Genomic DNA, 72,089 nt, shown 5'->3' with positions numbered 1-72,089 from the left:
ACCTGGTCTCGACCGGGAGGAAATGGACCCGGACCGGGATGGTGCCCGACCAAGTCGGAATTGCCTTGTCCGAACCGGGAAGGCTACCATTATCGAGCCCTCTTTGCCCCCTTCATGTCCCTAGGGACGACCTTGGGACATCTCGGCTTGGCTTCCCAATGCTTAGTAAGCCATGCTTAGTTTCTTAAATAGCATCATATTCACGTTAAATATGATCCCTCATGTTATATACTTAGTTATAACACATGCATCATATGGTACTTATTGTTATGCTCGATCTTGTTCCTCTCATGCTTCAAATTCATGTTGTTTGGCTAGTGTCATTGCATATGAGCATTGTTAATAGAGTCTTTGATTGAGTAGTGTGAGTATGACGAAGTTGTTAGGAGTTTGACGCTTGCTTTTTTCGACCCGTCAAATGTTGTACTTATGCATTGTGTGTGGTGTCTTTGTGCATTTACTATACTTGTCAAGACTTGTAAAACCATCTCTTTTGGCCTTTTGGCCATGGATGTGGGTTGTGTTCTCGTAAAAGATTACTCACCCTTTGGCCATAGATGTGTAGGTTATGTCCGAGTCTCAGAATTGGAATGTTACCACTTGTTGTTGGGATGGTTTGTCCCAAGAGTTTGGTGCATCAGTTTGAGATTGAGGACATAATTTTGAAAAGGTAAAGAAAAAAATAGAAAAAAAATGGGGATTTTATTTACAAAAAAATACATTATTTTGTTTTACAAAGATGATATTTAGACTCGTGATCGACTCGGGAATACACATGACAATTATACATACAAACAAGCATTATAAGGGTATGTTGTGTGCTTGTAACGATATTTGGTTTAAAGGGTGGTTTTCACACCAAACAATCAAACTCCGTCTGTGGAGAGGTCCGTACCAAACAGGAGTATGGTCGGTTCCTAGTTTCATTCGCTGAGTAGCGGAATACTCTTGATACAAACATGAATATGCATCACGATGTGGTTGACATCAACCACTATCCATCTACATGGAAACAAATAAGAATTTTTACCATCGAGACGGCATAGTTGGTCGAATTGGTTTTGGTTAAGAGCCTCGGAAAGGTAAAGAATACGGACTATGTGACCGCGAATGATGATTGATAATGTTAGATTCAAATTTAAACCCCAATTTTGTTCAAATTTCACCACTGGTAGCACTAAGAGTATGTCTAGTTGAATCATTCCCAGCGGAGTCGCCAAACTGTGGACTACACCACGCCCCCACGCGCATATCATATGATGAACATGCCGAAATTAACTTTAATTATTGTCAAAATGGTTGAATTGGCACGTAGATGACGACTAAGAAGTTGGCCAAAGTGTTCGAGTAACGTTTTATTAACCGACTTACGAAATGTTATAAAAATGCGACATATGCTAAACATGTCGTCCGATAATCATCATGGGTGGCTTGTGGGAGGTGCAAACTGACTGTAACACCCCCATACTCCAAGTGCCTTACCAGGACCACTCAGGTATGGAGACATCACCATCTCGGTCGCCCGAGGTATGATAATCAAATAGACAAAACGGAAACAACATTTATTATAAATAGTTTAATGATAAATACAATCCTCGAAACCAAACTGAAAGTACAATACATTATTCCAAACTATCTGTTCTCAACTGAAATGTAAATAAAAGCTAAACTACAGCGGAAGACTCTATCGTCATGTCGTGGCCATCCCAGCTATCCCCGTACTCATCTCTATACCTGCTCAATATCTGCTCACCATCCCCGAATGGATCACCGCAGGTTTTACAAAACAACACCGGGGTCAGTACTAATCACACAATCAATATAGATAACAATAATAAGACAAACAGACAGCTGAACTGCCACACACACACACACACACCACCAACTCCCATCATCTCAATACTGACTGTCCACTGGACCAGCCCTGCCAGTGGGGGACCGCAGCCGTTCCCACCTAAGCCCCGCTCATCGTACGAGCGATAACCCTGTCCATTAATGTGCACATCCCCTTTCGTGGCGGGTTCCACGAAGGGCGAAACTAGGGCGTGAGATCACTCCCGCAAGTGACCCCACTCAGCCGAGAACGCATCTCGAGAGCCAAAGAAACCAATCACAATCACATTCACAATCACAATCATAATCATCATGTTAAACAACTAACTACAGCACATCACCAATATCCCATTATGGGACTAATACTGAGTAGGAAATCCTACCTGGAAAGCACAACACGCAGACGGTATCTACAGCTGTATCAAAACGGCTCCTCTACGAATTCTCCTCCTATCATACATAACACATAAAGACTACCAATTACTTACTACTCATAAAACCCCCAAACCCTAAATTAGGGTTTGACCAAACCTAGCAAAACATTATAAAAATTATGCTAGAAGCTTACCCTCGACGCAAGGAATCCAACGACGCGAACTACGATACAAACTGACCGTCTGAACTCCGGGAATTGTCAAGAACGCGATTAGGAAGAAGAACCAGTTGCTTTCTCTCTTAAACAGGTTTTAGGTTTTGTAAAAAGTGATTTAGAATAAAGACGAATATGTTTAAATACCTAAATCGCGTAATTAACAAAACCCGAGAAAAACCTCCGATAAACCGGACACTCGATCGAGTACCCAAGGTACTCGATCGAGTACCCCCCCTACTCGATCGAGTGCCCCAGCTACTCGATCGAGTGCCCAACAGGTCAGAAACTGTTTATCTACGCAACTTGCCCTTACTCGACAGAGTAAGGGCTACTCGATAGAGTACCCCCCAAGACATAAATACGGAGTATTACAGTCTTCCCTCCTTAAAAAGAACTTCGTCCCCGAAGTTCAAACTACCACTAAACAAAGGCACTCCCATAACATTCCCGACTCATAGTCACAACAAAACAACATAAGACATGACACTAATCCCAACTTATCCCGACAAACATACCGACGCGACGTACAAAAAGGTGCATAAAACTCTTAAAAACTGCTCGCGATCATCTCCTACCCCCCTAAAAGAAACAAGGTTACGTCCCCGTAACCACACATACCTGATCAAAAAGAAAGGGGTAACGCTCTTTCATGATATCCTCTGCCTCCCATGTAGCTTCCTCGGTCTCGTGGTTAGACCAAAGGATCTTAAGCAAAACTGTCTCACCACTCCTGGTCTTTCTAACCTTTCGGTCTAGGATCTGCTTAGGTACCTCAAGATATGATAACGACTCATCCAGCTCTAAGCTCTCTGCCTCCAACACATGTGACGGGTCACTCACATACTTCCGCAGCTGCGATACATGAAACACATTATGTACTCTCTCCAACGCAGCCGGTAAAGCCAAACGATAAGCAACTTCCCCAACTCGCTCTAAGATCTCATAAGGCCCTATAAACTTCTGACTTAGCTTGCCTTTCTTCCCAAATCTCATAACTCCGCGCATAGGAGACACTTTCAGAAGAACCTTGTCCCCAACCTGAAACTCTATATCCCGACGATGTAGATCTGCATAACTCTTTTGTCGATCCTGGGCTGCTCTCATCCGTTCCCTGATCATCTTAATCTGTTCCACCATCTCATGCACCATCTCTGGTCCTAACACCACTGCCTCAGCACTATCGTCCCAACAGATTGGACTCCTACATCTCCTCCCATACAAAGCCTCAAACGGTGCCATACCTATACTGGTGTGATAGCTGTTGTTGTAAGAAAATTCTATCAAGTCCAACCTCTACTCCCAGCTACCACCAAAATCCATCACACAAGCTCGCAACATATCCTCAAGGGTCTTGATTGTTCTCTCAGTCTGCCCATCTGTCGCAGGATGAAATGCTGTACTCATCTTCAAAGCTGTTCCCAACGATTCCTGCAACTCCTTCCAAAACCTCGATATAAACCTTGCATCTCTGTCAGACACTATGTCCTTAGGGACTCCATGTAACTTCATCACGTTCTTTCGATAGGCCATAGCCAATTGTGCCTTAGTCCATGTATCTTTCATTGGAACAAAGTGAGCTGACTTGGTCAGACGATCTACTATCACCCAAATCATATTATTACCTTGTTGACTCTTCGGCAAACCCACAATGAAATCCATGGAAATGGATTCCCACTTCCACTCAGGCACCTCCAAAGACTGAACCTTACCTTGTGGTCTTCTCTGTTCCCCTTTAACTCTCTGGCATGTCAAACAACGGGACACAAACTCAGCTGTCTCTTTCTTCATCCCAGGCCACCAAAACGTCTTCTTCAAATCTTTGTAAAGCTTGTCTCCACCCGGATGAACTGAATATGGTGTGCAATGCGCTTCTGTCATGATTGTCTTTTTCAACTCCTCATCATTAGGAACACACCATCTACCATCAAACCTCAAGCTACCATCTGTATGAATGGAAAAGCGGGACACTGTCCCTTTCTCTACCCCAGCTCTCCACTCCACTATCTTAGGATCCAAAGCTTGCTTATCCCGAATGTCATCATAAAACTCCATATGTACTGTCATATCACCCATGGCATCCCCTTTCTGCATCATATGTATCCCAAAGCTCGCTACCTCATCTCTCAGCCTCATCAAAGATAAAGTCGTACACAAGGAATGTACACTCTTCCTACTCAAAGCATCAGCTACAACGTTGGCCTTCCCTTCATGGTAGATTATTTCCATGTCATAGTCGCCAATCAACTCCATCCACCTCCTCTGTCTCATGTTCAACTCCTTCTGCGTGAAGATGTACTTGAGACTCTTGTGATCAGAAAATACCTTAAAGATTGCTCCATAAAGGTAATGTCTCCAAATCTTGAGAGCAAACACCACTGCACCCAACTCCAGATCATGAGTAGGGTAGTTCTCCTCATAAGGCTTCAACTGCCTAGAAGCATAGGCAATCACTTTACCATTCTGCATCAACACACACCCCAACCCATTCTTCGAGGCATCCGTATAAACCTCGAAATTCTCGCTCCCCTCAGGTAATGCGAGGACAGGAGCTGTGGTCAAACGCTCCTTTAATGTTTGGAACGCCGTCTCACAACTCTCATCCCAACGAAACCTGTTCTCTTTCCTCATCAACGCTGTCATCGGTCTAGCTATCTTGGAGAAATCTTTCACGAACCGTCTCGTAGTATCCACTAAACCCAAGAAACTTCTCACCTCAAAGAACATTCTTTGGTGCTTCCCACTTTGTCACTGCCTCTATCTTCGCCGGATCCACAACTACCCCATCTTTAGAGATTACATGCCCCAGAAAAGCAACTTTCTCCAACCAAAACTCACACTTGGACAACTTAGCATACAACTCATGATCCCTCAAAGTCTGCAACACGATCCTCAGATGCTCCTCATGCTCCTCCTTAGTCTTAGAGTAGACTAAGATATCATCGATAAATACCACACGAACTGGTCCAAGAACTGTCTGAAGATCCTATTCATCAGATCCATAAACACTGTCGGCGCATTAGACAACCCAAACGGCATCACCACACACTCATAATGGCCATACCTCGACGTGAAAGCTGTCTTCGGTATGTCCACATCTCTAATCTTCACCTGATGGTACCCCGACCTCAAATCAATCTTAGAAAAGACTGTTGCACCACTCAACTGATCAAACAGGTCATCTATCCTTGGCAAAGGATACTTGTTCTTTATCGTCACACGGTTCAGCTCTCTGTAATCTATGCACAACCTCAAACTCCCATCTTTCTTCTTCACGAAAAGAACTGGTGCTCCCCAAGGCGATACACTTGGTCTAATGTATCCCTTCTCTATCAAATCATCCAACTGCTTCCTAAGCTCCTCCATCTCCTTAGGACCCATACGGTACGGTGCCTTAGAGATTGGCCCCGTCCCTGGCTTCAACTCAACGGTGAAATCTATCTCCCTCTTCGGTGGCAACCCCGGAATCTCCTCTGGAAAAACATCTGCAAACTCTCCCACCACCGGTATCTCGTCAACTGTCGGGCTCTCTATCCGGTCATCTCTCACATGGCACAAAATCAGAGGACATCCCTTCCTCAGATACGACTTCAAGGTGACAGCTGCAATCAACTTAACTTTGGGTTTGACTAGAAACCCACGGTAAGACACACTAACACCCTTAGGGCCTCTTAGGGACACTTTCTTTTGATGACAGTCTATCTTAGCTTTATACTTTCCTAACCAATCCATCCCAACTATCACCTCAAAACCATTAAAAGGAAACTCTAGCAAGTCTACAGGGAAATCGACTTGCCCAACTATCAAGGATACATCTCTAAACAACCTCCCACACGATACAGACTCTCCCGAAGGTATGAAAACTTGTTCCCTAACAGACTCATATACTCTCAAACCCAACTGTTTTACATGACTCGAAGACACAAACGACTAAGAAGCCCCCGAATCAAACAAAACAAACGTAGGAACACCATTAACAAGAAATGTACCGGTGATAACGTGCGCATCTTCCTCAGCTGCCTTCTTGTCCATCATGAACAACTTGCCACTAGTCTTCTGCCCACCTCCTTGGACAGTACTGGCTGATGCGGTCGGCTTAGCACCCGACCCTTGATTGTTGTTGTTGTTGTTCGCCGGTGTCTTCTGATAAGAATTACCGCCGTTGCGGTTGCCTCTACTCTGGTAGCTCTGACCTCCCCGGTTTGGCCATGATCCCGCCGGTCTGTTGCTCGCGAAGCTCGCGCGAGTCTCCGGAAAGATCCCGGTGCACTCGTGCACTCATGTCTCTTGTGGCCTACGCCACCACAACCAAAGCAGTCACTCCCCAGCTATTGCTCACACTCCCACGGCCTCTCCCAAAGGAAGTTCCAAAGACTAAACCCGGACCCAGAAGAAAACCCCTTAGATTGATTGTGGTTGCCTTTCTTGAAATTAGATTGGCCACCACCCTCGCTCTCAGACTTCCTCTTCTCTCCACCCGACCTCTCCCGAGCCATCTCCACTAGCCTCTCGGCTCTCCCACCCTCTCATATGCTTCCTTTACATCGCAAGGACTCCCACGGGTAACTTATCCATAATTTTCGTGGTTAGCCCTCTCTCAAACCTCAAAGCCGATTCTCCTCACTCAAACCCATATCCTCGATATCTAGATTTCTCATTGAACTGCTGTAGTACTCGCCACGACATCTCGGCGATCATCTTAAACTTGTCGAACTCCTCTCTCAACTTACTCCTCACATGTTCTGGCACGAACTCCTTCATCACCGCCCTACGAAACTCCTCCCAAGGTATAGCAGGTAACCCCTGGTTGGTATATATCTCCTTGGCACTCACTTTCACTGAGTCCCACCACTTGCCAGCTGCCTCCCTCAGATAAAATGCAGCCTGATCCACTCTCATCTCATCAGGACAACGAACTAAATCTAGTATGTTCTCCATCTCCCTCAGCCAACTATCTAGAATATTAGGCTCCTCAACTCCCTTATACTCCTTCGGATTAAACCTCGCAATATAGAGGCTGACTTTAGCATGGTCAACCTCCTTCTCCTTACTCTTTTCCTTGTCCTCATTCACTCTCTTCAGGGTCTCAGTAAGAGCGTCCTGGTGCTCTAACATCTTGACGATGTCGTCCGTAGTCATAAGCTCAGCTCTCGCATACAAGGCATTTCTCTTGGGCGGCATCTTGAAGCTATACAAGAAAAGTAAACATAAACACACGTTCTAAACCCCAAAACACGAAAACGCGCTGCCCAGCACCTACTCGATCGAGTATCCAAACCCACTCGATCGAGTAACGGGCTACTCGATCGAGTGCCCCCATGTACTCGATCGAGTACCCAAACTCCAGAACCAAACAGACCTCCTGATCTCTAACCCACTCGATCGAGTATCTAGGCTACTCGATCGAGTGACCCCCTACTCGATCGAGTACCCCTAGTTACTCGATCGAGTGCCCCAAAATTTCGATTCTGGACTCAAAATCGTCAAAAACCTACCCGATCGAGTCAGCCTCACTCGATCAAGTACCACCCATACGTAATAGCTACCCGCATATTACGTCATATACTAACATGCTAACTTTATAAATCACATTATATCATATCAATCATGCTATTAATTGCCACGTTGTAAACATTCCATCATGCTATCATTTCATCAACAATATCTATATATATATATAACATCACTTTTCTTTTATCTCATCAACTTCCAATTCGAACATACGACCATCAACACATTCCACCACATTGTTACGCAAGTTACTAAGCACACACATGACTCAACACACACATTCCCCCATGTGACCGGTTCAAAGTTGTAGGGCGACCCCTTGCGACTTTAGGACGTCTCCCAAGCCTTTGCACTAGCTCCTACGACTTTTACCCCGGGTTCATTTTAATTGACTCCCTATGTTCATTAAGTTCATTGGTTACAGGTTTCAGGATCGTCGCTCTGATACCATTTGTAACACCCCCATACTCCAAGTGCCTTACCAGGACCACTCAGGTATGGAGACATCACCATCTCGGTCGCCCGAGGTATGATAATCAAATAGACAAAACGGAAACAACATTTATTATAAATAGTTTAATGATAAATACAATCCTCGAAACCAAACTGAAAGTACAATACATTATTCCAAACTATCTGTTCTCAACTGAAATGTAAATAAAAGCTAAACTACAGCGGAAGACTCTATCGTCATGTCGTGGCCATCCCAGCTATCCCCGTACTCATCTCTATACCTGCTCAATATCTGCTCACCATCCCCGAATGGATCACCGCAGGTTTTACAAAACAACACCGGGTCGATACTAATCACACAATCAATATAGATAACAATAATAAGACAAACAGACAAATGAACGCCACACACACACACACACACCACCAACTCCCATCATCTCAATCTTGATCGTCCACTTTGGACCGGCCTTGCCGATGGGGGACCGCAGCCGTTCCCACCTAAGCCCCGCTCATCGTACGAGCGATAACCCTGTCCATTAATGTGCACATCCCCTTTCGTGGCGGGTTCCACGAAGGGCGAAACTAGGGCGTGAGATCACTCCCGCAAGTGACCCCACTCGGTAGAACGCATCTCGAGAGCCAAAGAAACCAATCACAATCACATTCACAATCACAATCATAATCATCATGTTAAACAACTAACTACAGCACATCACCAATATCCCATTATGGGACTAATACTGAGTAGGAAATCCTACCTGGAAAGCACAACACGCAGACGGTATCTACAAAATTATCAAAACGGCTCCTCTACGAATTCTCCTCATATCATACATAACACATAAAGACTACCAATTACTTACTACTCATAAAACCCCCAAACCCTAAATTAGGGTTTGACCAAACCTAGCAAAACATTATAAAAATTATGCTAGAAGCTTACCCTCGACGCAAGGAATCCAACGACGCGAACTACGATACAAACGACCGTCGAACTCCGGAATTGTCAAGAACGCGATTAGGAAGAAGAACCAGTTGCTTTCTCTCTTAAACAGGTTTTAGGTTTTGTAAAAAGTGATTTAGAATAAAGACGAATATATTTAAATACCTAAATCGCGTAATTAACAAAACCCGAGAAAAACCCCCGATAAACCGGACACTCGATCGAGTACCCAAGGTACTCGATCGAGTACCCCCCTACTCGATCGAGTGCCCCAGCTACTCGATCGAGTGCCCAACAGGTCAGAAACTGTTTATCTACGCAACTTGCCCTTACTCGACAGAGTAAGGGCTACTCGATAGAGTACCCCCCAAGACATAAATACGGAGTATTACACTGACAGTATGTACATTTTGTATTTCGTGATATATAAGAATCTTATAAGAGATTCAAGGTATTTGTTAGACTAATTACACATATCATCCTATATTCAAATTGCTTGTATAAGTAATTACTATTCATTGGTGAGCGCCAATTCTACGTGGCACAAATCCTTCGCATTTTGGACTGTTCACAAGGTATAAGAGCATAGTTATGACCTTTTGAAATATGACCTTTTGAAATAGGACAGTGATAGGGCGTCACCCGGTGACACCGAATTTCGGCGCCACCAAAATTTAAAGAAAAAATAAAAATAAAAATTTAATTGTTAATTTTATTTTTTGCGCCAAAATTTCAAGGGTAAGTATGTAATTTTATGTCTATTTAATATCTATTCATTTAAATAAACTCTTATTAAGCTAACTTTTATTTAACATTAGCTTAATTTACATTAATCTATTTTGTGATTACGTTTCTTCATCATTGTAGTGTGTTCATTCTTCATCTACCGGGTCCTTCATTTACAAGTCAACGAAAACGAAAATTAAATACGGTCCCTCACTAGATGAACAAGGCACTATAACTATGAGCGTCAGTATATTTCGAACAACCGAACCTAATACATTATTTAATACCCAGTACCTTTCTTTTGAATCAATTAGCATTCCACCAAAAACTTTATCTAGTCTACATCACAAATTCTCATTTGTGACGGCGTTATCCGTTGCAAGCTTGCGACGGGTCGAATACATACCATATTAGATGAAAATGAACCGGGTAGAAGGTGCAAGTGGCAGACAAAAAAAAAGTGATGTGCAGGCTACTGTGTACTTCATTATTAATTTAATACCATTTTTTAAACTTTACATTATTGCATTTAATGCAATTGTCTCCCATCATCACACATCACCTCTATATTTTCCTTCCTTCCATTGTTAATCGTTTCACCTATCCATTATTTCATCTCATTTTTCAATCTTTACATCCCAAAATCTCTTAAAATCACATTTAACATTCACAAAGTGTAAAAAAAAATTACTATCAAATCAAAAACAAAAACTTATAAGAAATAAATGGTGGATGGGCTGCCCCATGTCTCTACAAGAAAAACCGTATCAAAGAAGACACCACATATGAAGAATATACTTGCATGTACGTTGCCAAGAACTTAGGGCATAATATCATTATTATTAGAATAAGACTTTCTATGGTATTAATGTTGTTAATGAGTGAAGTTTTTATTGTCATCTTATAGAGTATGGTGTTTGATTATTCTTAAGTTGAATATTGTTGTATAGGTTTGAAGTGTAGTAAATATATTTGAATCTTATGGAGTATAATTTTTGGTACTAATGTCACCTTGTTAACTAGTTGTCATCACATGTTGTTGAATATCTAATAAATGTTTATATTTTTAATTCTAATGTCACCCTGTCAACTATACTAGAGCACATTAGTTGTCGTATATCTAATATACCGGTATGTTTTCATATGTTATCGTATATCTAATGAATGTCCCTATTTTTGGTCCTAATGTCGCCCTGTCAAGTTGCGTAGTTAAATCATTGTCACATGTTCTCGTATATCTAAATAATGTCTTTAATTTTGGCCATAATGTCACCCTATTAACTTGCGTAATTAATTCAAAGTCACATGTTCTCGTATATCTGATGAATGTTTACATTTATCATGTTAATGTCTGTACTGTTGGTCCAAATGTAACCCTGTAAATTCATTAACTTGTTTATTATTTTTTAGGTTTTCAGTGTAGCATATATGTATGATTATAATGGATGTTTAATATAATGGATGTTTACAGTTTTTGTGTTAATGTATGTACTGTTAGTCCTAATGTCACCCTGTCAACTATAATGTATATTCAAGATATTTATCTATTTAATGTCGATATCACATTAATATCTGTACTTTTTCCCTAAGGTCACTCTATCAACTACAGTGCATGTTGTTATTTATCTATTTAACGTGTGCATTTTTCTACATAATGTCACCATGTCAACTACAGTGGGTCAGATTGCTTGAAAACAGATTTTGTATATCTAACCAATGTGTCTAATTTTCGTCCTAATGTAACCCTGTAACTAGAGTAGGGATGAATATGTAAATTCAGATGTTGTTGTTTATGTCATAAATGTTTACACTTTTTCGCCTAATGTCACCTTATAAACCTTTGCAGGTACAGATTATTCCAAGTCACTGTTGGGAATGAAAGAAGAGAAATGAGAATTAATTTATGACATGTTTAAGAAACACTCACAGGCCATTGGTTTCAGCATTAGGAAAGCAACTTCTCGCAGAGTGAACGGGCCTGGCACACCCGAAGTCGAGAGATACTTTGTATGCTCATGTGCAGGAGTAAATATGAACAGTAATTGCGTCCTTTGTGATATCATTTTCAGGAAATGTGTATTAGTACTATATATGAAGTTCTAGTCATATACTCCAAGAAAGTTTATAGTTTTGTTCATTATGTCCATTTGTCAACATACATACTGATTATTGAAAGTATGTACTTGGGCTCAAATGTATGTCTATGAAAATATCCCAATATAAGTGTAGCTATGAAATATTTTAAACATAACAATGTTATGAGAGCAGGACAATATGACGCCATTTTTACATGATAAGTTACAACTTTATTGCAATACTAAATGATTTAACATCAGGTGTAATATGTTACTAATTTAATGATTGTTATATTTTGTAAAAGCATATAAACATAGTGCTGTATAATGTTAACATATTACACATTACAACATGTGAAGTCAATGATCCAATATGTCACCATTTTAGGCTATTAATAAGTTATCATCTCAGATCACTTACCTTCAGCTATTACTGTAAACAAACATCTGCATAATGGAAACATATTACACATTAACACATGTTCACAAACATACTCAATATGTCAACAAATATTTTATATTTCTTAATTCTTAAACATACAACAAACTGCAAATAAAACACAAGAAACCAACAAGGCAACTATAACTAATTTCTCGCTTTTCCTATGTTTCATGATTTCAATATTTAATTCTACAACAACCATCTTTAACTTTTCATTTTTTATCTTCAGATTCTTCATTTTCTCTAGCAAGTCGTATTTCTTCTCTAAGTCTTCACTTTCCGTTATAACATCAACAAATTGAAAAAAGCCACAACCATTGTACTGCAAGTGTTGAACAATAAGAAAAGGATTATACAAGATATAATCAAATTCAATTACAAAAATATATTAACAAACAAAAAATGAAATCAAATAACATACCGGCCAAATAGAACAACCATAAAACGTTTTACCTACATGTTCTCCATGCTTCACTGTCTTCAAGACTGCACCTATATTGTGTTTGCATAAAACCGTATTTTTAAGTCTTGAATTCCATGAATTAGATGAAGATGTATAACTTTTTCCCATCACTACGAAAATGTAACAACCTCCGTTTAACATGTGACCACTTCATTCGAACCACTCAAGTAACATACAGTCCATAACTGGTTACATAAATACTTTCATTTAAATGTATATACAGTTGTCCAATATGTTACTATTAAAAGAACATTGGTATCAATTTGACAATCATTAAAATTGTAACAAATTACATTTTTAAACTCATTAACAAATTACTGACTACTAGAGATATACAGTCTGAAAATGAATGGTAACATGAATACCAAAAATGTCAACATATAGACCATTCAATTATTTTTATTAGCTTGTTGACAAAATTGTTCAATACCTAGAAAATCAAACAACAAACCCAGAAAAACATCAATAAAGTTAGAGAATCCAACAACAAACCAAGGAAAACAAGCAACAAACTCAGAGATTCAAATAATAAACCCAGAAAATAAACATACAAGACAGATTTATCCACTTAGAAGAAAGATTTATTCAAAACCTTAGAAAATCATAATATAAAACATTTCTCCACTCACATATTCCAAACAAAATAAACCAAAATCCTAAATTTAATTCTTTTTTTGACCCACGCAATATCATGATGATTTTAAACATTTGAAAATAAACAAATTAAATGCATGTTCGGAAATTACCTTTGACATGTTTTTCGTGTCACTTTTTTTTTGTGTTTTGATGATGCCAGAAGATGAATATGTTCTTGGTAAGAGTTTTTTGTATTCTTTTTTTTTATGATGGGAGAAGTTTTTAATTTTCTTTGAAAATTGTAATCTAATCCGTCTGATATCACAATGTCACCATTTTTAGTTGATTTGTGAAGAGTTTATGAGGGTTTGATATGAGAGAGAGGAGAGAAGATGAAGAAGAAAGAAGATGAAAATGAGAGAGGATGAAAAATGTGGACGTAAATGAGAAGATGAAGAAGAAAGAAGATTAAAGATGTTTTTTCAAATTTGTGGACAACAATTACTGTGTATGCACAGTAAGAGTCAGCAATTACTGTGTATGCATAGTACGGTTTGTCTACCCATTTAGCACTTAAACGGTACTATCCAACCCGTCGCAAGCTTGCAACGGGTATCTCCGTCGCAAGCAAGACGGATTGTGCATCTTATACTTAATAAAACACATTGCTTGGAAAAATGTAAAATGGCAAAACGCAGTCCTTTACTATACAAGCAAGAATCTTGTTTGTTATCATTCCTCAAAACGTGGCAAAAAGAATGTGGAAAATCATACGATTTTATTTATTTAGTAATTATGCACTTTAGTTCCTAAACTACCTTTTTCTACTAATTAGTTTAAATTTCAAATTTTAAGGGAACAAAATAAAAAAATCAACAAAATTTACTAAAATGCCCCCGGGTGGCGCCCAATTTAAGTACCACCCGGTGGCGCCATCTCATTTTCCTTTGAAATATCTTAAAGTTTCTGTATTTGTTTCCACATAAATACATCTACAAACCTATATTTAATAAAATATATATACAGAGTATATGTATATAATTATACAAATATGCTGAAATTAAAAACATATCAACGATTTAAGTGTTATAAAGTCCACACTAAAGTAACATTTCTGCTGACTTTGTTAATGACTTTGGTCTTGCATGCTATCATGCATGCTGACTTAAAAAAATTAATCGGAATAAATTTCAAGCCCATCAATATAGTCCACTCCAGTTGAATTCAGCCAAAAACTATCCTTAATAAGCCTACCAACGGTAAAATTGATGGCCACATTCGAGTCATTAATCACATGGAACCCGGCCCAGTCAACTCTTTCCCCGGTGAACGAACCCGGCCCGGTATTATTATACTCACCATAATACAACGACGTTGTGTTCGTATAGTCATCCCATTTAGCCCATCCTAATGGAGCAATATGACCCTCTATATAAGATTGCATTATTACCGTTGTAGAGTAGTTTTTCCATGGTCTACCAAAGTATGTTTTGACCAATTTTTGGACGGGTCTAAGATGTTTACTAGGTTTTATTCGACTCATTTGAATTGAAATTCCTGTGTTTTGTAGTGGACTTGATCTGGACTGGGCCGTAATCATGTTGGATTGACCGTCCATGGGTCGTCGTGCTACAATTGTACAATTTTGGAGCACCACAGCTGCATTACCAAATATGAAGTCGACTGTACCTTTGATCGTACAATCCCTATAAAATTGGCGGTCTCTATGAATGTAAAGTGTGTCTTGAAATGCATCAATTTGGCATCGGTTTATGACTGTTTTATCTGCGCTTACGCGTAGGGCAACTGCTTGATGCTTCTCTGGGCCAGCCGTGTTCATTATCCACAGGTCTTGTCCAATGAACCCGTCACCTTCTACAACTACAAGAGCCAAATTAAATAAGAGCAATTTTTAAGCTTCAAGGCGGCCGTCTAATAGTAATTCAAAAGGTTCTTAAAGTTTTTCTATTACCTGGGGCCCAATCGATTTTTTTTTAAACTGAGCCTCTCAAATTTATTTAACGGCTCTTTATTTCAGTAAAGGTCTCTGTGTCGAATGTTGTCTGATGAATAATTATTACTCTCTCTGTCCCGGTCATTTGTTGTTCTTTTCCATTTTTTGGTGTCTCAGTCATTTGTTGTCCTTTCTATTTTAAGAATGAATTTGATGAGTAATTTGATCATTCATACCCAATTTAATCCACTTGTCATTTAGTAATTGGCCTAATACCCTTTCCTTGGTCTTTGTGCCAAAACCAAAGGACAACAAATGACCGGGGCGGGGTAGTAATATTTGAATAAGAACCGAAAATATAAGACAATGAAAAAGGAGGATACTTACTTAGTGTGCCTGAGTCGAAGGTCGGGACACCATCTATATAATTCAAGCTACTAGTGATGATGGTATAGTACATTCCATCACCAACGAGCGTAATATTAGTCTTGGTCTTTTCGACCCGAACATTCTCTTCATATGTTCCTTGCTTGACATAAATAACGTACCTATGATCGGATTTATTAGGGGCGAAATATAGGGCTTCAGCCACGGTCCTGTAATCTCCACTTCCATCTTGTGCAACAACTACATCGGGGATTATAATGTCCTTATTCAGATTTATTTTACTCACCCAATCTCGAAATTCATGACTTAATAATGACTCATCATTGAATTTATTTGGTGACAACGAGTGAAGTATGGCTAGCGACACTCTGGCTCGAGTCATCAAATCATTGATCCTCGATTCAAGCTCAAGTCGAGGTCCTTGCTTGAGCCCCTCAAGACATGTGTCGTGATTTGTGAGAACGCCACTAAGCCAAGTAAGCACATCAGAGTAGGTGATTGAATCCAAGTGGGGTCCATTACTAAGGACCGCGATTGAGTCTACCAATCGATCCATGGACATATCTAATAAGTGTACGCAAATATCAATTGTTGCATTGTTTTTTGTGTTAAGACTTCGACTTTTGACATTTTTCGCCAATGTAATGGCGCTTTTGATGTCATATATGGAATGTTGTAAGAAAATGGTAAGCTCATTGAAATCGAGTGCTTGGGTGTTTCTTCTAGAGGCAATGGCTACGCACGATTCTAGGTCGTGGGCATTGCGACAAGCATTGATTAGGGAGAGAGTTTTGGATGGAACAGAGTTTATGACGTTAAAATTGAGATTAGTAGCTATTAAAAGTGTTGTGCTAAGGAAAATAATCATAGAAATGATTAGTAAGGCTGTACTTCTGATGAAATTCGATATTGTGATATCTTTAGAATTATGTAAAAGAGATTGCGGCGATGTTGCCATAGCTTCTTGCCACCGATCATAAAACTAACACATATTTTAAAGAAGATCGTTGTATGTCATATAATGATGGTCTGATGATAAAAATGACAATTACCAGTGGAGTTCTTATAACGGCTAAGTGTACATAAATTGTGATCGAAAACAATCACACAATGTAGGTGATGATGTGTTATCCTCTTACGGAAAAACTCTATGACCCAAAGTTTAATCACACTAACAATAAAAACTACCATATGTAATTGTTTCTTACAAACCTTTAAGACGGGATCGGACTAATTTCCAGAAAACGTATTGTTTATTGTAAATCTATTTGGAGTTTGGACTACATATACGTTCCATAACCTGTTAACTACTCCATAGGAAAAATGTCCGACTACACACGCGCATGACGCCATGACATGCTAGTTATATGGGTGCAATGGGCGATAAGCAGGGACGAAGTCAGTATTTGAAGTTGATAGGCAAACAGCCTAACACTAAGATTGAAAGTTTTACAGATATATAGTAAGGCACATTTCAGTTCATTCAGAGAAAAGATTCAAAACTCACTAACTCAGTAATTAATTTATAAGTATTTCACTCTTAGGATGGTTGTCGCTCGCTCCGCTGCCACTGGCTAATTGGCTATAAGCACCGTATCCAAGCCCTCAATGTAATCAACTCCTGTTGAACAAAGCCAAGAACCACCTTGGATCAGCCTATCAACAGTAAAGTTCATAGCTATTTTCGGGTCACTAATCACATGGAACCCCGGCCAGTCAACTCTATCCCCTGTACCGGCACCCAGCCCAGTATTACTATACTCGCCATAATACAACAACGATGTGTCAGTATCGTCATTCCATTTGGCCCAGCCCAGTGGGTCAATATGATCCTCTATGTTAGATTGCATTATGACCGTTGTTGAGTAGTTTCTCCATGGTCTACCAAAGTATGTTTTGACCAAATGTTGGACGGGTTTGAGATGTTTACTAGGTCTTATTCGACTCATTTGAATCGGAATTCCTATGTTTTGAAGAGGACTTGTTTTGGATTGGGCTGTAATCATGTTGGACTGACCATCGAGGGGCCGACGAGCTACTATCGTACAATTTTGGAGCACCACGGCTGCATTCCCGAAAATGAAGTCTATAGTCCCTTTGATTGTACAATCTCTGTAGAATTGCCGATCTCTATGAGTATAAAGTGTGTCTTGAAATGCATCGATTTGGCATCGGTTTATAACAGTTTTATCTGAGCTTACGCGTAGAGCAACTGCTTGATGCTTCTCTGGCCCAGCCGTGTTCATTATCCATAGATCTTGTCCAATGAATCCGTCACCTTCCACAACTACAAGATACAAATAACAACTGTTCCGGGTGTAATTCCAGAGCAAGTATCGTTACCACCCGTGGCTTGTAGAATAATGTCTTGAGTTGAACCCTTCTTGCCTTTATCGTTCCTCTCGGCCTCTCCTGCAACAATGAACGAACTGAGGGCTTGGCTTTGTGCCAAGCGTACTCACTCCGACGCTCAAGTCAGTAAACTTAAAGGATTAAGTTGTGTTACTTGGCTAGGTATGTATTGTAGAGAGATAAGGAAGATGTTACCAGATGAATAGTGTATTTAGGTTAAGTTGTGGGATCCTTTCCTCAATGAAGGTTGAGGAGTATTTATAGGCTTTCACCTTTTGTCACGTAGTGGCCAAGTGGCCAAGTGGCTAGCAGGTGGAAAGACTGATCTACCCCTCGGCCGAGGGACCTATGGCAGGCCGGCGGGCCATGTTGACTCACCGCCGAGGGGTCTTGGATATGAGTACGCGGGTATGTGTCCCGGCTGGCAGGTTGTCACGCCGAGACCCAGGCTAACAGGCCGATGGGCTGCATCGGCTAGTCTGTCTAAGTCGTTGACTTGCTGTGGATATCTTTGACCTTGTTCAATATGTTGACTTGGTCAGCGGTGCAGAATATGCCCCATCAATTTGCCCCCAGCGTAGTCTATGGCGTGGTATGGGCTCCGATGTACGTTTGAGCGTATATTCTGCGCAAGTAATTTGTAACAAATGTTCTGCATCGGCTTCTTCTGCGGCGGCTTCTTTTTCCTCGGCCTGGTCTACCCTAGGCCGTACCATATCCCCCCTCCACATGGATGCGTAAAGGGTATCCGATGTGGAAAAGAAAGTGACGCTGGCCGAGACCAGGGTTGAGAGTGCCGGTTGTTTTTGATTGCCCCCGGCCGGCGCTACCTAGCTTGGTTGATCGAGTGGCCGGCGGAGAACAGATGCTTGGGAATTTGTTGAGGAAGGTGAATAGGCGGAGAGATATGAATGGGCGTGTTGAAGACACTTGGTCACTGTTGCATTGGTTGACGTCTAACTGTTGCAACGATTGACATCCCGTGGTTGCATGTCCGACACGTGTCTGCACGCTGATTGGATGATGCTTCATGGGCTGTTCGCTGATTGGTCCTTCTTTATGGGCTTTGCCCTATAAATAGGGCAGTTATTCCGTGAAATTGGCCACCAATTTCATTCTCCAAAATTTTTCTTCTCTCTAAACTCTCAAGGGCTTCCTTGTCTTCTAATTTTCAGAGTTGTTACTCCGTGAGTGTTTTTCTTCAAGGTAAACAGACAAATTTCTTCACTTTTTATTTTGTTAAATAATTATTGCTATTATGTCTTCTGCTGACGCCGGAACTAGCACTTCTGCTCCGGAGGGTTCTCCGTCGCGTCTTGATGGGGAGGGGATACTAGACGCCATCCCGATAAGGTTTGGGGGCCCTAGGTCTCCTTCTCCCGTAGTCGATCCACCAATTTTGGAGGAAAGGGAGGATGAGGATGACGATGCTGATGAGGATGAGAGGACTCCTTCTGATGGTGGGAGGCTGTCTATCCCGGATCATGGCGAGCCCTGCATGACTGGTCTTGACCGTGCTTGGTCCCATAAGTTCGCCAGTTGTTCCGGCGAGACATTTTTTGGAGACCATTTCTCCCTCGGTGAGGGGTACAAGATTGTTATCCCTAAGAAGGGTCAGGTGGTCTGTTGCCCTCCCCCGGTCACACCGGCGTGTATATCGGCACCGGAGTACGGGCTGCGCGGTTTCCTCTAAATAAATATGTCGCGGCCATAATCAAAGCCATGAACGTCGCCGTGGCCCAACTACATCCGCCGCCATGAGGACGATAGTTGGCTTTGTGTGGCTCTGTCTTTTTAGGGGGGAGATCCCGACAGTCAACTTATTCCGTCGCCTTCATCATTTACGGCCGTCAATTGCCGGTAAAGTGGGGTGGTACAGTGTGCAGACGGAGCCTGCTATATCTCCGTGAACAAGCTTACTTCTTGCAAAGACTAGCAACGGCGATGGGTGTACGTTCAAGTGTCGGAGGACTACCCATTGCCTCGGTCTTTCCAGAGCCCTGTTTACTTGCGGTGTGAGACCCGGGAAGAATACGAGAAATGTATCTCCCGGGGTAAGGTTAAGATGGACGCTTCGTTGGTCCCCCTTACCGCGGATGAGAAGCGGGCGATGCATTTGTTTGACGAGAAAGGATGGCGCCCCCAACTCGGATCATTCTTCAAGACGAGATGCTTTGCCGCGTCGGCCTCATACCGGCCCTCAACCAGGGTGAGTGGGGTCGGTGTGAGGCCCACCTTTGCTTGCTATATTCCTGTTTTTGGAACCTTGTTTTTCTTTTATGTAACTTTTATTTGATTTCTTGCAGATCGGTTTGGTCAGGATCTGTCTGAGAGGGACTTGGAGAGGTTAGGGCTTGACAAAGACGGGAAGGTCGTTATACAAAGATCCTACGGGCCGACTTGCGTGATCGTAGACCGTCTCCCAACGAACTCATGGATAAGCAATGAAGTCGCCGGATCCGGCGGCGGCCCATGCAAGGGTTCTCGGGGGCGTGCCAAAGAGAACAAGGAAGGCAAAGATCCGGGTTGGCGGCGGCGTCGCGCCGGCTCCCTCTTCGACCCCGGTGGTTCGGAGCTCGTGGAGGTCATCGAAATCGCTGATGGGGCGGTGACCGTTGCTAAGGCCTTTTCTCCGAAGAAGAGAAAAGAGCCTCCGTCTGCTTCCATCGCCGCCGGGAGAAGATCGACTCGGCCGGCCCTCGAACGAAGAGGGTCCCGGGCGGTACGGATCTAACTTGTGGTTCGGATTTAGCTGGTTCGTTGGACATCCCAGATGACCGGCTTTCCGATGTGTCAATGCATGGTGACATGGATGCTCTGTGTAAATTTTTGTAGATCCTCCTTCGGCGGCCGCCGTTCTCACCGAACGGCAATTGGGGAAGCGACTGAGAAGGCTATTGAGAAGGCGGGTGACAGAAATGTCATCGTCGACTCCTCGGCTCAGAAGATTCCTCCCTCCGAGCTTGTGGCAGAGGGTGTGAAATTATATAAGAGGATGGCCAAGTGGACCCAACAAGCCGGCTCCTACATCTTGGAGCGGGAGAAGACCATGGGCCAAGCTGCGCCACCGATCGCGAAGCTTAAACTTGATCTCTCTCGCAAGGGGGGGAAGCCGCGAAGGCTAAATCGGATCTCTTTGCTTGCCACCGGCGCGTGGAGGAAATGAAGAAGGCTGCTAGGGGCCGAGAGGGCCAAAGTGGAGGAAGGCGATGCCGCCACTTTGCCAAGATGATGGGGGAGCGGGACAGTACAAGGATGCTTATGGCGACGCCGTGGGCTGCCAAGGGAGAAAAGTGGAAGGATCTTCCACAACCAGGCGGAGGCGCTCGAGGGACGCGCAGTCTGCTCTTGCTCAAAAGGAGAAGGATATTGAAATGCTTCAAGATGTTCTTCTCCCTAAAATGTGCGCCCAGTTCCGGGACCAGGCCGAGGAGGCGGCCAGGGAGGCAATAAAAAGACTCGTCCCCGAGGGCTCTTTCCGTGGGATAAATTTGACCGACTTTTTGGACGAGATAGCCGATCTTTGCGGAGGCGGCGGCTGCAGAGAAGGCGGAGACAAATGGCGGCTCGGATAGGCGAGGCCAAGGCGGCCTATGACGCGAAGGTGAAGGAGGGTGAGAGGTCGAAGTTACTTGAAAGTGTTGAGCCTTCCTCAAAGGCGGCCACCAAGATGCTTCCGCCATCGACGGAGGGCGGCAACGAGGCATAGGGAGACGGGCGGTCGTCACCAGACTCACCCGGCGTCTCGGATAGCTTTAGCTGTTCGGGGGCCAATTATTGAGCCTTCTCTCCCTGCCATCTTTTGGCGCTTCAAATCCCAAGTCTGTAACCTTTTGTTTTTTTGTTTCCTCGCTTTTTGTAAAGCTTTGGTAGGTAGAGTTTAGGCTATCCTTATGGGGACGGCCGTCGTCTGTACTCTCCTTGCAATCATCTTTAATAAAGTTTCATCTTTTTGGTCCTCGGCTTGGCCGGGACTCTGATCACGATCCTTTACTTGTCTTCTTGCGTTATTAATTGAGTGCCTTCGTTTTTACCGTCGGCATGGCCGAGTCAGTTAGAATGCACATCTCAACTGCGTAACGTCTTTATAATTTCTTCTAGCGTATCGGTCATTGCGTCACCGTCGCTCTCGGCTAAGGCCGAGGTAATCGGGGTTATGGCTCGATAGCAATTCTTCTAGCGTATCGGTCATTGTGTCCCCGTCGCTCTCGGCTAAGGCCGAGGTAATCGGGGTTATGGCTCGATAGCAATTCTTCTAGCGTATCGGTCATTGTGTCCCCGTCGCTCTCGGCTAAGGCCGAGGTAATCGGGGTTATGGCTCGATAGCAATTCTTCTAGCGTATCGATCATTGTGTCCCCGTCGCTCTCGGCTAAGGCCGAGGTAATCGGGGTTATGGCTCGATAGCAATTCTTCTAGCGTATCGGTCATTGTGTCCCCGTCGCTCTCGGGTAAGGCCGAGGTAATCGGGGTTATGGCTCGATAGCAATTCTTCTAGCGTATCGGTCATTGTGTCCCCGTCGCTCTCGGCTAAGGCCGAGGTAATCGGGGTTATGGCTCGATAGCAATTCTTCTTTTTGAGTTCCTGCCTGGTGGCAATTTGTGGAGGGGACAAACACTTTGATGGAAAACTTGGGCGATTCATTTGTTTGTTATGATCGTGCGTTGGGGTGTCCACAATGGGTTTGGACACCTCCGCCGCTATACAAAGTATTTTCTCAAGTTGTCGGTGTTCCAATGGCTCATCAAAGGCACACCTCCCATGTCTGTCAGCCGGTATGTACCCGGCCTCATCTCTTCGACCACTTTGTAGGGACCCTCCCAGTTGGCCGTCAGTTTACCATGAATATTTCCTTTGTTGGTGGCAGCCGACTTCCTTAGGACTAGGTCTCCCATTTTTAAGTCCCTTTTGTGGACTCTTCGGTTGTAGGCTCTCTTCATCCGGTTTTGATATACGGCCAAGTTGAGGCGTCTTTGTATTTCGGCTTTCTTCGACCAGTCTAGGGAGGCTCTCGGGCCTTCCTCGTTTTCAACCGGTTAAAGGTAGCCGTTACGAATGTTGGTACCGTGCTTCAATTGGTAGGATCGCTTCGGAACCGTAGACTAGGTGGAAGGGGGTGTACCCCGTTGCTTCTTTCTCCGTGGTCCGAAGGGACCATAGGACGCCGGGTAGTTCATCGGCCCACCTTCCCTTAAGGTCTTCAACTGTCTTCTTCAAACCGTTGAGGATTGTCTTGTTGGCTGCCTCCGCCTGCCCGTTGCTCTATGGGTGGCAGACGGAGGAATACGCAAACTTGATGCCAAGCTCTTCTAACCAGTTCATTATCAGGTCGCTCCAAAACTCTCGGCCGTGGTCAAATACCATAACTTGGGGTAATCCGAAGCGAGTTATAACATTTTCCCAGTTACCTTTCGACGGCTGCTTTGTGGTCTTCGGCCGGTATCGCTACGGCTTCAACCCATTTTGTGAAGTAATCAACGGCGACGATTAAGAACTTCCTTCCTCCGGAGGCCGTTGGGAACGGCCCTAGCATGTCCATCCCCCACTGTGCGAAAGGAAGGGGACTAAGCACCGGTTGTAGGTCCCTGGAGGGAGCGTGTATCACCGGGCATGCATCCGACGTTCATGCACTTCTTGGTCTTCGTTCGGAATCTTGAAGCATGGTGGGCCGAGTAGCCAGCTCGGAGAGCTTTGTGGGCTAGTGTTCTTGCCCCCATGTGATGTCCACAGATGCCTTCGTGAATCTCTGTCGATGCTCGATTCTGCGTCGTCGGGGACCGACACACTTCAAGAGTGGTCTTATTACGGATCTTCCGTACGCCTTCCCCTTCGAACACCAAGTACCTGGCGGCGATCCTTTTTATTTTGGCCGAGGGATTGCGGCCCTCCGGCAATTCACCTGTAAGTTTGTATTTCATTATCGGAGTCATCCACGTTGTCTCGGTCTCTATGTTACCCACCATGCCGACGGTCTCAGTGATGCTTTTCGCATTCCTGATATCTACCAGCACGGTTCGGCTGACATTCTTGATGGTTGAGCTGGCCAGTTTGGAGAGAGCGTCGGCCGGTTGTTCTCGGATGCGGGAACGCACTGGATTTGGAAAGATTTCAACTTTGCTATGTCGGCTTTTACCCTCTCTAGGTACCTTACCATTCCGTCGTCCCGAGCCTCAAACTCCCCTCTGATTTGGTTAGTAACCAACAGTGAGTCTGTCTTCAACACAATGTGTTCTGCTCCGGCAGCCCTAGCTAGCTCGACTCCGGTTATCACCGCCTCGTATTCGGATTCGTTGTTCGAGGCCGAGAAGGTGAATTTCAAGGCGTACTCAAACTCGTCCCCGTTTGGGCTGATGATAAGGATGCCGGCTCCTGAGCTGTTCGTCGTGGAGGAGCCGTCGGTGTAGACCTCCCATATGCCTGGGTTTGGCTCTTCCTGATACGTGCATTCGGCCAGGAAATCTGCAAGTGCTTGCCCCTTTATCGAAGGCCTTGGTTTGTACTGAATGCCGAAACCAGAGAGTTCCACTGCCCATTTGATGAGCCTGCCGGATTGTTCGAATTTTTCCAAAGCTTTCTCCAACGGCTGATCGGTTAGGACCGTCACGGGGTGTGCGTCGAAGTAGGGTTTTAACTTCCTTGTGGCAACGACAACGGCGAAGGCTGCTTTTTCAATTAGTGGGTAATTTCTCTCGGCGGGCAACAGTGTATGGCTGACAAAGTAGATTGGTTGTTGCTGTTTGTCTTCTTCCCTGATGATCACGGCGCTGACCGTGGCCGAGGTAACTGCTATGTATAGGTATAGCGTCTCCCCCAGTATCGGCCTGGACAGAGTTGGGAGAGTCTGAAGATGAGCTTTCAGTTGCTTGAAAGCCGTGCTCTGTTCCTCCCCCCAGCTGAAGTCTTTATTTCCTTTCAATACTTTGAAGAATGGGGTGCTCTTGTCGGCTGACCGAGAGATGAAACGGGCGAGAGCCGCCATTCTCCCGGTCAGCATCATAACCTCTTTTCGATTCCTTGGTTCCGGCAGGTCTAGGATTGCTCGGACTTTGTCCGGATTGGCATCTATGCCTCTGGCACTGACAAGTACACCTAGGAATTTACCTGCCCGGACACCGAAGTTGCATTTCATTGGGTTGAGCTTCATCTTGTATTTCCTTAGTGAACAAAATGTCTCGTGTAAATCGGCCAGATGCTCGCTGTCGGACTTGGTTTTTACAATAGCATCGTCAACGTAAGCCTCAATGTTTCGTCCTTTTTGGTTTTGGAACACTTTGTCCACCAGCCTCGTGTATGTTGCTCCGGCGTTCTTCAAACCAAACGGCATCATTTTGTACATGTATGTGCCGTTGGCGGTGATAAATGCGCACTTAGGCATGTCTTCCTCGGCCATAAACACTTGGTGATACCCCGAGAAGGCGTCCAGCAGGCTCAGCATGGTGTAGCCCGCCGTGGCGTCGATTAAACTATCTATTCGAGGCAAGGGATAACAATCTTTGGGGCATGCTTTATTAAGGTTGGTAAAGTCTACACACATTCTCCATGCCCCCGATGACTTCTTCACCATTACAACATTGGCTAACCACTCAGGATAAGTACAAGGCATGATGAAACCCGCCGCTAGTAATTTATCTACTTCGGCTTTGATGGCCTCGTCCTTCTCGGCCGAGGAGTTCCTCATTCTCTGCTTGACTGGGCGAGCGGTGGAGAATACGTTCAGCTTGTGAACAATCACCTCCCGACTCACGCCTGGCATCTCGGCCGCTGAGTATGCGAAAACATCTTTATTCTTCCTCAGCAGGTCCAGGAGGTCGGCTCTGAATTTTGGTTCCAGGTTGACACCGACGGTTACGGTGCGGCCCGGATCAATCTCTACCTCCTCGGTCTCTGCTCCTTCGACCATGCCGATGGTCCGGTCGTTTCCGGATCTGGGGGTGTACTGTATCCGGAAGGATTTTAGTTCTGAAGCGACAGCTCTCACCCTCACTAGATACATTATCGTCTCGTAGTCTTGGGCTTCGTACTCTCCTTTGATCTGGTTGGTCACTGAGAATGAATCTGTCTTCACCATGATACGCTCTGCCCCGGCGGTTTTAGCTAGCTCAACTCCGGTTATCACCGCCTCGTACTTGGATTCATTGTTTGAGGCCAATGAGGTAAGCTTTAAGGCGTGCTCAAACACGTCTCCGTTTAGGCTGATAATAACGATGTCGGCCTTCGAGCTATTCGTCGCGGAGGGGCCATTAGCGTAAACCTCCCATAAATCGGGATCCTCCTCGTTCTTCGAGACGAGTTTATGCGCCTCCCCCCGGTCCGAGACATATATCCATGTCAGGGCCTGGATGGATATCACAGCGTCGATTTCGCTCAAAGTGACCCGACCTATGAGAACGTTGTAGGCAGACGTGCCGTCGATGACTACGAATTCAGACATAACATTCTTGGCTGCACCTCCCTCGCCGAACCTCACCGGCGATCCCGACCGACCCCAAGGGTACCGGACATCGGCCCCAGAAAAAGGCATACAGCGGGTTGGTGCAGGGGCTCAAATCTTCAACCCTCAGACCGAGGCTGAGAAAGCATTCCATGTACATAACGTTCGTGTAGGCGCATGTGTCAATCAGGCACCTCTTCACCGAGTGGTTGGCTATGTCCAGGCGGACTATAAGTGGGTCACTATGAAGAGCGATGACTCCTTCGTAGTCCTCCTGTCCGATGGTCATATCGGGGATGTTGGGAGCGGGGGTGGCTGTGTTGGGCACAAAGTTGATGGCCTGATATGGTTCATCCAGGTGCCGTTTGTGCCCATGAGCGGACCCACCGCTCTCGTTGTCCCTGATGACGACATTGACTACTCCTACTCGCTCAGAAACGGACTTGCTATTTGATCCGCCGACATCTGATTTTTGGCCTCTGGCAACATATTTACCGAGGCACCCCTTCCGGATCAGTTCTTCAATGGCATCCTTCAGATGTCGGCAATCGTTGGTTAAGTGTCCGGTGTGGCCGTGGTACTCACAGTACTGGCTCGTGTCACCGTCACTCCTCGGCCTAGGGGGTCTTTCCCACTTCTGGCCCTCATTCTTGCTCAAAGCGAAGACCTCGGCGGCCGATACGACCAGGGGGGTGTGATCATCGTACCGTTTTTTGTAGTACGTTCCCGAGCTCCACCCGGCATCCGCCGAGCTCTGTTTCCTGGCAGACTTGTCTGACCGTGACCTATTATTCTCACGGCGTCTTTCATCGGACCGTGACCCGTCGTTGTCACGGCGTCTTCCATCCGGGTTGTCTTCCCGGCGGCTCTTCTTTTCTGAGTGCTCGGCCTCACTGGGGCCTACCCAGGTCTTGTGATAGTCCTCTACCTTGATGGCTTGGTCGGCCAACTTTCTGGCGGCGTCCAAACCCAGGCCTCCGCACTTGATGAGCTCATCTTTTAAATCTCCCCTTGGGAGGCCCTTCATCAGCGCGAAGGCCGCCAGTTTGGGATTGATTTCTCGAATCTGCTGGACCTTTCCGTCTAACCTCTTCACATAGCTTCGTAGAGACTCGCCTCCCTCCTGTTTGATAGTTAGGAGGTCCGATGTCTCCACGGCCCTTCTCTTGTTGCAAGAGTACTGGGCTAGAAAGGCGTCCCTTATGTCGGCGTAATAGTATACCGAGCCGTCGGGAAGCCCCTTGTACCAACTTTGAGCCATTCCCTGCAGAGTTGTTGGGAAAACTCGGCACTGCACCTCATCGGGCTGCTCCCATACCGACATGTAAGACTCGAAAGCCTCAGCGTGGTCGGCTGGATCGCTATCTCCCTTGTATGATAGAGGTGGCAACTTGAGCTTAGTTGGCACCTGGACTTCTAGGACGTAGGCGCTGAGGGGCTGTCCGACCACGTGCCGAACGATACGCGGCGATCGGCTCCTCGCATTCTTAATCCGGCTCCTCTCCTCGTAGCGGGAAGGACTCCTTCTTCGACTTGGACTTCTCCTCCAACTCTGTTGAGTCGGACTCCTCTGGCTCCTTTGGGGTAAGCCTCGTTCGTGCTGCGGGGACGCTGTCCTCCCATGAGTGCGGGAAGGACTTAGGTCTACCGCGCCCACTTTGGGCTCCCCCGGCGTCTTGACTGCGTCAGCTTCTCCTAGTGCTCCGTTCAAATTTCTCGGAGTCACGTTTTGGGCCCTGGTCTCCTGGATGGTTTCCGCCGCTCTTGTCGGCGAGACAGTGTGAGCCAGCGTATTACTGATTAGGTCCAGGAGCATTTTCAGTTTTGCTACGTCAACCACATGTCCCATGATGGTGACCTGGTTGGCTGGCAGCGGCGTGTCGGGTATTATTGGCATCCCGAACTCTGGTTAGATTACTCCGCCGGTGGAGGGCTGCACGACTCCAGAATTGTTGAAAGTATCATCTTGGTAGAATGTGGTTTCGTCGGTCACGACTGCGTCTTGTTGTTTCGACATCTTCTTTAGCTTTTTGGGTGGGTTTTTGTTGTTTTTTTTTTTTTGTTTGGGAATGAATGTGACTAGCTTCTAGTGTCTTTCCCCACAGACGGCGCCAATTGTTCCGGGTGTAATTCCCGGCAAGCAAGTATCGTTACCACCCGTGGCTTGTAGAATAATGTCTTGAGTTGAACCCTTCTTGCCTTTATCGTTCCTCTCGGCCTCTCCTGCAACAATGAACGAACTGAGGGCTTGGCTTTGTGCCAAGCGTACTCACTCCGACGCTCAAGTCAGTAAACTTAAAGGATTAAGTTGTGTTACTTGGCTAGGTATGTATTGTAGAGAGATAAGGAAGATGTTACCAGATGAATAGTGTATTTAGGTTAAGTTGTGGGATCCTTTCCTCAATGAAGGTTGAGGAGTATTTATAGGCTTTCACCTTTTGTCACGTAGTGGCCAAGTGGCCAAGTGGCTAGCAGGTGGAAAGACTGATCTACCCCTCGGCCGAGGGACCTATGGCAGGCCGGCGGGCCATGTTGACTCACCGCCGAGGGGTCTTGGATATGAGTACGCGGGTATGTGTCCCGGCTGGCAGGTTGTCACGCCGAGACCCAGGCTAACAGGCCGATGGTGTAACACCCCGATATTCAGAGGAGCCTTAACTAGGCCTACCTTAGCATATAAGGGCGTTACCATCTCGGTTGCCCGAGGTAAGTAATTATCAAACGTCAATAAAAGAACTATTAAGTTGTGTTACAAGTGATTTAAACCAAAATACAATACAATGTTACAACTCAAGGACTACTCGCTATAACCATCATAACTCGTGAAGACTCATCCCTGCCCGGACATCAACTATCAACATCATCAACACCTGTTAAGACCGACTGCTCACCATAAGGGATCACGGCAGACACATAACAAACAAACAACCACACAAGGTCAGTACTGAGACAAGACAAGACAGCTACAAACAACAATACAAACAATGACACTAGTCCCAACTCCAATCACAACAATCCAACCAAACCTGTCACTGACTGTCCACTGGACCAGTCCTGCCAGTGGGGGACCGCAGCCGTTCCCACCTAAGCCCCGCTCATCGTACGAGCGATAACCCTGTCCATTAATGTGCACATCCCCTCCCGTGGCGGGTTCCACGGAGGGCGAAACTAGGGCGTGAAGTCACTCCCGCAAGCGACCCCACTCAGCCGAGAACGCATCTCGAGAACCATCACCGAATCACGACCACCAACACAAAGACAATCAATTACCATGTCAAACAATCACAATACTAACATCACGACCGACACACTAGACCATCTACAGAAACTGAGTAGGCGAACCTACCTTTAAGCGACCGCAACCAATCCATGCCGACCGATTAACACATCCAGCAACCAAGCAAAGCCTATTACCATCATGCAAATATCTATTACTACAAGCAAAACCCTAACTATAGAAGCAAAGGCACGGATGATGAATATGACATACCTAATAGGGGAAACTCAGCAAGAGACCGCTACCCGACTCAAGAGACGCTCTCCTAAGGCTCAAGAATCTTCAAAAGGCATCCATGGAGGTTTTGAGGTGAAGGGAAGGGAAAGAGGCGGCTGAAGGATAGGAGGAAAGTGGCGAAAGTGATTTGCGGATTTAACAAAACGCGATATATAACCCTCGGCTGAAACCGGGCACTCGATCGAGTACCCAACATACTCGATCGAGTAACCCCCTACTCGATCGAGTACCCTAGCTACTCGATCGAGTAGCCTCTACTCTATCGAGTACCACTCTTACACGCAGCTCAAACAGGTTTTGGTATACTTTCCTAAGACTACTTCCGCTCCCAAGGTCGGTCAACGATGGTCAAAGGGTCCCTAAAAGGGCGGTTATTACAGTCTTCCCCCCTTAAAAAGAACTTCGTCCCCGAAGTTCAACTCACCTTTCCCGCTCACGACTCGGAACCAACATAATCTCACAAATCTTCCCGGCTAAACCACTACACCTTGTAAAACACCATCCCCCCCATGTCATCATCATCACCGTCTAAACTTATATCTAACGACTTTTACTACTATCGTGCAAACTTAATCACAGTTAACCGTTATTTTATATATATATATATACGTACAACATCCGACGCGCAATGCGAATCGTCACTCACGATCTCCCAACATACCTTAACAATTATCAAACTGTCAATCGAGAACATGTCTCCCATCAGCTTTCATGTGGTGTGACTACTACCACCATGTTATTTGGCAACGTGATTCCATCATAACCATCTTTTGAAACATACAACCACACACACTTTAAAGGACTAAGGTAATTCGTTATACTAACGCAGATCACAACATCAACAACATTCTAAACAACTACCAACAACGTTATAAACAAGTAAAACATTATTCATACATGATACCAACAACATTACAACCAACTACTAACAACATTATGAACAAGCAAGGCATTATTCAAAACAACCTTTTTATTTCGCGACATTACTCTTCCCCTCTAAAAGGAACTTCGTCCCCGAAGTTCACCACCCAAATATTACCACATATTATTTATTATTTACGTCTTAATCATTAAAGAAACCATATTATTTGTTGTGGACATTACTCGTTAATTATACACTCGTTAAGTTAGAAATCATGCACGAGTCACCGGGATACCTAGTTACCGTTGACAACACACGTTAAAATGATATGCACAATTATAGGCGGAGTTACAACTCCGATAAGTAGATCATAATGAGGCGTATGCCATATTAAAGCAACAAGAAATTATTACTGCCTTACTAATTGTGACAAATACGCTCATAAAACTTCACTCATGACTTGTAACATATGAAATTAACGGTTCAAAGGTGTTACTACGCACTCACAACTAATTTAAACATTAAACTCGCAAAGATAAAACAATTGAACATTTTTAATTTCCAAAAACCCTTTGTAACAGTGCTACTCGATCGAGTAACTAGCGGTACTCGATCGAGTGCCATGCTACTCGATCGAGTGTCTTGGCTACTCGATCGAGTAGCCCGAGATCAGAATGTATCTTTACTTCCCTTCCTGCAGCTACTCGATAGAGTGTGGGGTACTACGTCGAGTACCGCAGTCAAGTACTTTTCATAACCGTCGAAACCGACATATAGCACAAGATCTGTCACATAAATTGAGTCGGGGTGATGCCCGACTCTCAATAATCTGCGCAGAAGGTTAGTGTAGCAATTCCGGCCTTATGGCCAATCATACAAATCCAACTAAATCTCAACAATAAAAGGAAACAACTACTAAAGTCTAACACCAATATCATCATCCAACATCAACTACTATCAACAAGGATAAGAAAACAAGGAGGATCACTCCTGCTGCTGCTGCTGCTCAAACATCACCTCATCATCACCACCACCACCTCCAGATGAACCTACTCCCGCATCACCTCCTGCTCCTGCTCCCGGGGCCACGTACCATGGAGTCAAGCCTCCATAGGGAAAGGACTGAGGGGCTCCCCATGTCGACTGATCCACTCCGTAAGAATGGAAAACCCCCGAGTAGTTCCCAACTCCACTCCACCAAACTGGATGCGGTCCCTCGGTCCCTATCCCCTGAGTGTACGCCATCTCGTGCATGTTCCGGAGTGTCAAGGTAGATGACACCCTCTCTGCCAGGTAACTGGATCGCGTCTCCGGGGTGTCGAGGTAAGGGTAGCATGGAAAGGATCTAGCTGCCTGTGGTGGTGCTACCTACCGGCCGGCCTAGCCTCCGGGGCCCTCTCCCTCACTCGACGGGGTCCTCTCACCACTCTGGGTCTCTCCACCACCCGAACTCCCGCATTCTCACCCTTCGTCGGTTCCGGCATCTCCTCAAGGATGGTACCGTCAATGAGATAGGTCTGTAGCTGGCGGGGTGTATCCTCATCCTCCTCCTCCTCCTCCTCATCGTCCACGTCTACAGTCACCACAGCCGGCTCCAAGGGCTCTGTGGCTGGGAGGTGCTCAGGAGCTGGAATCTTCATCCAACTCATGCCATATACTCTCCATGCTAGGCTACCGTCAGCCAAGGTCCTCAACCATTTCAGGTCGAGATAATATTCACGATCCATGGTAGGCACAGGGGTAGCTAGAGGCACGTACGCTGAAGAAGCCTCAAAGGAGGTTAGCTTTTCAGCTAACCGAGTGGCAATGGCACCACAGCTCAGGTACCGAGAAGGAGAAGAAGCCATCAAGGCAAGAGCAGCACAAACTATGGAAGGAGCATTAAAGACCACTTTCTTGGCCCGCTCCGGATTGAGGTACGACATCAAAAGCAAGACTTCATGGTTATTTAACTTACTGATATCTTTTCTGTCATAGAGGAGGTTTGAAAGAGAACGGAGGAAGATTCTTAAGGTGATGTGCTGAACGTCATTAATCAGCATATTGCTCGAGGTGGGAGCTTGCTTCCCAGTCAAGCAAGGCATTAGGCGGCAGACGCCGCACTCAGCTGGAATGTCGGTGATGGAGTCCTTGGGAGGCTTGGCCAACCCAAGGTGAGAGGCAAACAAATCCATGGTCAACAGAAAAACTGGTATTCATCAATCTAAACTCAACGATCGACCCACCGGGTCATAGTTAAAGGAACTCATGAATTTTAGGGTAAGGAAGGGGTAAGTGTGCTTCCTCAGCCGGTACAAACCCGTGAACCCCAAGGTCTCGAATATGTGACGGACATCCGTCTCTATTTCCAACTCCTCTAACACAGCGGTGTCAATACACTTTGTGGGTCTCATCTTGCGTTTTTGTAAAGCTACAAAACGCTCCCTTTGCTTAAAGTCGACAAAAACAACAGAAGGGTACTCAGAAACTGCGGGTACTACCGGTCCACTAGCCTCCCCCCTCTCAAGTGGATCAACCCTTCCCCGTTTACTCTGACGGGTTCCAAGGTTTAGTCTCGGCATCTGCTTTAGACATATGTTCAAACAACTTGTATAAACATTCAATCACTTGTTTCATGTAATTTAAATTCACATACCCAGCTAAGCACACAACTTTCCAACAAATTTTGACATGTGAAGCACATAACTCATGCTATTAACCTTGAATATTAAGGTAAGTACTCATGTTTATCAACAGTCTCTAAAATTTTAACATACCAGGTCAAATTACTACTACTTCACAAGTCACGGTGGTGAAGGAAATTATCATGGCGGTTACGTATGTTCGACAAGTTTGAGTATCCTAGCATGATTCTAAAGTTATTCCAAACACATTTCCAATCACATATTACTAAATTAAGAGAAATAGTAAGAATTTTCATAGCATATCATCATCACTTCCATATCATGTTTAATAACCCAAATAAATTTTTCAGACGGTCTTTACAGCTGAGACAATTTTGGCATAATTTTCATCATCAATCGTTCCTACTATCATACTGAGGTTCAACTTATACTTATAATGTGAATGGCAACATAAATTTTCAATTATAAATCACGAATTTCCATTTGGGGCACTTTTAAGACGGAGTTTTAAGGCGAATTTTTAAGGGTAAAATCATCAAAATCTATCCTCCAACATAATATAAACAATGCTTAAAGCTCAATTCTACCATCTAACCATTGCAAAACAATCACAAATCAACTTCAATTTTGGTAACCCTAGAAATTTCGATTCCAACTATGTATGTTTCTAATCTATTCTACAGCAATTAGTCACCAACAAGCATGAATAGGGGGCATGTGAATCATGTTTCAACCATCAAAACAACAACTTACTCATGTGGATCGAAATTTTCAGATTATTTCACTATTTTAACATATTCAAAGTAATAAGGCACATAAATTAAGAAGAATAACATACCTTGATTGATTAATAAAGTAAAGAAACGAATTAAACAAGGAAAATCAACCCTAAAAATCACTACTAACCCAAGAGAAAGAGAGGATTTGAGAGGAAAAAGGAGATTGAGAGTGATTTAGGATGGGTGTGTCGAAATATAGAAGAATAAGAAGAAGAATTAGAAAGATGAAAGGTTTTAAGAAAACCCGTAGGATTTACTGCACAGTAACATACTCGATCGAGTGCCTTGGGTACTCGATCGAGTACCACCCTACTCGATCGAGTAAGAGCTGAATCATCGAGTAACTGCGGGAATTCTCCCACATTCCGATATCATGGCTTCCTAATGGATCGAGTGAGGTCTACTCGGTCAAGTAAGCACTCGCACTCGGTCAAGTATAGCTAAGTGCTCGATCATAAGTACGAAGTAAGTCGAGAATACCTGCAAAACAACACCACGTATCGAGTCCAACTAAGTTCGGAATTCGACACTAATTATCGCATTCAATCATGTTTTATAACCATTATCACACAAAATACAACTCTTCAACAACTAAGAGACATATCACGTTACGTTACAAAAATTACTCAACTCGGTCTACCTGTCACCGAGTTTTGTATAAACCTAGCCGTGCCATTTTATTACATTTACTTGCTTTACATGCTATTACTAAACTCATGTTTACATCAATTTGAAACGTATAATTAACATTAATTCCCCATATTTACTTATCACACAATTATATACTTTGCAAATCACTTAATCAATTATATCTTATATGTTATTCTAAGCAATCTATTTTGCATAATTCAAATATTTCGCAGCGGAAAATTTCAACTAGCTAATAAAGCATATATACATTCAAATTCACTCTTTCACGCATCTCCATGACGTATAATCTCGTCACATAACTCCTAGCTATCCAATAAGCTCACTAATCATCCAACGAGCTTCAATAATCTCGTCAATAATTACCATACTCGGCCCAAACATTACTATCACACCTCTATTAACTCTAACAAAACTTAACCGGAGGTAGCTCCGGTACAATTAACATACATAGCACGCATAGACACACGGACTCCACATTCCCATCCCATGTGACTGGCTTAAGTATCATGGGGCCAAGATTTTGAAATGAGGGCGCCTACTCACCCAAAATCTAGCATCAGCTGGGGCTCCCATTATACATACACCAGGTTCATTTTATTAGACTCTCTACATTCATTGTGTTCATTTGTTTACAGGTTCCAAAATCGTCGCTCTGATACCACTTTGTAACACCCCGATATTCAGAGGAGCCTTAACTAGGCCTACCTTAGCATATAAGGGCGTTACCATCTCGGTTGCCCGAGGTAAGTAATTATCAAACGTCAATAAAAGAACTATTAAGTTGTGTTACAAGTGATTTAAACCAAAATACAATACAATGTTACAACTCAAGGACTACTCGCTATAACCATCATAACTCGTGAAGACTCATCCCTGCCCGGACATCAACTATCAACATCATCAACACCTGTTAAGACCGACTGCTCACCATAAGGGATCACGGCAGACACATAACAAACAAACAACCACACAAGGTCAGTACTGAGACAAGACAAGACAGCTACAAACAACAATACAAACAATGACACTAGTCCCAACTCCAATCACAACAATCCAACCAAACTCATCATCGATCGTCCACTGGACCGATCCTCCGATGGGGGGACCGCAGGCCGTTCCCACCTAAGCCCCGCTCATCGTACGAGCGATAACCCCGTCCATTAATGTGCACATCCCCTCCCGTGGCGGGTTCCACGGAGGGCGAAACTAGGGCGTGAAGTCACTCCCGCAAGCGACCCCACTCGGTAGAGAACGCATCTCGAGAACCATCACCAAATCACGACCACCAACACAAAGACAATCAATTACCATGTCAAACAATCACAATACTAACATCACGACCGACACACTAGACCATCTACAGAAACTGAGTAGGCGAACCTACCTTTAAGCGACCGCAACCAATCCATGCCGACCGATTAACACATCCAGCAACCAAGCAAAGCCTATTACCATCATGCAAATATTTATTACTACAAGCAAAACCCTAACTATAGAAGCAAAGGCACGGATGATGAATATGACATACCTAATAGGGGAAACTCAGCAAGAGACCGCTACCCGGCTCAAGAGACGCTCTCCTAAGGCTCAAGAATCTTCAAAAGGCATCCATGGAGGTTTTGAGGTGAAGGGAAGGGAAAGAGGCGGCTGAAGGATAGGAGGAAAGTGGCGAAAGTGATTTGCGGATTTAACAAAACGCGATATATAACCCTCGCTGGAAACTGGGCACTCGATCGAGTACCCAACATACTCGATCGAGTAACCCTCTACTCGATCGAGTACCCTAGCTACTCGATCGAGTAGCCTCTACTCTATCGAGTACCACTCTTACACGCAGCTCAAACAGGTTTTGGTATACTTTCCTAAGACTACTTCCGCTCCCAAGGTCGGTCAACGATGGTCAAAGGGTCCCTAAAAGGGCGGGTATTACAGATGGGCTGCATCGGCTAGTCTGTCTAAGTCGTTGACTTGCTGTGGATATCTTTGACCTTGTTCAATATGTTGACTTGGTCAGCGGTGCAGAATATGCCCCATCAACAACAATCGTTAAGTATTAAACTCGAAATACTCGCTCTCATAAGATAATACTAATTAGGTTAAATTGAAACAGAGGATCTAAATTACGGTACTTACTAAGAGTGCCCGTGTCAAAGGTTGGGACGCCGTCTTGATGATTTAAGCTACCGGTAATAATGGTTAAGCCCATTCCATCACCAACAAGCATTATATTCGTCTTGGTCGAATCAATCCGAACATTCTCAACATAGGTTCCTTGCTTGACATAAATGATATATCTATTATCAGATCTATTACGGGCGGATGCTACGGCTTCAACCACGGTCACGTAGTCTCCGCTTCCATCTTGTGCAACAACTACATCAGGGAAAATCTCCTTGGGTGATGCCTCGAGAAGATTACTATCCTCCCTTGTCACCCAAAGAGGAAATTTAGGAGTCAACTTGTTATGCAAATCAACTTCATTAGTAGGTGACAATGTAAGAGCAAGTACAATGGTAAGCAACAATCAACTAGCTTGACAATTCCACCTCATCCCTTTAAGCTAATACCATTTTAAGCTAGTAACTATTCAAATGGTTTATTAGAAAATTATTTTTTCCTAAACATAAAAAATTGTAAATCAAATAATAAGAATAAATAAAAAATTATTAAAGCTAATTTTCTATTGGTTGTTTGGTAAGTGGAACCATCTAAGCAAGTAGCAGATGAAGCTTTTACTTAAAAGCGCAAGCTAATTTACAAAACCTTCTCCAATGGTGTAGCAACTAGCTTGCAATTTTATGAAATTGCAAGCAAGTCCCTAAGCTACACCATTGGACTTGCTCTAAGAAGCATGGACAAGGACTCATTAGCTTGAACCATCAAGTCAGTGATCCTAGATTCCAACTCGAGTCGAGCTTCAACCTCAAGCCCATCGAGACAAGTGTCGTGATTAGTGAGAACGCCAATCAGCCAAGTGTGGACATCGAAGTAGCTTAAGCCCAATTCTCCATCACCAAGAGCTGCAACTGAGGCTAACGATCGATCCATAGACATGTCTAGTAAGTGAATGCAAATATCAATTGTTGCATTATTTTTCGGGCTAAGAATTTGACTTTCGACATTTCTGGCCAATGTCACGGTATTTTTGATGTCATCTATGGAATGCTCAAGAAAGGTTCTGAGTTGGGTAGCCTTAGAGACGATGGATAAGCAAGATTTCACGTCGTACAAACCGTGAAAGTCATTATTTGGAGAGAGAGTATTAGATAAATCTGTTGTGGCAAGTAAAATAATCAGAGAAAGGACTATTAGGCATGAAATTTTGATGAAATTGTTTTGTTTGATGTCTTGGGAATTATGTAAAAGAGATTGGTTACATATTGCCATGGCTTATTGCATTGATAGAATTCTTAAGATGTTAGAATTCTGAATTTATATAACTTAATAATTATGTGAGTCATGTGCTGATAATTACAATATTGAATTAAAGAAATTGTGGATCCAATAATAATAATAGTCAATATCATGATTTAAATCTTGCAGGAAGCCAGGAACTGCCCATAAATTCATAATAATAATTCTAAAAAAAATTAAGGGATTTTCTCATTTGTACCCCTAAGTTATTGGCTTTTCTCACTTGTACCCTTCCTTTTTCGGAATTCTCACTTGTACCCTTGAACCTAATTACTACCTCTCAGTTATGACCAAAAGTTAAATTCCGTTACTTTTCCTCCGTTAAGTGATGATATGAAGGTTTATTAGTCACTAATTGAATAATAAAACAATTGATTAGTCACTAATTGTAACTAATTAATCTGTAAATCATAGAAATTGCACACTGATCGATGCCTAAATCCTTTATTGAGTTATTTCCTTCTCTGATTTCTAAAACCAAAAGTCGTACAACCATCCATGACTATCACACATTCCACAATCACTTCCATTCCGCGGCTACCCGCTATCCATGGCCGCCTATTAACCCTACAACTCATGAAACTATCAAATCTTGTCGTGGAAAAACACATTGGCTGGTCTGAGGAAGTGACTGATTTGGCAATAATTAAGAAGAGATGGGTGTTCAGTGCAAGGTTGGGTATTCATGTCGTAGTGGAAAGTGGTTGATGAGGGCAGGGTTATGATCGACGATATTAATTAACCGGCAATATAATCACTTAACGGAAGAAGAATAACGGAATTTAACTTTTAGTCATAACCGGGAGATAGTATTAAAGTTCAGGGGTACAAGTGAGATTTCCGAAAAGGTAAGGGTACAAGTGAGAAAAGGCAATAGTTCAGGGGTACAAATGAGAAAATCCCAAAAATTAAAAAATGATTTTGGATGGGAATTGGAAGAACGTGAAGAATTGGAATCTTGTACGGTGTGCAGTGTTTAACATGATGATTTTTCTATCAAAAATATTAAATTTAAATTAAACTAACAAAAAAAATGATTCAATACTCATTCCGTTTCACTCTGTTAGTCGCATTTGATTGTCGACGTGAAGTAAGAAAAGTGGAGTGGGGCAGAACATAAAGGCGAGAATGCCTTAGCATACTTGCTGGTCGCAGGGCTTACCTGAGATACATTTTTTCCCACACATGCACTCCACATGGTGTGTGTATGAGACCGTTGGTAAGGAAGGAATGCTCTCACGGCTGCCCACTCGGGTTCAACCTCTCGTCTCCACTCATGGATCTCTTGATAATTAGAAGCTAATTAAATGAAACGAAAGGCTTGACCTGTACAGCTGTAAAATATTGTCGTCGGAACTAACTGTACTATATATAAGTAATGAGGCCATGTCACAATTCAGTCACTTACAATTCAAAAACCATATTACAGTGAAGATAAAGTTGTGAAAAATGTTTTACAGTCGGGAATCGATATTAATCCCATTTGACATTGGCAGATTAACAATAATTGAGACGGAATATGTCATTTTGCACGAAGAAACTGCCTTGTGGGGTTGGAATCAAATGAAACATCTGCACCAAGAAAAAAATAATGTCAGTGCTTTAAACAGAAAGCCTGTGTAATTGGTACTCTGGATGTTTTTAGAAAGACATGACACACACACACTGCATACAAGTAGCTAAGAACTGTAGTTGATTTCAATATAGGTATAAACCGAAGGTCAGATACTTCTAAATGGGACTGAGTAACATATCGACTGACATACTCCGTTTAGCAGTTACATTGGCTTCTATCAGCACCATCATGATGTTATATCATTCATGCTCGCAGTTATTTAATGGTTGAATCACAAAGTAACAGTTGCAATTCGTGATAGCATGCAATGTCGAGATGGCACATACAATAACACAAGTTATTACATATGGGTAAATATAAGTGAAGTACCTGGCTAAATCTGAGAGGATGTTCCTCACCACCAAGCTGCAAGCTACCACTAACAAAGACGATAATACCCCCGGTAATTCCAGAAGGTTGAGAATCAATGGTGCTGATCAAATGACGACATTGATCAAAAGGCAGACTATTGATCTTTGTAGAAATATGCTCTACGCCTTCAAACTTTTGGCCTTCAAACGACAGCAAAGATGTTGGTTGATATAGAGTAGCAAGCGTAGGACGTTCAGTATCAAAAAGATGGTAGTAATGATCAACAAACGCCTTTCCTATCGCCTCATATTCCGCCATTTTCTCTGCTGCTAGTTAGTTTCCTTCACTAGTTGGTAAGTGCCTCTCAGATGTTATAAGAGGGTCTATATAAGGGGAATATATCGTAGCGTAGATTACTGCATAGATTAAGCAAAGAATATAGTGTTTGAAATGTGGCACAAAAGTGCTTTTAAGTATCTCACCCTTTTTAGGCTCATTTACTAACCAACCCTTTACATAATTTGTTCTTATGGTGGCTTCAGCTTTTGACTACAGCAACCAAGTGGTACAGGTAAAAATGTTTCAGCTTATCGGTTAGGCCTTTTACGACAGAAACATAAAGGAATTACTGAGGGCATTAAAGGAATTGTGCATGAATGATGCAGAGTAAGAGAGCATCAAATTCGTTGTATTTTCACGCTAATGCTAACCCACGGAATCGTAAAAGGCCGACTAATCTGCACACAAGAACTGCGTTTTCTTAACGCATTTTCTATTTCCAAATTCCAATACGCATTTGTTAGATGTGTCAACTGTTACTATTGCAAGAGCTGCATTATTACATATTTACATTCGTACCGAAAATCTCTTAATCTAGTGTTTAAGACGGAGGTATTATAGACAATAGGTCTTAGGTTCGAATCCCCTCCCCTCTATTGTAATGGGACTAAGGGTAAGCTTCTTTATACCAAAAAAAAAAAAAAAAAAAAAAAAAAAAAAAAAAAAAAAAAAATTGCATTAGTCCAACCACATCAGAATCAGACGCAAATTATTTGATCCAAATTACCTAACCCATGAGGCCATGAAACAAACAAACACCTCGAATTGATGTTTAAATTGGCCCAATATGTAACCATGCAAACAAACTTACTCCCTCCATATTCTCCAACTGGCCCAACCAGTAGCAAACTCAAGTTGGCTCGATCCGACACAGAGAGACCAATAAACCAGAAATGACTCGAACCAAGTTAATCTGATCCAAATGAACCAATTGAGACGTAAAATCAACGGATACAAGATTACAACTTTACAAGCCAAACACTACTGAAATACTTTTCCACAAACCATATCCAATGATAATGACGAACAAACTCATACCAACCTTAAACAGTATAGCTCAGGTGTTCAACATTGAAAACAGTTCAGAAGAATCAGAACACCACTAATCCACTATTGCAATTCAATAAACTGCCCAGAACTCTGGAATCAAACAGAGCTACACAAGCGGAAAGCATTCGACTGCTGCTAGAATGCGACTTTAACCGTGATTCTGTGAATTTTATAACCACGGTTCAGAGAATTAAGTTAAGTTCAATTAAATCGATCCTAAGCAAAAACAACATCACTGTAGTAGATTTCCTGTAACGAAGCAAATGGACAATTTGAAACCACATAAACTCAAACTGTCACGCATGATGGGTCAAACTTAAGATTAAAAATAAACGGTTGGGAAACCGCCGAGGAACTTAACAAAAAAATCAACCTTTTGATAAATCTTACACCAATGAATCTCTCATTACTTTGACATTCATCCACTTATTACCGTAAAAACAAATGAAGAATGAGTAGTTCTTCTAAACAAAGAAATCCTGATTATAGATTTAATGATAGGAGGAGGAACAAAACAGCGAAAATCTAGCACTGATGCAGAAAGCTTGGTCTCTTTGTACAGACCAACAACAGAGAAAACAAGACAGACAAACACAAGACAAATTGGCCGAAACAGGTAGAAACCAGTCACAGAAGATTGAGCTGACAGGTGAAAACTGAAAATTATTAGAATGACAGACACATGGCATGAAACTATTATTGAAACAACACTCAAGATCGATACCGTTTTAACATGTGCATTTTCATTCCAAAAGATAACACAGATGGAATGAAATGTTAAGTAGGCTAAATTTCCTAACTAAACATTCTTAACTAGTCAAGTAGGCTAAATTGAATTTTTTTTCAGTCAAGTATCAGAAGCAAAGGTTATAACAATCTTACCACTAGGTTTCAAAATAACCTGCCTTGTATTCTTCTTTCTACCCTTACCCATCTCAAGTCACACTCAGTGACAAGAATATGCTTTGCTTGATGTATACTGAGAGGAATTTACGAAGTAACCATGATCGAAAGACGTCAAACAGTCACGCCACAAGGTTGGGTTTTCTCATTACCTAAACTGATAGAAGAATGTAGCTATCAAATTGACAAAAGTGGAGTTCTGATCTATAGAGCAAAAAGGTTTAATAAGCTGGATTATGACTTGCAGCAACAACCCACCATCACCAGCATAAAATGCACACGCAAGGAAACACAGAGAGCAATTCTCGTATTATTCTTGTTCACATAGCTACCATTCTGTTTTACAGACTCTCTATGGTATTCAAATGGGTACATATCTAAGTGTCACACTGAGCAGAACTAACTTAGACAGACACAAGGACTTGATCCTAAAATGGGGATACGGTCAGTAGGACACATTTTTTAAACAAAAGATTATATACTATAATTTGAAATTATTTAATGTCAGACTAAATTCTTTTCATACTAAATATATTTACAGCGATTACTAAAATCAAAATAAGAGAATAGGTTAATATGGAGTATAACATTAACTGTTTCATACATAATATCTTCATCTACTATTGCCATGAGATCCTCCCCTTTCGGCTAATTGTTCTTCAAGGAGAGGTCTCCAATTGGTAAAGCGCAGATTCCACTCATTCTTAAGGGTCAGGTCAGATACAAGCACTTTCCATAGTGAAGAATGGAAGTAACATAAACCAATACACTGTTCCTTAAAACTGTATCCTTATGAGAAATACCTCTGCGGCTCTGCTTATAGCAAATGGCTAGAAAGGTAAACTAGGTAGTGATGTTGGAGTTACTTGTTGATCCTAAGAATATCATTCATTAAAACACATAAAACAAATTCATCTAGCGCCCATTTTCGCGAAAAGTAGAATGGCACCAGCTAAACAATTAGCATACGCTAGGAGAAAAGACTCGGATCGCACAACAAAGATCACATGCTAACTTGAATACCAATGCAACCACATTGACCTCTAGAACTAACTTGATCATTCTAGCAAATGATAAAACTATAAAAGTAACAACCAAGGAATTCAAGACTAGAGCTTTACATAGGAAACATTTTCTAAAAAGGAACCGCATTGCTACTTAAATCCAAGTTGGTGCAATAGATTATAGATTGTATCAATAACATTAGCATACGCGATTCACATAGCAACTATAGCAAATAAATCTATCTTCAAACATAAACGTATCAAAATATCAAATCTCAAAATAAAAGCATTAGGACTAATACTGATTCTCATTTGTCATATCTATGTTCCAAACAAAACCGAAAAATGTCAAGGTTCAACAACAACATTACCCATTACAAACCGCGAAATCACCAGCTAGAAGGCCAGTAAGCATGAATACCATAACCAGTCTTCCAATTATCCAGATAAACAACCTTCTTAACAGCCCAAAACGACACAATCAATGCGAAAACCATCAAAAACCTCTGCACCTTCAAACTCCTAATCTTCACAACACCATGAGTCACAAACCCAAGCAAAACACCAACAACCGTATACAAAAACCCGACCGCAAAACCCTCAGCACCCAACTGCATCCCAGACCCTTGGTAAAAGAACACCAACTTACTCGGATCATTCCTATCCGTAATAAACATGGGCATTTTCCTAATTATATTATGCATCGTACCCGAAACACTGAAAAAATACACAAACGTAGCACCAAACATCCAAATCTTATAATCATGTAACAATGTATTCCCCTGAAGAAACCGTTTCACCGCAAATGGTGTCCACACCGCGAGGATCGCGAGAATAATAGCGATCTTGGCGGGGGAAAGGAACGGGGGACGATGGATAGGACCCACAGAAACTTTCGTCCTTGACTCGACGAACTCGGACATTGACTCAGCGAGTCGGGAGAAATCGCCCTGGTCCATCTTATCTGATTTCTCCAAATCCGTCACGTGAGGGAGCACGAGGCGGATGTGGGGTAGGGAGTTGACCCCGAAGCGGGCAAATGAGCGTTGGGAGTGTTGGAACTCGAGTTGGAAGAAGAAGAGCTTATCGTTGGAGGATGAAACGTCGTCGTTTTGGGTGTTGGTTAGGAAGGAAGAGGAGACGAGGGAGAATTCGGAGAAGAGGGTGGGAAGTTGAAGTTCGGATTTGGAGTGGAGGTTTTGAGCGTCGAAGAAGATTAGGAAGGAGAATGGACGTGGGGTTGGGATGGTGGTGAGTCGGGTTAGGAGGTGGTCGGTTAGGTGGATTACACCGGATCGGGATTCGGATCGGAGGTGGATGAGTTCTTCGATTAGGTCTGTGGTTGGGGTTTGGGTGGTTGGTGTGGTTAGGAGGGTTAGGGTTAGGAGGAGGAGGAAGATGAAGAGTGGTGGAGGAGACATTTTGGCCTTTGGGGATGGTGGGTGAGATCGGAAATGTGTGAGAAGTGTGGGAGGGGGAGTAGACTGGTAATAGAAGAAGAAGATTGGGAGGTCTTGACTCTTGACTTTGACTCTTACGTTGATTTTTTTTATTTTTTTTTAAAGGACAAAAAATGGAGTATTGAGATTTGAGTCTAGAATGGGTTGTGCTTAGACTTGTTAAACGGGTTAGGATTGGCGGGTTTGAATTGGATTATATTTTGATGTGTTGTGTAGACTTGTTGTATCAATTGTATTGTTTAAGATTGAGGTATGTCTTGAATTTGACGGGTTAAATAACATATCATTTGTATAAATAAATTAAAAAAAATGTTTAAATATTAGTAAAAGATTTGTCTTATCTATGCAAGTGACATCTATTTGATCGGTTTTAATATTAAAAATTTAGAGGTGGCAATTATTGACACAACACAAACTCGACACGAAGTTAGCGGGTTAGGGTTAAAACATTGTGACCCATTAAGTAATTGGGTTGACACGAACACGACACCAAACTTAAATGGGTCGGAGTAGGGTTGAGCTCTTTCGACAGAACCGATACGAATAACCTATTTATTTAAAAACGTCCTTGTAACAACCCGGATTATAAAACAAAAGAAAAACGTAATCTACTCACCTTACACTAAAAGTCTCTATGGGGTGTGTACTGTTCATATGAACAGTTTTAAACGCAGCATGTGATGTCGTTTAGGCGTTGGTCTTTTCTTGCGCTGGGCTGCTTATGTGGGCTTGTTTAACGCTGCCCCATACAAAGATAACATTTAGTGGGCTTTACTTTCTGGTCATCTCCAGTCTCTCAGATTGACCGTCTTTTTTCCCCCTCTCTAAATTCTTTTTGCAGCCACACATTTTCTCCCTTCTCTCTCCAATTTCCGCCTTAGTTTCCACCATTATTATCAGTGCATTTTCTTAGCTTCCTCCCTATCTCATTCCCTTCCGAAATCATTTCGTTTTTTTGAGTAACTGACAGATTTGTTTGATACAAAATAACACCGATCATAATGGTGGTATGTGAGGAAGAAACGCTCGTGCATCCAGTAACAGGTATTCTCAGCTCTTAATTTTAAGCAACTTTATATTTGTTTCGGGTGTTTATGTGTTTAGTTTCGGGTCGCTTTTCTTGGTTAGGTGTAATGTTCAATCTTTATTGATACTATTGAATCAAAGAAGCCCTGCGTTAATTGTTCAGGATCATAGAAAAGTTGAACCTATCAAAACATACCATGTAGAATCACATGCTAAAAACCACTTTCATTAAATCAAATAATCAAATCCACCTGATCAATCTTAACATACCTAATCAATATCCTTCTCTTAAAGAAAAGATAATTCATATTCATAGGTGTCAATGTGTCAGACGAATGGTATAATCAAATAATTGACCCTTTAATTCATGATTCAGAATAACAACACTCAAAATTAGCAGCTTGTCTCCAACCCACTAATTCAAGTTGCCGATATGATCAGTTAATTTAGGGTTTATGTTTGATGTCATCGTTTCAGTTCTTTGTTAACAGGGGGGAAGTAATGAAACAACAACAAGAGGAATTTCACAAAAGTCTCATACACAACAAGACGATGAGGTACTTTATCATTTGATTTGTTTAATTCCATGAATTATATCGAAACCGAGTTAGAAGGTGAGATCCATTCTTCCCTGTTCATCCATCAATTAATAGAGTTTCCTTGTTGTTTCTCGAAAGAATCGGGAGCATGACATCCTTCTCACGATGCCAAAAAACGCGATCGAAAAGGAGAAATTAGGAGCCTGGTCTTAGACTTTGTAAGGTTGATCAAGATTTGGAAAGGATTAATGAGGAATAAGTGTATGAGTTTACAGTTTTGGATGGGGTTACATGTAATTTAACACCTTTGCAGCTTACTTGGTCATAGTACTTCTGCTGAAGAGGTAGCAGTTGAGACTATAAACCAAATTTTGTTGACTTGGTTTAGTTGGTTGATAACTTGTAATGATAATTGAATTTGTTTCAGTGAGTTCGTTTGTTACGATTTTCAGGAAGTGCAAAGAATCAGAGATGGGCATCCTGGTGATTGCTTTGCTTTTTCGAATGGTCGTATCAATGGCTCGTTCAACATCACTTGAGCTTTTGGTGCTGGTTTCCTCAAGCAGGTCTTGAGCTTCCTTACCGACGGTACTTTAGTTAAATTGATTTTGCGTTTTGCCTTCTTAGGATGATTCGTGTTATGTCAACTGATTTTGCGCTGCACTTTGACCCTTTCTCATGTAAAACGCTGTGTTTAAGCTAACCTTAGTTATTATACGTTCCCCAATATCTCACCCTACCACCTCGATTATTTTCAGTTTCTCTTAAGACCCCCCTGCATCACCAATTCTGAAATTCACCATCATCGCCCCCTCAAACTCTCACCTCCATCTTCTCATCCGTTTCTTTTTTTCTTTCTCCTACCCCTCAAACTGTTACCTCCATCATCTCATCTCATTTCAAAATCAACTATCAACAATCTTTCATTTGCCTCATCTCTCCTATTCCATCCTCTGCTCCCAGTTAAGCTATTAATAAAAAATATCAAAAAAGAGTTAAGTTACCTAATTCCTTACTTACAGAACACTACAAGTGGATCACTCTGATTCAACTTGTCTTTTATATTATTTCACAACCATTATTAAAAAATTAGTAGGATATTCTTGCTCAAGAACTTGATCATGTTCTACTGTCAAAGTCGCCTCCGGAGGTAAATAATTTTGTAAGTTTTAAAGTAAAGGAGAAGGAGAACATATCCGAAAGGTAGTGGAACTAAGAAATAGTATTGTCAATATAGACTGATAATCACTTAAGAGATGATTACACTTGGGAGTTGTCCTATTCAGTTAGACCTTGTAAACCCGAATCAGACGCGAAGAAAAAATCTCAACCAGATCCACAACCCGGTTTTCCTTAAATCATCCTAGCTAGAAAATGACACAATTTTAGTGATACAAAGGTTCGATTTTGATGTAGGAGAATCAAAGCAGAAATTCGAGGGTGGTTGATATGCGTTTACGACTTCAAAGATCTCACTCGGTCTTGCTAACCTCTTATTCATGGTCGTATTAGAGTTTATGTTAGTCGATCTTGAACCATTTTGGAAATCATGGTCCATGTTCGTTCACGAAGACGATGCTTAATATTAGTCTTCAACCGAATTTTGTGGTGCCAATTAGGCTTGATGCTTGATGTGTTGTTACCAAAATTGTTGACTGAAAGGTAATAAGTTGCAGTGAATTTGTATTTGCTTAGGAAAAAAATAAATATGTTTCTGATTTTTAATTAGCGGGTGCCGTGGGTTTCAGAAAGGACCATGCAATGATCTAGATATTATGAAAGGTTGAAAGTAACGTTTCTTATTTTGAGGATCTGTGGTAATTTCGTTGTCTTTGATGTGGAAGAGATAAATTTTAGTGAAAAGTGGATGATTTAATTCTTGCTTTTGCTTTTGCTTGCCGCTTGTACATGCCCATGATACGATGTTTATGTAGAGAACTACAAGTTCATCTGATTACGAAGATCTTAAAACTAGGCTATTAACCTATAAGCTATGTTGCTCAGGCTCGTTAAGAAGTATCCAACACGGGTGTGTCTCCAAGTGTCGGTCTCAGTCATTTTTATAAAAAATATGCATATTTTGACTTAAAATGAGGTGTCAAAGTGTCATACCCTTATCCGAGTGTCAAATGTCGGGACATGACTCATGAGTACATGGGAGAATTAGAAGAGTCGAAGTAACATAGCCTATAAGGTATAATGTGTATTAGTTTTTGTACGAGGTTATTTAATTGTGTGATTAACCTAGATACTCATTAGTATTTGATTTTCCGCACATGACTATACCGGTAAGTAAGTTTGTCTCATTAAGAGATATACATGAATTTGTGAATGAAACAAACTATTATGATCATTGATGAATTCGTGACCCATCATTGACTCTTGTGTTTTATCGTTGAAATATTACTTTCATCATAGGTGAGTATTAGGAGGCAGCAAACTTTAACCAGGCCAGTAAATATATGTATATAAAAGCAATGTATTAATTTCTTTTGAGGTTTTCAACAAGGTATCTCATTATCTTTTTCTTGGACTTAACTTCTCTCTATTTAGTTACAACATTTTCTTATTACTATTTCTTTGCATACTTATTAATTGTACTACTGCTAATAATAATATCATCGCTTTCTTGTATTAATTTTCGCTCTTGCTAGCCGGTGAACTTTAGCTAAAAAGTTGTGTTAAGCCACAGTTGCCCTGCCCCATACGACCTGCTTTTCTCAAAGGTTCCTCTTTTCCTCATATATTGATGGCATTTTCCTTCCATTTATTCTGGACATAGTTGACTTTACCCTACTACAAGGGATTAATAGAAAGTTAATGGGAATCATGTCAAGAAGGTAAAAATGTAAAGCACTATATAAGACACCCACCAAGAAAGCAGATTCTGGATGTTGCCGTTAAGGGTCTGTGAATTAGGTCCTGGAAGTACCATGTGCAGGTTCAATCTTGACCCGCTAAAATAGTTATTCTATCTTTTATGAAGTTATGACACTTATTTTCTCGTATATGACCGTCTTTTTCAGCGGACAGTTTTCTTTTTAAGTCGAGAGAAAGAAAGACGGATGTAAGGAGTGGGAGAAGGAAAAGGAAAAAGGCAGAAAGGCCTTTATGCTGTTAGTTTTAACAATATACACGAGAGAGGGAGTGGGGGAAGAGGCCAGTATGTTAACTTTTTTTAACAAATACACATGAGAGAAAGATACAGAGGGGGCAGGGATAGAGGCCTTTACGTTGTTAGTTTTAACAAATGTGAGTGAGACTAGGGGAGAGCGAGAGTGTTGGTTTTAAAAACTGAAAGGGGCTTGGTAGGGAATCAACAATCTTATTCCAACTTTTGGTGTATTTGCACATCCAGCGAACACAAGTTATTTCAGCCCGCCTGTTTTAACCTTTGTACAAGTTTTTAATGTATATTTGCACATGCAGCAAAACATAAGTTATCTCCATATTTGCACATCCAGCGAACTGATGATGTATTAATTGACTGGTGTACGTGAGACGAATGAAAGAGCGTGGGAGGGATAAAGGATGAATATGTGATCAAAAGAGGGGGGAGAGAGGGAGACAAAAGCGATGAATATGTGAAAACAACAGGGAGATAGGGAGAGGGAGAGAGGGGAAGAGTATGAACATGTGGACATTAGCGAAAGAGATATGGAACTGTGGAGCCTTGGGCCTTGGGGTATTACATATTAAGATAATAGTAAAACATCTCAAAGTAGAAATAAAGGGAGGAATAGAGAAGGGACTCAGGGAGAAAGGAGAGGGGAGAGGAAATAGGGTAGAGATATGGAAGTATGGAAGTATGGAACTATGGAAGGGTGATTAAGGGAACAAAAGTGAAGGAGAGTGAGGGAGGGAGAAAGACGAAATAGGTGAATAAAAGCGAAAGAGATATGAAACTAGAGGAAGGAGAGAAAGAGGGGGAGGGTGAGGGACAAATGCCTTTGAACTCAGAACATCCTCCTTGTTAAATACTCGGTAGCATGTTACTGATGTCGGTTTTAAGTCTTATACCAGTTTGTGAAATACTTGGTACAGGTAATTATTAATTCTGACTTATTCCCATCATGAGTAAATCTACACTACACTATTTTTGTATGAATACTAGGGGACAAAAATCCAAATTATTCAAAATCAGTTATCTTCTGTTTAGTTAATAAGATCTTACCGAACCCATAAGCCTTTGAGTATTACATCAAGGTTATAGTAAGGGCGAGGAGAGCACTCTAATTAAGTTTAGTTGATTGAGCAATTTTTTTTACCTACTAGGATTGGAAGGACTCGACACTTGCCTTGATTTTGTTGAGGTATGTGCGACCTTATTTATGGTTTTACTTAAATCCGTCTTACAGAAGATAAGATGCTTGAATTTTTTTTGAACACTTTTGATAGTTTAGTGCGGTAAAGTTAGCTTAATTTTAGCGTTAGTCCTCTAAAGGTATGGAATGTGATCAAACATTATAACTTTTGATTCCTCGACTATAATGGCCGTTAACTCTCTTTGTTCATTAACGCCACTAATTGAAAGGCAAGCTCAACTGGATATGCACATATCGTGGTTTTGCTAGATTTTTGCGGTTTCAATATTTTTTCTTGCACCCACTTATTCTTCTGTTATGTATATCTTTTTATATCTACAGGAGTTATGCTCGGCGTCTTCACTCAAATTTTACATAGCAAAAGGAAAAGACACTTATTATTACATGTTTGATGGAAAAATTAAATTTAATATGTTTTTGGATAGATGTAAATACAATTTTCATTTATTGGATGTAGTTTGTTACAACTCCTCATGTTTTTCTCATGAGATTAAGGGGGTTATAATCCTTCGTAAAATAAGCAATTGTGTTCGTTTGGCTTGCAATTATATTGTTCCTTTATGTCGCGCTTACTAAGTTTGAACAAGCTAAATAAGCCACTAGACAAACAACTCGCGAATAATAATATCTTGGGGTATCGCGCGCGAAGCGCGCGATACAACAACTAGTATAAACTAAATATCAGAGTACGATACTGATAAAAGGGTCAAGGTGGCGAAAACACCTGACCAATCCGGTTCGCTACTAAATCCAAAACAACTAATACATTATTAAAGGGTTCTTAAAACATGAAAACAAAGTCCTAATTTATTATTCATCTCGCCGCACAGTACTTCCCCAGCAAGATATCATCCAAAACAACAATCATCTGAACAACCTGGGAATGGGGGTCGACAATTAGTCAGGAGTAACTAGATGCTCTCCCAGTCATGTTTACAACAATCAAATATAACCAACAATCAATAACAATTGAAATGCATAAACAGTAAACATGTGAGATCATCTATACTCATGAAAATCAAACTCGGACTTACGACTCATGACATTTATAACACTAGACGAATGAGACTATATGCAACCACTAGACCATGGACACCTACAAACCAAAGTAGACACGATCCACAGCACATAAGGCGCAAAGCTAGCAACAAAGCATAGCGAATAGAGCGAATAGAGCGAACATTTAACTGATGAACTAGCAGATGGAACGTTTAACTGACGAACCATCGGTTGTGAAGTATTTAACTGATACTCCACGGTACTATGTATAGCGTATCAGCACTGCCTATATGCCTAAGACCTGGCCAGACCTCTCGATGCGTTAACTGTACACCGAACGACACTCGAGACCCAAAACGTTTAACTGACGAATCTGGCCACCCCCGAACATAGACCAATAAACCTCCGAAGAGCAGCTCTTGATTCATTCTGATAGTATTTAACTGATAATACCGTCATCTAATCGACCAGCCAACAAATAAATGCACAGTTTAACTGACTGTACAACTCATGCGTGAATAACATCACGACTCAACATAGTAGAACAGTTTAACTGACTGTCCTACCAACATATGAACAAAAGTAACCAACGAATCATGCACACATTGTCACATAATAACCGTACACAACACAACATGTGAAACAAGTATCAACCATACAATGTTATAGTACTCCAGCTATAACTTTAACATTAATCATTCAATGTTATAGTACCCTGACCATAACATAAACTCTGGATGCGAGGTTATAGTAACCTCGACTATAACTTCAACATATATAACTTGAAGTTATACTTACCTCAACCATAACCTTGGCACGTAACTCAAAGTTATACTAGTTCCAACTATAACCTTGAGCCATAAATCTCAGGGTATGTTAGTTTTAATTATAACCTTAACTCGTACCCAATGTTATAGTAGATTCAGCTATAACCTGGATTCATATTTCCAAGGTTATACCTATTTCAGCCATAACTAGAGTAACTACCCAAAGTTGTATTAACTTTAGCTATAACACTTGAATCATCATCAAGGTTACACTAGCTTTAGCTATAACTTTGGAGAGAACTCTTGGCCGCCTATCATACCGCCACTAGGCTTTGATTCGTAAACCCTAATTGCGCTCATGATACCCATAATAAACATGTAAACAATTTACAAGACATAATTAAAACATTAAATCATATACAAACATGCGAAAACATAATTAACATGATAATAAACAATCAAAACATGTACTAATCATACAAATCAATCAATAAATCACATTAATTACATCAATTGGCATAAACATGATTAAAGGAAAACACCTAGTTACCTTACTAAGCAAATAATTCTAAAGATCGTCTTCAACGATATAAACGTCTTCTCCAGTTGCAGTCTCCACGCCTTTATTGAAATCATCCACGTGCAAAAGATAACGAATCTAATAAATATACTAATATATATATATATATATATATATATATATATATACATATAGAGGCAAGATCCGGTGAGTTTGCCACTTTTCGTGAGTTACCCCCGCATATATATACAATTGAATTGATTAACAAATTAAAATTAGTTGCACACAAACAATTCATCGTGCGCAGTACCTCCTTCTCCACCATTATTTCCTTTCTCACTCTTTACAAACAAAAACATCAACAAAATCAATCAAAATCTTTCAAATTCATCAACAATCTCATCAATTCTTCCAATTTTTTTTTGTGATTCCAATCAATTACAACAAATTCGTTCACAAATTCAATTACTTTAATTGAAACGATCAGTTTTTTCTTCAATTGATAATGAAATTTCGGAAAACCCTAACATATCAAATCAAAACGAAGGTATGAATATGTTACGATTTCGTAGCTAATAATCGACTAATTTCAGTGATTTTCGTAGCTATTGGAGAATCAAAAAAACAAATACTAATCAGATTTTTGTGTTCTTTTTTTCCGCGATTTTCTTTAAAAACAAGATCAGAATAACAAATACTCATCAGATTTCTGTCTTTTTACGATTTCATGATTAATAACATTAGTAAAGAACGATTTCAACAGAAAATTTGTTTATTACAATAAATTCTGATTAGATTTCATTATTTTTGGTAATTTGCAGGTGAAGTGACGTTGAACGGGGATAATTGATGCTCCATGAAAGAATAATTGACGTCGTGTAATAGAATAACTGATGTTGTATGATAGAATAATTACGTTACTGTAATAAAATAACTTGTTTACTGAAAATAATGTTCTCTGCTATGTATAGTTATTTTAATGTAGAAACTCAGTTATTGTAATAAAGAAACGTAGTTATTTTATAGTTAACTTAGTTGTTTACTGAGAATAATGTTCTCTGGTATTGATAGTTATTCTAATGTAGAAACTCAGTTATTGTAATGTATAACTCATGTTATTGTATTGAGGTGCAACTCAAATATAGTCAACTTTCTGTCGTTTGTTTGTTTCATCTTGTTTAATTGAATACCTAGCCATTTTCAAAAGAATAATTGATTTTCTTCGATGAAACGATTGAATTACTTTGCAACAAAAGAGAATGAAGATGAATTGGAATCTGAATTTGACATAAGCAACACTTTTTTACAACATAAAAATAGAGTAATTACATCAGAGTCGTATAATAATTGCCTTAAATTATTACAATAACCGTGATTGAATTTTACAATAACCATGCTTGAACTATTGCGTACTATAATAACTATTACAATAACCGTGATTGAGCTATACAATAACCATGATTGAACTTTACAATAACTATAATTGAACTATTGTGTCCTTTTTCACCATTCTTCCGCCAATATTTCTTCCCGACGAAAATCATGTCTTGTCTGTTGATGAAGGTTGAACCAGCATAAAGCAAAAGCTCGCTAAAAGAAATAAAAACAAAAAAGGGCGTAAGTTGAAAATAACTATGCAATTGAAATACAATAACCACCTATAAGTTATGAAATAACCATAAAAACACTATGAAATAACTGGAAATTCTATAGAAGTAGAAGCATAGTTTGTAGAATGGGGTAACTATGCAAAATGAAATACAATAATCCAATTAATGCATTAAAATAATTGAACTAACACAATACAATAACTGACTATTTCAGAGAATAATAATGTACCCAAAAAAAACGAGAATACCTGCTCTCAAAATAATATGTGGTTATTTTTATACTCATATTCAAGTATTTTAATGTTCATATTCAAGTATTACAATCATAATAGTCGAGTATTTAATTAACTTTCGAAATTGACATAATGAAGTATTAGCTTCAACAAATTAACAAATACAAAAATCAAAACGAAAATCAAACTTATACATACAAAAAATTGACAGAAAAAAACATATTCCACAATTGCAATCTCGCCAAATAGTCCGCCAATGACAAAATAATATAAAAGAAAGAGCATGAATAACTTAAATTAAGTAAAATGAAATCAAATTAAAAAAACAAAACGGAGGAATCATGTTGATGGACGACAAATTAGAATGACGATGATGAAGATGAAGTTTAGCAATTTATGAGCGATCTGTTGATTTTTTGGATTTTCCTTCAGAAGATGAAGATCGATGTCGTCGTGTTCTTTTTTTTTTTGTTCAGATTATTTAGGGGGAGAAGGAGGAGAGAGATTGATTTTTCTAATAATGAGGGAGATTGAGAGAAAAGTGGGTATTTATAGGTCAAACAAGATTTAATCTCAGCCATCCATCTTAGATTAGATTAGTGGTTCAAATTCAGAGGGGTAACTCACCAAAAAAACCAAACTCATATGATCCTATTTATATACATATATATATATATATATATACATATATATATATATATATATATACATATATATATATATATATATATATATATATATATATATATATATATATAGAGATTGGATTTGGTGATTTTGGTTCTTATGGTGAGTTGTGAGTTGGAGGAATCTCAGCCACTAGATTATATTAGAGATGGGTGGCCAAGATCAAATCTTACATGTCATATAAAATCATTGTCATTTACTTATTTTCTTTTCTTTCTAATGTTACCTTTTTTTTTTACTTTAATTTTTTTTCTCTCTTTTTTTTACCTCGTGTTATTATGCTTTTTTTTACCACTTTGATTTTTGTTTTCTCTTATGTTTTTCTTTAATTTACTCATTATGTTACCTTTTTTCTTTTTCTTTTTGTACCGGATTTTTTTTACTTGAATTTTTTTTTACTCTTATTTTTTTACCTCGTGTTATTATGCTATTATTGTGCTTTTTTTTTACCTGGATTTTTTTACGACTTTGATTTTTTTCTCTCTTTTTTTTTTACCACATGTTATTGGGTCATTATTGTTATTCCATTTGTTATTGTGATGTTATTCTGCTGTTACTTTGATTTTTTTTACGATTTTGATTTTTTTTTCTCTTTTTTTTTACCATATGTTATTGTGCTGTTATTGTTATTCCGCTGTTATTATGATGTTATTCTGCTGTTACTTTCGAATTTTTTTATGACTTTGATTTTTTTTTTCTTTTTTTTTACCTCGTGTTATTGTGCTGTTATTCTACTGTTATTCAGCTGTTATTGTGATGTTATTCCGGTGTAACTTTGATTTTTTTACTACTTTGATTTTTTTACTCTTTTTTTTACCGCATGTTAATGTGCTGTTATTGTGATGTTATTCCGTTGTCACTTTGATTTTTTTACTACTTTGAGTTTTTTTTACTACTTTGATTTTTTTACTCTTTTTTACCGCATGTTATTGTGCTGTTATTCTGGTGTTATTATGCTATTATTGTAGTATTATTGTTATTTTTTAAAAAAAATCTCATTTTGTTACCTTTTTTTTCTTTACGTGTTGTTACTCCAGTGTTATTGTGCTATTATTCTCCTATTATTGTTGTGTTATTGTTATTTTTTTTTTAAATTCCCATTTTGGTACCTTTTTTTCTTTACGTGTTGTTACTCCAGTGTTATTGTGCTGTTATTCTCCTATTATTGTTATTTTTTTAAAAAAATTCTCATTTTGTTACCTTTTTTTCCCTATACGTGTTGTTACTTCAGTGTTATTGTGTTATTATTCTCCTATTATTGTTGTGTTATTATTTTACTAAAATTATTGAATCAGCAAAATGACGAAGTAGATAAAGTAACCACAGTCCACATGATTGAATCTCGTGATCAGATTTTTTAGGGTTTTGAATTGGGGAAAAATTGAAAGTAATAACACAAGTATAAATAACACAAAATTAACCACCCTTAATAACCTCATTCATTCAAAAAACATACTGATTACAAGAAATTAACAAGAGGGGCTGACATTTGCCAACTTCCACAAACGCCGTACTCCCTAGTCCTCTCCATGATTCCTAAGATAGGGAAGACCAAATTCATGCTCAATAAAAACATATCCACATTTTAACATCTTAAGAAAATGATGCATATACCATATAAATATATAACACACCCATTATCTGCAAAAGTAGATACGATTCCACAAGAATTCAACCAACTGACCAAGGGATGACAGCGACAACAAGTCAACAACCATCATAATGATATCAGTCTAACAGATAGTATTTAAGAGATGTTCTCGCTATGCAAGGAACGGAAGAGTGTTGGGTATATGCAGCCATTTTGTTGAAAATACAAGTAAAATGTTTCTTGATTATGAATAATGAAAATTGCATCAAAATAGATATCACAACAGCATACAACATATTATATAATTCACCGACTTGAGCCTAAGACACAATTAATGAGAAATACTACACACATGTCAGCAGATATACACAGATTAAGTAGAACAGAAACAAAATTGCATAAAACAGAACCTTCGCTCGAAAGTTAAACATTCACAATATACAGTAATTGACAGGGCATTGTAGTTACCAGTTACCATCTTGACCTCTTGTTAGGGGAAAAATTACTGAATCAACACAATGACGAAGTGGATAAAGTAACCACAGTCCACATGATTGAATCTCGTGATCAGATTTTTTAGGGTTTTGAATTGGGGAAAATTTGAGAGGAATAACACAAGTATAAATAACATAAAATTAACCACCATTAATAACCTCATTCATTCAAAAAACATACTGATTACAAGAAATTAACAAGATATCTTCATAATTACGACTATATCTTCATCATCAACTTTCGATAAGCTTGAGCACCATCATTGCTGTTGTCGTTAGTAGACATCACCAGCCTAAAGTAATCAATCCTCAACTCCAGGCTCTCTAAATTTTTGGTACAAAAAATCAATAGAGCAATCATGAGAAAAAAATAGCAAAATCGACGAAAAGATCGTGATTAAAACATGTCGAACTACTCTATAGGACTCCGTTGGATTTTTGTTTAGGATTTCTGACAGAGGGTTGGGTTTGTGGAGGGAGAGAAGGTAAACAAGTGATTTTGTTTTTTGTTTAAAGGTTCAATCTCAGCCATCTATTTCTTTTTATCTAATGGCTGAGATTTGTGAACACACAAACTCACAACTCACCGTAAGAACCAAACTCACGAGATCCCGCCTCTATATATATATATATATATAAACTATAAAACTATAAAACTATAAAAATAACGCGAGACATAAAAACTTACGAAGAAGATTGATAAATCCAAGAAGTAGGATCGATCTAAACACAAAAGATGATGAAAGGAGGAGGAAAGAGGCGCGGCACGAAACCCTAGAGAGGGTGGATCTCACGGCACCAAGGGAGGAAGAGAGGAGAGAATTAGGTTTAGGCTTTTGTGAGAGAATATGAGAAAAGAAGCTAGGGTTTAGGTTAGCTCTCATATATATAGAAGATGTCATGGGTTTATATCAAGTCTGGGCCCAAAACCACCCATCCTTCTCCAAACCACACGTGAAAACCCAAGAGGGAGCGGATCTTCATAGAAATTCGAGCCCAACGAGCCGAATGCGCAAAAGACGGATATTTTTCCGAAAATAAAATATGAAATATGGGAAAATAAAATTAAAGAAATACATTACGGAAATTAAGGGTGTTACAATCCAACCACCTAAAACGAAGTTTCGTCCTCGAAACTTGATAAGAGAACTACCTCACTCGAAAATATGTGGTTGCTTCTCTCGCATAGACGCTTCGGTTTCCCAAGTCTCTTACTCAAACTTCTGACTCCTCCACAGAACCCGAACAAAAGGTACCACCTTATTCCTTAACCTCTTCTCCTGACGTTCCAAAATGCGAACAGGACGTTCCTCATAAGTCAGGTTAGGCTCAACCTCGATAACATCAGCCTGTAGAACATGAGAAGGATCACTGCAATAACGACGCAACTGCGACACATGGAAAACATCGTGAACTTTCGACAGATTCGGAGGTAAAGCCAACCTATAGGCTACCTCGCCAACTCTCTCGAGCACCTCATACGGTCCAATGTACTTAGGACTAAACTTGCCCTTAAGCCCAAATATCTTAACACCTTTCATCGGCGAAACCTTAAGGAAAACCTTATCGCCAACCTCAAACTCAATCGGCCTACGCTGCAAGTCTGCATACGTCTTCTGTCCATTCTGGGCTGTCTTAAGCTTCTCACGGATCAACCTTACTTGCTCAATCAATTCCTAAACCAACTCTGGACCAAGAACGACAGCCTAACTAGAATCGTCCCAACACAAAGGACTACGACACTTCCTTCCATAAAGTGCCTCAAATGGAGCCATCTGAATACTAGCTTGGTAGCTGTTGTTGTAGGAGAACTCCACAAGCGGTAAACTCTTCTCCCAACTAACTTGGAACTCCAAAGCACAAGCTCGCAACATATCCTCAAGCGCCTGAATCGTACGCTCAGTCTGATCATCAGTAGCAGCATGAAAAGTCGTACTCATCTTAAGCTCACTGCCCAAAGCCAACTGAAGCTTTTTCCAAAACTGTGAACAAAACCTCGGATCGCGGTCGGAGATGATATCCTTAGGAACCCCATGAAGACGAATGATCTCACGCTGATAAGCATTCGCTAGTTCCTCGAGACTCCAAGTCTCCTTTATTGGAATGAAATGCGCGACCTTAGTCAAATGATCAACCACAACCCAAATCGCATTCATTCCTCTCGGCGACTTCGGCAAACCCATGATGAAGTCTATCGAAATTGAATCCCATTTCCAGAAGGGAATCTCCAAAGGTTGCAGTAGACCACCAGGTCTCTGATGTTCAAACTTGACCTTCTGACAGATCAGGCAACGACTCACAAACTCGGTTATCTCTTTCTTCATACCCGGCCATCAAAACCGTAGCTTCAGATCCTTATACATATTATCACCACCAGGATGAACCGGATAGGGAGTACTATGAGCCTATTTGAGAATCTTACATTTTAAGACCTCACAGCTAGGTATACACCAACGACCTTGAAATCGCAGACCATCATCAGGTCCAACGTCGAAGTCTGTGGCACGACCTTCGCTTATAGAGACTCGAACTCCTTCTAAGAATTCATCCTCTCTTTGCTTAACTCGGATCTCATGAAGGATCTCGGGTTCAGCAACCATCGCACTCAAATCCAAAGTACCAGGAAGAACTACCTCAAGGCTCATCTTCTGGAACTCTCAACTCAAGTCATCCGGTAACACCAACACAGATCTCATAGCATGAAACACCGTGCGACTCAAAGCATCAGCAACTACGTTTGCCTTACCTTCATGATACTGCAGCTCAACCTTGTAGTCATTAAGTAGCTCCAACCAACGTCTTTGCCTCATGTTAAGATCTCTCTGAGTGAAGATATACTTCAAGCTCTTATGATCCGTATAAACATTGCAAGAGACTCCATACAAGTAGTGTCGCCACAGCTTAAGTGCAAACACTGCTGCTGCTAACTCAAGATCGTGAGTCGGGTAGTTCATCTCGTGAACTTTGAACTGACGGGAAGCATAAGCCACAACTTTACCCTTCTGCATCAAGACGCAACCTAACCCAAACTTTGATGCATCGCAGAAAACATCGAACTCAACACCCTCTTTAGGTAGAGTCAACACAGGAGCGGTAGTCAACCTCCTCTTAAACTCCTGGAAGGCAGCTTCACAAGCCTCAGTCCAAATGAAATTGGATTCCTTCTTCATTAACTGTGTCATCGGTCTCGCGATCTTAGAGAAGTCATGCACAAACCGACGGTAGTACCCAGCTAGACTAAGGAAGCTCCGAATCTCGTTCACATTCTTCGGACTTTCCCACTCAACCACAGCTCGAATCTTTGACGGATCAACCATAACTCCATCGCCAGATATCACATGACCCAAGAAGGTAACTTCCCTCAGCCAAAACTCGCACTTTGAGAACTTAGCATACCACTTCTGCTTACGCAGAGTCTCTAATATAACATGAAGATGACGCTCGTGCTCAGCCTCGTCTCTCGAGTAAATCAGTATGTCGTCTATGAACACCACGACATACTTATCCAAATACTCGCTGAAAGTGCGGTTCATCTGATCCATAAAAAAAGCAGGTGCATTCGTCAAACCAAACGGCATCACTACGAACTCATAGTGGCCATACCTGGAACGAAAAGCAGTCTTAGGAATATCCTCATTCCTAACTGGAATCTGATGGTAACCTGACCTCAGTTCGATCTTAGAGAACACATTTGCACCACGGAGTTGATCAAACAAATCCTCAATCCTTAGCAAAGGATACTTATTCTTGATAGTAACCTTGTTCAGCTCACGGTAGTCGATGCACAACCGCATACTACCATCCTTCTTCTTGACGAGCAAAACATCCTTCTTCTTGACGAACAAAATAGGAGCACCCCACGGCGAAGCACTTGGTCGGATAAAACCCTTATCGATCATATCCTCAAGTTGTTTCTTAAGTTCTTGTAACTCAGGTGGTGCCATACGATATGGAGCTTTCGAAATGGGACCAGTTCCGGGGAACAACTCAATCGAGAACTCTACATCTCGCTCAGGAGGAATACCAGGTAAATCCTCAGGAAAGACATCGGGAAACTCCTTAACCATAGGGATATCCTCTAACCTTAACTCTGGTGGAACGTCTTGAACACTGCATAGATAGATCTGATAACCCTTTCTACCCAATCTAACCATCTTCATCGCAGAAACCCATTTAACTGTAGGTGTAACTCTAACACCTTGATAAGAAAACCTTGAACCTGTAGGACTCTTAAGCACGATCTTCTGATCACGACACAGGAACCTAGCGTCATAGCGAGATAACCAGTCCATACCCAAAATCACATCAAACTCTCCTAGTTTGAATTGGACAAGATCGGCAGGAAGGATCGCCCCCGCAATACTGACAGGTACGTCCTTGAAAAGAACGGAGCAAGAAACAATCTCGCCCGTAGGGAGGGATATGGAGGTATGAACGAATGATGAAGAAGAGAGTCCAACACGGACGGAAAAGGATTCGAATATGAAAGACATCAATGCACCCATATCAAAAAGAAAAAAACCAAATAAAGAATGAAGGAGAAAGGTACCCGTAACCACATCTGGATTAGCATCTGCCTCAGCACGACTCATAACGAACACTCGTCAAGTCTTCGTAGCATCAGCCTTAGAAGCATCAACCTTGGGCTTCTGGGGACAATCAACAGACTTGTGTCCCGGAGCCTTGAAAGTGAAGCAAGTGATCGGATCGCCAGTAGTACAGTACTTACTTGGGTGGAAGCCTTTTCCAAATTTGAAGCAAACCATGTCCTTCTTAGCTTGACCTTGATCACGCGGAGCATACGGACGAGCCTCATACTTCTGTTTTTCTGGGAAGTACTAGCAGATGGAACGTTTAACTGATGAACCATTGGTTGTGAAGTATTTAACTGATACTCCACGGTACTATGTATAGTGTATCACCACTGCCTATATGCCTAAGACCTGGACAGACCTCTCGATGCATTAACTGTACACCGAACGACACTCGGGACCTAGAACGTTTAACTGACGAATCTGGCCACCCCCGAACATAGACCAATAAACATCCGAGGAGCAGCTCTTGATTCATTCCGATAGTATTTAACTGATACTACCGTTATCTATTCGACCAGCCAACAAATAAATGCACAGTTTATGTGACACTCCCATACTCCAAGTGCCTTACCAGGACCACTCAGGTATAGAAACGTCACCATCTCGGTTACCCGAGGCAATGATAATCATAAGACAATAAAGAAACATACTTTAAAAGTAAATATAGTTTAAGCGATTACATGTCTCAACCAAAACTGTTAAATGAAATACAATCAAACCAATACTGTCTGCTAATAAAACTGAACAACTAAAGGACATCGTCTGATACAGCGGAAGACTCTTCTAACTGCAAGTGATGACTCATCCCAGCTAGCCCAAATGCATCGTATCAAACCTGCTCAACAACTGCTCACCATCCCAAAATGGATCACCACAGTTTTTAAAACATTTAAACGGAGTCAGTACTAATTACACGATACAAACCAACATGAAGCAAATACCAAGCAGCTCAATCAACACATCAATCCCCGCCCATCATCAATCTCCACACAATCGACTACACACTAAAGTGTGTAGCCCCGCTGAGTACCCATCGCAACAGTACTCCACACCGCCGATGGGGGACCGCAGCCGTTCCCACCTAAGCCCCGCTCATCTCATCGAGCGATAAACCCATGTTCCTTAATGTGCACATCCCTCCCGTGGCGGGGTTCCACAGAGGTGAATCAAGGGCGTGAAGCCACTCCCGCAAGTGGCTCCACTCAGGCCCAGGGGACGCACCCCAGAACACAGATGCAGATAAATAGTAACCACAACACAAAATCAACAACCGTCCGAAACAATTAACAATATGAAATCACAAATCGTCAATCAATCAACAATATTAAATTACAACCGCTCAAATCAATCAACAATCACTAACTACAACACAATCACCACACACATCATGTAACTAATACTGAGTAGGGAAACCCTACCTGGAATGCAATCACTATTCAGACGATCTAGCAGCTGTCTCAAAATCTTTCTTCTATGAACCCTCCTCTTATACACATATTCATATAATCACTACCACAACAATATAATCATAAAACCTCCAATTCCCAAATTAGGGTTTAACCAAAACTACCCAAATGCTATAAAAATGATACGTAAGACTTACCCTTGACGCAAGGATCACAATGATATCAAGAACGAATAAAACCGACTCCTCTAGCTCCGGGATTTGTCAATAAAGCGGAAGAACAAGGCAACGTAGGATGAATTCTCTCTTTATCAGTATATTAGGTTTGCAAAAGTGTTTAGGAAGATGACGAAAAGTTATTAAATATTAATCCGCCTTATTAACAAAACCCGTCAAATATCACCCAAAGACCGACTTACTCGATCGAGTAAGTCTCGTACTCGATCGAGTGCCACTTACTCGATCGAGTGCCAAGGCTACTCGATCGAGTACCCTACAGGCAGACTACTGTTTCGTTACTCAAACATACTTACTCGACAGAGTAAGCCCCACTCGATAGAGTACCCAAAGACTCGTAAAACCGTAGTATTACAGTCTTCCCTCCTTAAAAAGAACTTCGTCCCCGAAGTTCAACCCATACATAAAAACAAACCTACCAACTTGACTAAGACACAACAACGCAACTAAGAACTCAAAACAAAACCTCACCCTATAACACATGAACTCTTAACACCAACTCCACCAACTATACTTACCTCCACAACATGTCTCACGATATCATATCAACTATACTTAACTCCATCCACTAGAAAATCCAATATCAAAATAGTCATAACATCAAACGGAATGTTACATTCTACCACCCTTAAAAGGAACTTCGTCCTCGAAGTTTACTCACACTCATAACATCATCATCCAACCGTCAACACTATTGAAATATTCTCTCATTCCTAAACATCGAACTACTACAAGCACGGTCATGACCTTTAATAAAATCAAAACAAATATCCGTCCTTTATGCTACACCAACACTCTACTTCCAATTATACTACCATATGCACAACCATCAAAATCTCTTTTATCGCATCCTACTCCTCTTAAGATAAATGTTACGTCCTCGTAACTCACTAATACTAAATCCTAGCTATATCTTCTCATTATCCCCATCACCACCGCATGTCAAAGATAACCACTTATAATATGAACACTCGCCATGCATAAATCTAAGGCTCTCTTACATAAACAATTCTCATACTTCAATTCACTCGTCACACCACCTAACCTATACCTCAAAATCTTTAGCTTAACCAAAACTTCAATTGTTCCCTATTACTGCCAAAACAACATAATCCTCTATACATGCACCTATCTCCATACTCATAACTCACGATCCACAATTATTACATACACTCACACTAGATCCTCAAGTTCTTTTCTTTCATTACCGCAAAACTCATACATAACTTAACATGATACTAATTCCCAACACCCTACACTCACTGTCTCAACGAAAGATTATGAACCACCTGCAACTTTCAGATCATTACCACACTTGCCATGACTATGTGCACCTATGCCTCATCTACAACAAGATCAAATGTACTGTAACAACTTCTGACAACTGTGTCCCATCAACAGAATATCACTATACCATGACAACAACGAAAAAATATACAACTCTTTTTCATATCATACGCTACCCTCATTCCCAAACTGGTAAGAAACATCAACAAACAAAACAACAGTCTACATGTTCAACCAAAACTCACAAGGAACAGCAGCAAACAAAACAACAATCTATGTTTAACTGGTATGTACTTTCGAAAACTCGTATCATAATCATCTCGCCTACTCCACCACAACCGGTGACGGCATCGCAACACCGCCACCAACAGCCACACCGTAGTGCGAAAATACCCGCATCACAACACTAAGTACCGTGCCCGGATCACCACCTGAGGCACAACAACCACATCGATAGACATCACAACTACATACAATTCCCATAAACACTGACTTAGAATAACCTACCGGATAATAAAACTTACTCAAGACTGCTTTACTAGATCACAACACAATATATTATACGGAATAAACAGACAAGAATCTCATGAATACCATCCATACCTTTTCACGGAATAAACATATATCATGAAAACACATGTAAGTATAACTAGTCATGCCAGACCACCCAAACTATCACTTTTGATCATCATTCCATTAAGTTACCGTATCCAACATATATTACAGAACATTCAGATAACAACTTTATGACTTTCACACCATACCACTTATCATGAGGTCAGAACCTCACACCAACGTTTACACACATCATAGACCCATAATCACATCCAACTAGTCAATCCTGATCACGTAAGTTACCCTTCAAAAAGGTTACCTATCGCTCGAGCTTAACTCATATGCCCCTCATACATATTCCCCCATTCGCATAACCATCACCTCCTGCCAAGTATAACCCTATCATTACTATTCAACTATTAGCATCCACCTCATCTAACCACATCTTATACTCTCTCACAACCATACACATCAATCAGATCTCTACAAAATCAACCTCTTTAAAATGGCCATCTTTCCTATTTATAATCACTCTTAACCACCAGTGACAACATCTAAACACTACCATTGTTCGGACATCAAGCCTCTTACACTCATCTATAAACATCACGGTTTCCTTTCTATCTTTGGTTAACATGCCAAATCATGACATCAGATCCACCAACAAAATTTACCTCAACTTTCTTCCCAATACTATCTTAATTGTATCGTCACTCAACTCACCACCAAGATCTCATATCGTGCAAATTATTTACCCAACTTTTTACTTTCTTTAATTCCTCGAAACTCATGATCATCATGTCGTCCTGGAACTCCTATATAGCTGTTAACTCAAATCCTCATGATAGTATCATACATCTCGACGATTCCTTACTTTTATATCACATAACTCCGGTGAACATTTTCTTAGTTTTACTCTCCTCATTCTTTTCTTTTTACACTCGACAAAAGCAACTAACCATTCAACTCCTTGTTACCTCTTACCTAACTCTTTAATGCTCCGGTTGCCTTCTCATTGCTCCAAAACTCACATCTCATTATTTCATATCGATATCATCTAACTCTTTCTTACCATAAATATTCTCTTATTATGTTATCACTCACCCTTGCCACCAATCCATCCATAGAATCAACGTTTACTTGTTCAAATAATTGCATCTCCCTTTTTACATCTCTAGAAATCAAAATTCATTTTATACCGTTAATTGCCCAAGAAAATCACACATTGGTTTCACCTCTTGATAACACAGATTCCCAAACTCACTCACTATCTGCAAATCCACGTCGCGACATGTCTCCATTAAGTTCACTATATACCACTCTTCTCAATTCCTCTAAAACGACCTTTCACTACATATATTCTTAACCCACACGATTCCTAACCATCTCCCTCCATAATTCCTTACACATCTCAAGTTGCCACCATCCACATCCTTCATTTCAATCTTTTCATTCTCACGTTCCATAAACTCACATTATCCCTTGCCTACATTCACTTACTTTTACATTACTCAACACAAAATCATATCACTCATCTCATTTCACAAAACATGCTTCATGCCTCAATAAACCTTACCAATCTTCCTTTTGTTTTTCCATTACCTACTACAATTACATATAACGACTCATGTCCTCCCACCGAACTCATACTCACCACAGGTGTCACTTCTTACGTCATAAGATTGGGTAACTTATGCATCAGGACCAATACATACGTAAAAAAATGTATAACGAAGTAAAATAACACATTTGAATCAAACATAATATGCAACGAAGTCAAAAGATAGGCATATGACCCAAAACAGGGGTCACTAGATCGAGTACAGGCCACTCGAACGAGTAAGTGACTTACTCGATCGAGTAGGTGAAGGTCAGAAGCACGTAAAACAAATTACCAGGGCTACTCGATCGAGTAAGGGATACTCGATCGAGTACCAAGGTGCACTCGATCGAGTGAGGGCCACTTGATCGAGTACCCTACGCATTTCTCAGCTCTGTCCAGTTTTCGTAAAACGGTCATAACTCACTCGTTTCTTGGTCGTTTTGGGCGTGTGACCTATCGTTAGAATCGTAAAAGAACAAGATATCACCTCCAATTAGAATCACATTAAAATAATTTATGAATCTCAAGTTATAAATGTTTAAAGACAACCTCTCTATAATCGAAAACACAACTACTTGATTTTACATCCAAACAACTTAAACGACAACAAAGTAAACAAAAACAACTCGATGCTCATAAAACCAGTATCCCTAACCACATGTTACTATCTTCAAAAGCCAAGCAACAACATCCATTATGCACATGCATCATTCAATTTACCAAGCATGTATTACCTACATGTTTTTATTCTATAACTTTACGTAAACCAAATCACAAATATATAACATCAAGTCTCCTATTCACATGTTACTAGCATAACAACATTATAAAATCTCTTCCATCATACAACATGCTTTATCAAAAATCATATTATCATGCAACAATTATCTTCTTTTTCCACCAATTATTCATGCTCTTACTCAAACTTTCAGCTATATAAACTCATACAACACTACCAACAACATATATGTATACATAACTCTATGTATAACTCAAATAAAACAAATTTTCTTTCCGTATTTCTACAATGCCATATCGTAAAACAACTATCATGCTTTCAATCAATAATGTATAACATCACCTCATTATCATCTTTCTCTACACATTCCCCATTCTCCACATACATACATCCACCAATTTATACCACACTTTGCTACAAAGATACACAATTCACAAGATAAACACATAGCGATCCCGACTCATATCCCATGGTGACCGGTTCAAAATTGTAGGGCGAGTTTGCGACTTTAGGACATCTCCCAAGTCTTTGCATAGCTCCTACAACTTCTACCCCGAGTTCATTTTAATTAGACTCCCTAAGTTCATTAGATTCATTGGTTACAGGTTTCAGGATCGTCGCTCTGATACCACTTTGTGACACCCCCATACTCCAAGTGCCTTACCAGGACCACTCAGGTATAGGAACGTCACCATATCGGTTACCCGAGGCAATGATAATCATAAGACAATAAAGAAACGTACTTTAAAAGTAAATATAGTTTAAGCGATTACATGTCTCAACCAAAACTGTTAAATGAAATATAATCAAACCAATACTGTCTTCTAATAAAACTGAATAACTAAAGGACATCGTCTGACACAGCGGAAGACTCTTCTAATTGCAAGTGATGACTCATCCCAGCTAGCCCAAATGCATCGTATCAAACCTGCTCAACAACTGCTCACCATCCCTGAATGGATCACCATAGTTTTTAAAGCATTTAAACGGGGTCAGTACTAATTACACGATACAAACCAACATGAAGCAAATACCAAGCAGCTCAATCAACACATCAATCCCCAGTCTCCATCATCAATCTCCACACAACTGACTACACACTAAAGTGTGTAGTCTTGCCAGAGTACCCATCGCAACAGGTACTCCACACCGCCAGTGGGGGACCGCAGTTGTAACACCCCCGCACACCAGGACGCCTTACCAAGGACCATTCCAGTGTATGACGGTGTCACCATCTCGGTTTCCCGAGGAAGTGGATCAAATTAGACAATAAAAGAACATTTATAAAATATTAATGTACCTTATACAAAACGACTTAATACAAACTCTTTACACCAACGATAAAACTACAACACTCATGACACAACACTTCTAGACTGGTAGCGTGATGACTCGATCCCTCCAATCCTAGCTGCCACAATCAACAGTACCTGCTAAGCCAACTGCTCATCATCCCCGAATGGATCATCGCAGATACCACAAAATAACACGGGGTCAGTACCGACTAATCAAATGTAAAACAGGTAAACAATGTAACCAGCTGATCATCCTCTAACCCAGTCTCCCGATCTCGCTCAGTAACCGACAACACACCGAAGTGTGTAGCCCTGCCAGATTACCCATCGCAACAGGTAATCCTTGCCGCTAGTGGGTGACCGCAGCCCATCCCACCTAGTCCAGCTCATCAACGAGCGACTAACAATCCCTGTCCCTTAATGTGCACATCCCCTCCCGTGACGGGTTCCATGGAGGGCGAACCAGGGTGTGAAGCCACTCCCGCAAGTGACTCCACCACAATCACAACACACACAGCAGCCCAGCTGTCACTACACCTCCACACCAACATTGTCACCACAACGCTCAAACACCGATGATCAACAGATAACAAAAGATATGAAACAATAACAGTCACAATCAATTAACGGTACTGAGTAGGAAAACTAACCTCGACACAACCATGGAAGACATCTATAACAGCCAAGAAGGACTCCAGTATGCATCCTACAACGATAACCATCCTATTACACAACTATCCTCAACGAACTACCCAAAAGAAGCACAAGGCAGAAACTTACCTATCACACGCCTCGACGACGGCACAGACGACAACCACGCACGCCATCCTTCCTAAGTGAATCCCGTCCTTCCCTTGGTGAAGGTTTAGCCTAAACTCATGAGAGTGTGTAGAAATGGGTGATAGGAGAGGGAGGCAGGCTAGGGTTAGAGAAAGAGGAACTGTCGAGAAAATGGGAAATGAAATAAATCTCGCGAACTTGCGTTTTATATTAACGCGTCAACAAGAAACCCATACTACTCGGTCGAGTACCAGAGTACTCGGCCGAGTAGGCTCTACTCGGTCGAGTATTGAAGATACTCGGCCGAGTAGCCTCTGATAGGTCGAGTAAGTCATCCTATCAAATATGTGTTGTAAGTCTGGTCCTTCCCCCATTCCTCCCCAAGGTCGGTCTTGGTCAACAGAGTCAGTCAACAAGGCCCTTAAATATCCTGGGTATTACAGTCTTCCCCCCTTAAAAAGAACTTCGTCCCCGAAGTTCCGTCTCCATGACATCAACAACAAGACCACGAAAACACAATCCACACACATAAAGACATACGAACTCCGGCCGTACTCGATACTACCACCACATCACATTATTCAACCAACAAACATACCACCACAGTTAACACGTACAAAATATACGAAAAGGATACTCCCTCATAGACTCACGGCAAGGTACGTTCAAATCCCATACCACATGTTTTTCGTATACTAATCCGGTGAAAGCAACACAACGACTACTAAAAGTACACATCCTACACACCCATACAGGATTGCACGTTCAAGCTACCTACAATATAACATAGATATAACTTCAAGGAAACGTAATGAACTTCAATAATAACGTGTAATATAGTGTGATTCCAAATACCAACGTAGAGGTAGAAGTGGTTCAAGTGTTATAGACATAATTTCATCATTTGTCCTCACGACATTACTCTTTCCCTCTTAAAAGAACTTCGTCCCCGAAGTTCACCGCTAGCTACTTCCCGTAACCAAAGCCAACGCACACATCATGACTGTGACATTACCCATAAACTCTTGTTGCACAACTTACTTTATGACATTACACGCTTGTGACTCATAGAAACAACATGTTTCAGCAATTGAGTAGTGTTTATAAATGGGGTTAGCAAATGATAGCAACTTTATTCATAAGCTTTTTAGGTTGGACATGTACCGACTACTAGTTTCATTCATCCAGTTGGGGCGATTATAACCGTAACCAAACATATACACGTATAAGACTGGTGACAGCTACAACACCATCTGGGTATTGTGTTACATTTCTATATTGTTTAAAGACTCGGGTATCCCCCTGAATAATTTAAGTTCCTGGACATTAACCAATGCTATATAACTAAACATTAACAAATTAATATGTTATCCAAGCAATCGCATACCTGTGACATGATCATAGTCCATCTTTTGAACAATTAATTGCACAAAATGACAATATAAGGCACCCACAGACTCCGTCATACAATTATTCACATAACTCTTGCAATTCACATACTATCACACGTCATGGTCTCTGTATCTGCAATAATCGGC

At 41.1% G+C, this 72,089-nt stretch overlaps 4 protein-coding genes and 2 long non-coding RNA genes across 6 annotated transcripts; all 6 read right to left on the bottom strand.

The window, feature by feature from the left end:
• Positions 1-1,541: 1,541 nt before the first annotated feature.
• Positions 1,542-2,286, bottom strand: LOC141629217 (uncharacterized). The gene is made up of 2 exons (XR_012537247.1): positions 2,217-2,286; positions 1,542-1,745 (listed from the first exon to the last, which is right to left on the bottom strand). It is a non-coding gene; the product is annotated as an uncharacterized LOC141629217 (long non-coding RNA).
• A 6,188-nt stretch (positions 2,287-8,474) lies between these two features.
• On the bottom strand, positions 8,475-9,215 carry LOC141629213 (uncharacterized). Its single transcript, XR_012537244.1, has 2 exons — positions 9,148-9,215; positions 8,475-8,678 (listed from the first exon to the last, which is right to left on the bottom strand). It is a non-coding gene; the product is annotated as an uncharacterized LOC141629213 (long non-coding RNA).
• A 5,352-nt stretch (positions 9,216-14,567) lies between these two features.
• Positions 14,568-17,002, bottom strand: LOC141642597 (pectinesterase-like). The gene is made up of 2 exons (XM_074451434.1): positions 15,956-17,002; positions 14,568-15,495 (listed from the first exon to the last, which is right to left on the bottom strand). The coding sequence occupies exons 1-2, from the start codon at positions 16,911-16,913 to the stop codon at positions 14,789-14,791; spliced, it is 1,665 nt and encodes a 554-aa protein (XP_074307535.1). The 5' UTR covers positions 16,914-17,002; the 3' UTR covers positions 14,568-14,788.
• A 527-nt stretch (positions 17,003-17,529) lies between these two features.
• On the bottom strand, positions 17,530-18,201 carry LOC141639188 (pectinesterase/pectinesterase inhibitor-like). The gene has a single exon (XM_074448366.1). It carries the CDS (start codon positions 18,199-18,201, stop codon positions 17,530-17,532), a length of 672 nt encoding a protein of 223 aa, XP_074304467.1.
• Positions 18,202-39,928: 21,727 nt separating this feature from the next.
• On the bottom strand, positions 39,929-41,373 carry LOC141642596 (nuclear transport factor 2B-like). Its single transcript, XM_074451433.1, has 2 exons — positions 40,527-41,373; positions 39,929-40,153 (listed from the first exon to the last, which is right to left on the bottom strand). The coding sequence occupies exons 1-2, from the start codon at positions 40,824-40,826 to the stop codon at positions 40,079-40,081; spliced, it is 375 nt and encodes a 124-aa protein (XP_074307534.1). The 5' UTR covers positions 40,827-41,373; the 3' UTR covers positions 39,929-40,078.
• A 2,720-nt stretch (positions 41,374-44,093) lies between these two features.
• Positions 44,094-45,334, bottom strand: LOC141642595 (putative dolichyl-diphosphooligosaccharide--protein glycosyltransferase subunit 3B). The gene has a single exon (XM_074451432.1). It carries the CDS (start codon positions 45,223-45,225, stop codon positions 44,194-44,196), a length of 1,032 nt encoding a protein of 343 aa, XP_074307533.1. The 5' UTR covers positions 45,226-45,334; the 3' UTR covers positions 44,094-44,193.
• Positions 45,335-72,089: the final 26,755 nt, after the last annotated feature.

Source organism: Silene latifolia, chromosome 2 (genome assembly GCF_048544455.1).
Source record: "Silene latifolia isolate original U9 population chromosome 2, ASM4854445v1, whole genome shotgun sequence".
In the NCBI taxonomy this organism is placed as follows: Eukaryota; Viridiplantae; Streptophyta; class Magnoliopsida; order Caryophyllales; family Caryophyllaceae; genus Silene; species Silene latifolia.
This window is presented reverse-complemented; position numbering and strand designations above follow the sequence as displayed.

What these genes read in the sequence shown, in the direction of transcription:
- LOC141642596 (XM_074451433.1), bottom strand. Translation starts at nt 40,826, where the DNA reads ATGGCGGAATATGAGGCGATAGGAAAGGCGTTTGTTGATCATTACTAC. An exon ending in ATCCTCTCAGATTTAGCCAG is followed by an intron (nt 40,154 to 40,526) that starts GTACTTCACTTA and finishes TTCTTGGTGCAG; the next exon opens with ATGTTTCATTTGATTCCAAC.
- LOC141642597 (XM_074451434.1), bottom strand. Translation starts at nt 16,913, where the DNA reads ATGGCAACATCGCCGCAATCTCTTTTACATAATTCTAAAGATATCACA. An exon ending in CTTCGACTCAGGCACACTAA is followed by an intron (nt 15,496 to 15,955) that starts GTAAGTATCCTC and finishes TGGCTCTTGTAG; the next exon opens with TTGTAGAAGGTGACGGGTTC.
- LOC141642595 (XM_074451432.1), bottom strand. Translation starts at nt 45,225, where the DNA reads ATGTCTCCTCCACCACTCTTCATCTTCCTCCTCCTCCTAACCCTAACC.
- LOC141639188 (XM_074448366.1), bottom strand. Translation starts at nt 18,201, where the DNA reads ATGAACACGGCTGGGCCAGAGAAGCATCAAGCAGTTGCTCTACGCGTA.